General features: G+C 40.3%; 1 protein-coding gene and 1 long non-coding RNA gene across 2 annotated transcripts; one reads left to right on the top strand and one right to left on the bottom strand.

The window, feature by feature from the left end:
- The first annotated feature begins 21,698 nt into the window (after positions 1–21,698).
- Positions 21,699–35,895, top strand: LOC149458691 (uncharacterized). Its single transcript, XR_016313401.1, has 2 exons — positions 21,699–21,892; positions 35,556–35,895. It is a non-coding gene; the product is annotated as an uncharacterized LOC149458691 (long non-coding RNA).
- Positions 24,661–64,270, bottom strand: JOSD1 (Josephin domain containing 1). The gene is made up of 5 exons (XM_089681982.1): positions 64,165–64,270; positions 53,493–54,040; positions 49,655–49,783; positions 44,629–44,823; positions 24,661–29,205 (listed from the first exon to the last, which is right to left on the bottom strand). Exons 2-5 carry the CDS (start codon positions 53,672–53,674, stop codon positions 29,106–29,108), a joined length of 606 nt encoding a protein of 201 aa, XP_089538108.1. The 5' UTR covers positions 53,675–54,040; positions 64,165–64,270; the 3' UTR covers positions 24,661–29,105.
- Positions 64,271–72,089: the final 7,819 nt, after the last annotated feature.

The raw sequence follows: 72,089 nt of genomic DNA, 5'->3' as shown, positions 1-72,089 counted from the left end.
CATTCATTATACTTTGCTGGATAAGATGCACTTATTTGATAAAAAATGGGAGTCATGGAGGGATTATAGACATTTATTGCATGATTGATAACGTTTTCAGTGAACAATGACTGACAGATGCTGTTGACAGACGTATTATTCAATTTCTCTTATCATTAACGTATTTCATGTACTTGCAATCTACTTTTCTTCTGTTTCTTCTCTTCATTATTATGATATCTTTTTCTGAATTGTACTTTTCCAAAGTGCCTTGTTTTTGCTGTTAATATTTGAAAATGTGCTGTTATTTTATTGTCTACTTATACTCAATAAAATCGTTTGTAAACAAAAAAAAACAAGGTCTATTAAAAACAGGGAGGGGGAAAGGTGAAAGTTAATACTTAATTTTTTCCCAAAGGTTGGTTTTAAATATATCAAAAGAAGAATGATATATCCTAGAAATTGATGATATCATCATAAATAAAGCTAGCAGTATTGCTATATATAAATAGGTGGCAACCAAAATAAACAATATGTACAATAATATAAATACAAATTAAAAATGTTTATAAAAAAATGTATATCAATACCAAAAAACTGTATTATATATAAACCAGATATAAAACGAGACGAATGTATAAGACACTACAATTTTAAATGAAGATAAAACTTAATGGAGGCCACATGATTAAAATAATGGTAATTAAGAAAATCATATAAAAATTATTAAGACCAAATGAGCCACATTCGTGTATACATGGGCTCAAGAGGAGAGGACAAAGAAGGGCCTAAATAACTGATAATATAGAACATATCCAATCTTAAATGAAATTGTGGACCTCTAAATCTTCATTGAGGCCATTGGGTATCATAGAACTGAATTTGAATATCCAAGAAGTTCCCCTCCTACATAGGAGAGCTAACCTCTCAATGTCAGTGAGAGAGCCCTTAGGAATATGTTCTATGGCCATCACTTCTAGAACGCTGAAATTCTTGTTATGGTGATGTAGGAAGTGCCTGGGGACACTATATTTATCGCAGCTCTCTTTTATAAGTCTTCTGTGTTCACCAATTTGTTTTCATAGAGAACGTATTGTACGGCCCACATATAACAATTTGCACGGACAGGTTAGCACATAGACCACATGGTCTGTGGCGCAAGTAATAAATTGACGGATATCATAGGTGGTACCTTTAGAATCTGAGACATGTGACCTACCGTGAGTGATAAACTGGCATGTAAGACATCCCTTCTTTTTACATTGGTAAATACCAATTCTGTTGTCGAAATAAGAGCAAATGTCATTTTTATTGTGAGACACGGAGAGTTTGCTGGGGGCTAGAATGTTCTTGAGGGTACGTGCCTTTCTGAAGGTCACTTGGAAAGCATGTGGAAGACTAGGTGCCAAACGAGGATCTAGCTGTAATACAGTCAGGTCCATAAATATTGGGACATCGACACAATTCTAACATTTTTGGCTCTATACACCACAATGGATTTGAAATGAAACGAACAAGATGTGCTTTAACTGCAGACTGTCAGCTTTAATTTTAGAGTATTTACATCCAAATCAGGTGAACGGTGTAGGAATTACAACAGTTTGCATATGTGCCTCCCACTTGTTAAGGGACCAAAAGTAATGAGACAGAATAATAATCATAAATCAAACTTTCACTTTTTAATACTTGGTTGCAAATCCTTTGCAGTCAATTACAGCCTGAAGTCTGGAATGCATAGACATCACCAGACGCTGGGTTTCATCCCTGGTGATGCTCTCCCAGGCCTCTACTGCAACCGTCTTCAGTTCCTGCTTGTTCTTGGGGCATTTTCCCTTCAGTTTTGTCTTCAGCAAGTGAAATGCATACTCAATCAGATTCAGGTCTGGTGATTGACTTGGCCATTGCATAACATTCCACTTCTTTCCCTTAAAAAACTCTTTGGTTGCTTTTGCAGTATGCTTTGGGTCATTGTCCATCTGCACTGTGAAGCGGCGTCCAATGAGTTGTAAAGCATTTGACTGAATATGAGCAGATAATATTGCCCGAAACACTTCAGAATTCATCCTGCTGCTTTTGTCAGCAGTCACATCATCAATAAATACAAGAGAACCAGTTCCATTGCCAGCCATACATGCCCCCTCCATGACACTACCACCACCATGCTTCACCTTGGAGGTGGTATGCTTAAGATCATGAGCAGTTTCTTTCCTTCTCCATACTCTTCTCTTCCCACCACTCTGGTACAAGTTGATCTTGGTCTCATCTGTCCATAGGATGTTGTTCCAGAACTGTGAAGGCTTTTTTAGATGTCATTTGGCAAACTCTAATCTGGCCTTCCTGTTTTTGAGGCTCACCAATGGTTTACATCTTGTTGTGAACCCTCTGTATTCACTCTGGTGAAGTCTTCTCTTGATTGTTGACTTTGACACACATACACCTACCTCATGGAGAGTGTTCTTGATCTGGCTAACTGTTGTGAAGGGTGTTTTCTTCACCAGGGAAAGAATTCTTCAGTCATCCACCACAGTTGTTTTCCGTGGTCTTCCGGGTCTTTTGGTGTTGCTGAGCTCACCGGTGCGTTCCTTCTTTTTAAGAATGTTCCAAACAGTTGTTTTGGCCATGCCTAAGGTTTTTGCTATCTCTCTGATGGGTTTGTTTTGTTTTTTCAGCCTAATGATGGCTTGCTTCACTGATAGTGACAGCTCTTTGGATCTCTTCTTGAGAGTTGACAGCAACAGATTCCAAATGCAAATCGCACACTTGAAATGAACTCTGGACCTTTTATCTGCTCATTGTAATTGGGATAATGAGGGAATAACACACGCCTGGCCATGGAACAGCTGAGAAGCCAATTGTCCCATTACTTTTGGTCCCTTAACAAGTGGGAGGCACATATGCAAACTGTTGTAATTCCTACACCATTCACCTGATTTGGATGTAAATACCCTAAAATTAAAGCTGACAGTCTGCAGTTAAAGCACATCTTGTTTGTTTAATTTCAAATCTATTGTGGTGGTGTATAAAGCCAAAAATGTTAGAATTGTGTTGATGTCCCAACATTTATGGACCTGACTGTATATGCCAATGTTTGCGTATGACCTTTGTGATATTACAGTGTGCCATATTGAAACCTGTGACAAACCTGATGGAATTTGACTGGTCATGGGCTCGTGTTTTGGTGGTATCTATGCTTTTACTATGTCTAGTAAAAGCATCATTAATAAGGGTAGGGGGTAACCTTTTTCAAGGAACTTGGTAGACAGATGGATACCCAGTTCTTTATAATCACAGGGTTTGGAGCATATCCTGCTTAATCTGTGAAACAGGCCACTGGGGATGTTGTTTTTCCATGCCGGGTGGTGACATAGTTACATAGTTAATCTGAACTGGATGGACTTTTGTCTTTTTTCAGCCAACCATAGAGAAAAAAAAAAAGTAATAATCCTATACCCACAGTTGATTCAGAGGAAGGCAAAAAAACCCCCAGCAAAGCATGATCCAATTTGCACCTGCTGGGAAAAAAATTCCTTCCTGATCCCCCGAGAGGCAATCGGATATTCCCTGGATCAACTTTACCTATGTTAGTATCCAGATATATTCTGTGTCTCTAAGAAATAATCCAGGCCTTTTTTGAAGCAATCCACTGAGCTGGCCAGAACCAACTCTTGAGGGAGTCTATTCCACATTTTCACAGTTCTCACTGTGAAGAAACCTTTCTGTGTTTGGAGATTAAATTTCTTTTCCTCCAGACGTAAAGAATGCCCCTTTGTCCTCTGTGTTGACCTCAGGGTGAATAGCTCTAAACCAAGTTAACTATATGATCCACTGATGTATTTATACATGTTGATCATATCCCCCTTAATCTCCTCTTCTCAAGAGAGAATAAATTTAGTTCCTCTAATCTTTCCTCATAGGTGATCTCCTCCATGCCTCTTATCAGTTTGGTTGCCCTTCACTGCACTCTCAAGTTCCCCAATATTCTTTTTGTGAATTGGTGCCCAAAACTGAACAGCATATTCCAGATGAGGTCTTACTAGTGACAACTTGAATAATGAAGGTATGAATTACCACTAGTGGGTTTGGTATAATTAGTAGTATGGATCAGATCCCCCTCAGCTGATAAAACTAGATCCAAAAAGATGATACTGTGTGAGTCAAAAACGTGGGTGAATGATAATCTGAACGTGTTGGAATTGCAGTGTGAAAGATAAAAAAAAAAAAAAAAAGGATCAAAACCACCATTCCAGAGCAATACAATATCGTCAATATATCTTCCAAAAAAGATGATATGTTCTGCAAAGGGATTATTGGACCATATATATTCTTTTTCCCAAAGGCCCATCGTTAAGTTGGCATAGCAGGGAGCAAAATTTGCACCCACCGCTGTGCCATTAATCTGCAAATAAAATTGGTCTAAAAACATAAAATAGTTGTGATGTAAACAAAAATCTGTGCAATCATTGATAAAACCAGCTTGAACAGAGTTCATATGGGCATCCGATAAAAAATGTTGGAGGGCAGACAGGCCCACTTTATGGGGGATAGAAGTGTAAAGTGAGGACACATCTAGATAAACACAATTATACCCCGACTGCCATCTGTATTGTTTTAAAACCTCTATAACATGACTAGAGTCCCTAATGAAAGATGGTAACTGCATGACCAATGGTTGAAGAAAATGGTCTATATATTTTGACAGGCCATTAGTAAAACTATTGGTACAGGCCATTATGGGACACCCAGGAGGATGAGTAAACGACTTATAGGGGTTGCTACACACTGCGGGGAGTAAAAATGATTTTTGTTTTTTTAATAACTCCGTTGTTGTAAGAAGTATCGACCAATGTTTTCAGTGCTTTTTGGAAGACAGGTAGAGGGTCCTCTTTCAATTTTTGGTAGGTGCTAACATTAGACAGGAGACGAATGGACTCTTTAATGTAGTCTGTTTTATGTTGGACCACTAGGCTACCACCCTTGTCTGCTTGCCTAATAATAATGTTTTTCAGGGCTTTTAGTTGCAAACTAGTCATGTTCCGGCTGACTGGTGGGACATCACATAGAGTAAGAAGATCCCTATAAACTACCTGGTAGAAGGTTTCGATATAGGGCCCCTTGGATTGTACTGAGTAGAATGAAGATTTAAGTTTGAAGCGGGTAAATGTAATATCAGGATTGAGGGAAATGGGAGGATCCTCCGTACCCTGGGAATGGCTCTCAGACCATAATTCCTCTAAAACCCAGGTGAGCTTTGTCCTCCTCCTGAAAAGAAGAATCTATAGATGGAGTCTGTAATTCAGTAGCTAACTGGGGATCATTGGAATAATGTCATTTTATCGTGAGGAATCGAATAAATCAATTTAAACCTTTAAATAGTCTAAATTTATTGGGGCCTATTGTAGGTGAAAAACTTATATCCTTGTGAAGTAAGGATAACTCAACATCCAAAAAAATATGAGGAGAGAGTAAAGATTTTTATTGTACTGGCAAGTTCAGTTCTCTCTTTCTTTCTTTGCCTGATGTTGTTTACCGCTACGTCTACCTCTATTTCTTCTTTTGAAGTCCCCATTGGGAAGGTCTCTAAAAAAAAAACAAACAAACAAAAAAAACAAAAACAAAAAAAAAACAAAAAAACAACAACACAGGGATGGGGGGGGGGGGGGTTATCATTTTCAATAGATATTGGGGTTGTGGTACCACCTGTCATGAAGGAATCCAAATCTTTAGAGAGTGGACCATAGCGATTATGAGTAGGTATGGCAAAGGAGTTCTTAGATGGATCTATGATATTCTGTGTGATGATAGATGTGGCATTTGACGGAGAGGTGGAGTTGCTAGGTTCTGTCTCCTTTATGGGAGGAAGGTTGGTGGACTCATGTGATTTACTATGGCAACAGTGACTTCTCATTACTGATGGCAGTTTTCATTATCTCCTTTGGGGCATGTCTGTGCGCTTATGACTGCAGTATTCATCCTAATTTGGAAAGACATGGTTGGTGGAGAGGTTATGCCTTTATGCTTTATACTAGAAACATGGGTAGGAGACTGCATCTAACAGTCGCTGTTTGTTCCTGAGGTTTCACTGGTACCTTGTCCATGACTTGCAGACACAAAAAAATATTTAGAATCCCAATAGAAAAACTAATAGGATTTTAAAAAGGTACCACACCAAAAAGTTCTAATAAACCTTTTACTTATACAAACATTAAAAAAAGAGATTACAATACAAAACCTAATACGTAGGTGCTATTTTTGCCAACTACAGTTACATATGTTTGCTAGTGGTTGATAACCTTACCCCCCAGATGGTCAAAAGGGGTATCACGTGTAGACACAGCTGACCCATTTCGCTGAACAAAGCCCGCTTCCTCAGGGACAGCTGCCATGTAATTCTAAGGTTACAGAACACATAAGCGATATGAGCATCATCCAAAACCATTTATAACAATAAGCAAAATCACATATTTGTAAACCGGAATATTACCTGTCATAGATGCTCATATTACATACAAATAAAAGAAGAGCTCCAGTCCCCCCCCCCCCCCCCAAAAAAAAAAAAAGTTTAATTCAGCAGCTATAGTATTTGTAGCTGCTGACTTTAAATATAAGGACGCTTACCTGTCCAGGGATCTAGTGATGTCCTCACCTGAGACAATTTTTCAATTGGCTTTGGATGCAGGCACTGGCATCTTAGGTAAAGGAAGCCAGCAGTGAAGCCTTCCAGCTTTCTGCTGTGCATGCACGAGTTGCACTGTGCTTTGTGAATGGTCCCGCAGGTTTCTTGGACCCCTGATATGTTCCAGAAGGCTGTGGGGGGGGGGGGACTGAATGATGCCACGGCATTCTGACTGAAAGTGGGAGAGATTACCTGTCAACCCCTCAACCTCCCCCCCCAAACGGAAAAGTAAAAAATGGGGCAGTGGGGGGTAGGATGCAAACAAGCAGAATTTCCCCTTTTGGGTGAAGTTCTGCTTTAATTCCAGTGTTGTGGAGTCTTGGTTATGGCAGATGTAGGGAACCACACTGTACTGATAGCTGAAGTCATATATATTACATTCAAAAAGGACATATATAACCCCTGAAAAAAGGAGGGAAAGATGAATGTACGGGAGGAAAAAAAAGTAATATATGTGGAATTACAAATAAAATCTCATGTTATCCCCTATATAGTCTCATACTCAAAATGACCCCAAATACTAAAATTATTAAGATGGGGAGCTACCTCATGGATTTAATCCAAAGTGCACAAACTAATGAGACATCCCATTAGTAAAAAGATATAATATCGATAAGTCTATATGTGTATTCGTTAACCACTCGCCCTCCAGAGGATTTACCCCTGGTCATTACCAGGCCTCTTTTTGCTACTCTGTGCTGCACTAATTCAACTAATTGAGCGGTCATGCAATGCTGTACACAAACAAAATTTATGTCCTTTTTTTCACACAAATATAGCTTTCTTTTGGTGGTATTTGATCACCTGAAAAAACACAAAACTACGGTATAATTTCTCATTTCTGTCATAAAAAAATATCCAAAAAAAACTAAAATTTCATCATAAATTTAGGCCAAAATATATTCTGCTACATGTTTTTGGTTAAAAAAAATCCCAATAAGTGTATATTGATTGCTTTGTGTGAATGTTATAGCATCTACAAACTATGGTATAGATAATGGAATTTACACAGCTTTTACTTTCGGACTGCCCATCACATTTCATGAGGTGGTAAAATACCAGGATAGTACAAACACCCCCAAATTACCCCTTTTCGGAAAGTAGACACCCTAAGCTAGCTGCTGAGAGGCATATTGAGTCCATGGAAGATTTATTTGTTTTCCACAAGTTTTTGGAAAATGACAACTTTTTTTTTTTTTTTTTTACATAAAGTTGTCACTTATATTTCAATATATTTATTAAGAATTTTTAGAAACATTATACAGAAAGACAGGAGATGCAACTCACCAACATGATGAGTTGCAAAACAAATAAAATAGTAAATTCAAGTACAATGTGTAGCAACAGAATCGACCAATAAAGCGTAATGAGGAATACACTGGTAGCACAAACAAAGTTTGATCAATTATGAGCAAATTGCTCCATAAACAAGGTGGTATGAATAATATTAAAATAATAAACAAAAATATAGAGAACAAAAAAACGATGAAAGAACTGAAGAAAATACAGAATAAAACCCATAAAAAAAATAAAAAAAAATAAGAGAGAGGTCCAGCCAAGAGTCCGTTAAATAGCAGGTATATACCGAATCCATGGATCCCAAGTGCTCTCAAATTTAGAAGTATTGTTGTTAAGTATACTAGTAAGTTTATCATTAATCATAATCCAATTAAGTTTCTGCTTAACTAATTCCAAAGAAATTGTCGACTGTTTCCAACGTTTGGCTACCGTAATTCTCGCCGTTAACAGGATATAAAGAATCAGTTTAACCGATTTCTTAGGAATATCAGTGGGCAATAAATGAAATAGAGGTATTTCAGGAGATCGACGAATATTAACCCCCGTTACCAAATAACGGAAATTAAATAAATGGATCCAAAACCTAGTCACCACAGGGCATTTCCACCATATATGGAGCAGAGTGCCCTCTTGTCCACAATGTCGAAAACAGCTAGGTGACACAGAAAGGTACATTTTAGCAAGACGTGTAGGAACCAGATACCACCGAAGAAGCATTTTTGTAGTTAGATTCAATGAGTAATAATACAAATCTAATTTTCTATAATAATGTTATTAAATGACTCCGTGTATCTTCAATATATCAGTAATTAAATATATTAATCCAACTAAAAATTATAATTGATAACACCATTAATTCATATATAAAAAGTGAAAAAAAGTGAAAAAAATGAAAAAATATATTGTGCATATAAACCAGAATAAATATATATGGAAATGACAATTCAGTTCATCAGAGATGCGATGGTATTTAAAGTTCAAACTAATCTGTATGATGGATCAGTGTTCACAGCCGTGAACCTCTCCCTCCTTTCTTCTCTCCTCTCTCCCCAACACAGCCTCCTCAATAGAACTTTTTCCACTGGCTGCTTATTCATCCATGCTCGATACATATAAAGAGAGAAACAGAGACATAGTGTCTTATCCGGGATAAAAGTTATTTATTTAAAGCTATTGGTTTCCCACTCACATGCTCCAAACAAAAGTAGCGCTTTGTGTGCAAATGTATCCAAAAAGTATCCAGATCCTACTATACAACCAGCCTTGCAGGTGTGTCTGCCTTCACTGAATGTGCTTGCCGTTCCTCCGTGGATGCGTGATGACGTCACCGCCCCTCCCCTGGGGAGGGGCGGTGACGTCATCACGCATCCACGGAGGAACGGCAAGCACATTCAGTGAAGGCAGACACACCTGCAAGGCTGGTTGTATAGTAGGATCTGGATACTTTTTGGATACATTTGCACACAAAGCGCTACTTTTGTTTGGAGCATGTGAGTGGGAAACCAATAGCTTTAAATAAATAACTTTTATCCCGGATAAGACACTATGTCTCTGTTTCTCTCTTTATATGTATCGAGCATGGATGAATAAGCAGCCAGTGGAAAAAGTTCTATTGAGGAGGCTGTGTTGGGGAGAGAGGAGAGAAGAAAGGAGGGAGAGGTTCACGGCTGTGAACACTGATCCATCATACAGATTAGTTTGAACTTTAAATACCATCGCATCTCTGATGAACTGAATTGTCATTTCCATATATATTTATTCTGGTTTATATGCACAATATATTTTTTCATTTTTTTCACTTTTTTTCACTTTTTATATATGAATTAATGGTGTTATCAATTATAATTTTTAGTTGGATTAATATATTTAATTACTGATATATTGAAGATACACGGAGTCATTTAATAACATTATTATAGAAAATTAGATTTGTATTATTATTGAGAGTTGTATATATTGGAGCGCGGTACAGTACTGACATTTAATATATACATCCATACACCTGGAGAGGGTGTAATAAGTACCTAGCGATCTAATATATTTTAATTTTATAAAGGAATTATTTAAACACTTGATTAATTAATTAGAAAGTATCCCAGTTACTCACAATAATCACATGATTATCATATAAGCACATAAATAATTTAAGTGTAAGAATACTTCCAGTGGCTCACAAGTATTTATTTTAATTTTAGATTCAATGAGTGTAGTGTTAATCGAGATTTTAGATAGAGCATCAGCCGTATTCCGCCAAGTGTCCAGCTCTAGAGAAATATTTAAATCCCTTTCCCAATGTATCATATAAGAGAGCTTAATATTTGGATCAAGGGAAGCATAAAGCTCCAGAGAGGAGGGAGGAGCCTGACCATGACTTGGAGTGGGAGCTCGATGTGAGGGCTCCCGGCTTCCAAACACCAGTGTCCTGCCAGGAAAGACTTACTGGAAAGAGAGGAGGTTTGCCTGGTGGGGTGTGGGTCCCGCAGGCTTGGTGGAGTACCGGTGAGCGGAGCCGCGTGGACCGTGGACCCCTGAAGGTGGCAGTCATCACGGCGGGACTGCCTGCTCTCTCGGTCTGGTGCTGTGTGTTCCCCAAAGCTCAGTGGAAGCTGGGCAATCAGGTGATCCACCGCAAGGGAGCCCTGGGAGGTAGAGGAGCCGGCGTTTCTTGGAGTGAGGGAGACGCCGGCTCTCTCCTCTCGCACATGGGACTGCGGTGGCCAGGGACCCATGGAAACGGGCTGAGAGAGTCCCCCTTGCAGTGTGTCTACTGTGTGGTGGGAATATCGAGGACAACATTCCCCAGAGGAGAGTAACTGAAGCTGCCTCACTCAGAGGGAAGGAAAAGTGGATCTCAGTGCGGGAAATGTTTCTCAGATAAGTCCAGTCCTTGCAAACATCAGAGATCTCACCCAGGGGAGAAGTAATCCTGTTCTGAGTGCTGGGAAAGATTTTTCATGTAAGTTCTATCTATACACACATCAGAGATGTCACATGGGGAAGCAGCCATATCCCTGTTCGGAGTGCGGGTAATGTTTTTCACAGAAGTCCAGCTTGCATATACATCAGAGATCTCACATGTGGCAGAAGCCATATTCCTGTCCTGAGTGCGGGAAATGTTTTTCAGCCCAGTCTTTACACACACTAGAGATTTTACATAGGGGAAAAGCCATATGCCTGTCCTGAGTGCGGAAAATACCTCTCAGTGAAGTACAATCTTTACATACATCAAAGATCTCACACGGGGGGAGAAGCTGCACTCATGTCTTGAGTGCGGGAAATGTCTTTCAGAGAAGTCCCGTCTTCATACACATCAGAGATCTCATACGGAGGAAAAGCTGGATTGGGGACAAGAGGGTGAGTGAGAGTGGAAAGAGTACTGTGATTAATATACTGCATGGGAATTGAAGTGTATGAACTGAACTGTGTGTTTAAACTGAGGAGGGGTTCACCCAGGGGGCCTTAGAGAAAAAAGTGGAAAGAGGACAATTTAAAACAGATAAAGACCAAGAAGAAGTGGACCCTGGCAGATGAGTTCGGGAGCGGGGGGGGGGGGGGGGAGAAAAAGGAAGAGAAGAACCGAGAGGGTGATATCTCTGAAAGACAATAATTTTGATATTAAATAAATAACAGACCCCCCCCCCCATAACCAGAACTGCGGAAAATTTAAACAGTCCCTGAAAGTATGAAAAATAAAGTATTAAAGGGAGGAGGGCCTAAGGCTTCCTAAACATGGTCAATTAAAAAATATATACCCTCACAGGAGAAACAGACTCCAGAGAGACAACAGGGAATAAGTGTAAGAGGTGAGAGGGAAAACAACGGAGAATGTCTGGACTATCCCTGGGAATAGCCAACAGTAGTCAACATATAGAAGAAGTGGATGTGGATGTGGATAATGTAGAACAAGAGGAGAGGTCACAAATGCCTACTAAAACAGAAATGTTTAAAGGGCTTGAAAGATCCTTAAAACAAGAAATAGCAAAATTACATAAAGATCTGGGGCAAATATTATCAAGGATGGAGGAGACGGAAGAAAAACTGGATAAACATGCCCAAATTATACAGAAATTCGAAAAACAGATGATGGAAATGAGAAAAGAACAAAAATCTGCTATATAAAATGGAAGACCAGGAGAATAGGGATAGGAGATGTAACCTAAGTATAAGCGGTCTTCCAGAGATCTCCCAAGGAGAGGATTTGATGGGAATCATAACGAAGATGCTGAATACTGTAATAGATAGAACTATACCCGTCTCTCAAAATGGATAGAGTCTATAGAATAGGAAAACATCAACAAGAAGGTAGAAAGGAATATACAAGAGATGTAATAGTGCAATTCCATAATTATCAGGATAAAGAAGAGCTTTGGAAGAAGATAAAAGAGCAATAATAAAATATGGGGAAATATACATATCTTTGCTGATATAGCAGCGGAAAGATTAATAAGGAGAACCTTGAAACCATTATTAGAACAGATGAGAAAGCAGAATGTTCGATATAGCTGGGGGTTTCCAGCGTGTTTAATCGAATGGGAAAATGGTCGTTCAGCAAGACTGAGATTCCCCGAAGATCTGAGAGACTTTTGTGAGAGACTTGATATACAGAGAATAAATATCCCTGGTTGAGAGGATGAAGAAGGAGAAATGTGGGCTATGGAAAAAGAAGGGTGGCAGGCAGCTATAAGCAGGAATAGAGTAGGAATAGTGTGGGGGGGGGGGGGGGATAGGATGGGAGGGAGGGGTTTTTTTTCCTCTCCCTCCTTTTCTGCTTCTCTCTTATGATCCTTGAGTTTCCTAGAGCATGGCAGGACACTGAGGATGAGACACTCTCATTGGTGGAAAGTTCGTGGTCAGAGCTTCACCTTAAAAGCTGAATCAAAGGTGGGGTTAGGACCACAAATGATTCATAGGCAAAAAGTAAGCCTAAAGGAGGTTGGGGAGGAAGGGGGGTGGGGGGAAGGGAGGGAGGGGGGAGGAGTGGAGGGATGCACGGGGGGGAGGGTATGGGGAGGGGTAGGTATTGCAAGACTCTGTGATATAGTAGGAGATATATTAATTTGGAGAAGTCCTAGAGAACGAAGGGAAAGATATTGGACAGGAGAGGAGGAGAGGATAGGAGAATAAGGGAAAAATGGAAGAGATACACTTCGTAACTAATAATGTTAATGGATTAAATAGCCCCGGGAAGAGATTTAGGATATTTAAAGAGATTCAGCATAGATTGTCTTCAGTGGTTTTCTTACAGGAGACACATTTGGGGCGAGAAACAAATGTGAAATTAAATTCTAGATATTATCCATTGTGGTTCTATGCAGATTCCCCAATTAGAAGAGCTAAGGGAGTGGCAATAGGTTTTGCAAAAAATATAAGGTTTAAGTTAGAAGACAGACTGGTACATCCCGAAGGGAGATTTCTGTTTCTTAAAGGAAAACTACAAGAAATAGAATGTACATTAGCAAATATGTATTGCCCGAACAAGAAACTGGAGATATTCCTAAAAAATACTCTGAAAAAATTAATGGATTTCAAAAACGGGAGGCTAATCATGGCAGGAGATTTCAATCTCTGTATGGACCCTCAGATAGACATGACGTCTCCTGTGCAGAGAAAGGAAAGTAGATCTCTGAGATCCTTGAAAAAAATGATATTCCGATGCCAACTTGTGGATATATGGAGAATTAAGAACGTGAAGGACAGAGATTATACGTTTTAGTCCCATGCACATGAGATGTATTCAAGATTGGACTATATATTGCTGGAACATCGACTTGAGTCATTGGTCAAAGTAAAAATAGAAGTGATGTCAATATCAGACCATGCTCTGGTCACAAAGCAATTATGAGGAAAGGAGCCGAAAGGGGGAAAAGTATGGAAGTTGAATGAGACACTCCTCCAGGATCAAGAGACGGATCAAAAAATGTAAAAAGAAATAGAGCAATTTTTTGAGGAAAATGATTCTGGGGAAGTGACTGTAGCAACGGTGTGGAAGGCTCATAAGGCCTATATTAGAGGAATCCTGATAGCAATTGGAGCAAAGAAGAAGAGGGAAAGAAGAGAAAAATGAATGCGCTTCTTGGGAAACTCTGATCTTGAGCAGACACATAAATATAGAGTAACAAAAGAGATTATGCAGAGGGTAATAAAAGAGAAGAATTAAATAATTTGCTGGAAGAAAATAAAAGAAGAGTATTTAATAAAATAAGTGAGAGATATAGATGGGGAGATAGACCAGGAAAGTATTTAATGAGGGCTCAGAGAAAAAAAAAATCCAGGAACTATATAGAGAAAATAAGAGATCCCAAAGGAGAATTAGTGTATTCAACTAAAGATATAGCTAAAGTGTTTAAAGAATACTATAATAATCTATATTATACCCCAAAGTTCTATAAAGATGGAATAGGAAAAATAGAAAAAAGACAGTCATACTTAAAAAATGCGGGAGTACCAAAAATAAGTGAGGAACAATTAAAAACCCTTGAATTAGCAATAACCCAGGAAGAAATACAACTAGCACTAAAAAGTACTGCAGCTGGGAAAAAAACCAGGTCTAGATGGATATACTGTGAGGTATTATAAAAAATATAAAGAATTATTAGTACCCAAATTGAGGATATATATGAATGCATTGGGGGGAAAGATGGAAATGAGGAGGGAATCCCTACAAGCACATGTAGTTCTCATACATAAGGAAGGTAAAGATGCTACTCACTGTTCAAGTTATAGACCGATTTCCTTATTGAACACAGATACTAAATTATATGCAAAAGTTCTGGCAAACAGGTTGAAAGATCTAATGCTGGAATGCCAGGTAGAGAGGGTAGAGACAATGGACTGAGATCTTTGTTCCTCATACAAAAAAGTAGGAAATAGAAAACCCCTGCGGTGGTACTCTCGATTGCTGCTGAAAAGGCATTCGATAGAGTAGATTGGGGATATATGATGGATAAATAAGAAGAAACAGCAGTGAGCGCTAATCCTGAAAGCGGCTAGGCACTCTAAGCAACCAATAAAACTTAAAAGCAATAACATAAAAATAGTGCAGCGCTGAAAATAATGACAAAATGACAAAAAAGTAGTCCAATAAAAGTCTATGACATATAAACGTATCCAGTGTCAGATGTGGATTCAGAATAGGTGATCCGTGTGGAAATGGCTGGAAAACGCACTCACCAGAAGTAAGACACATAAACGCAGTGTGTATATAAAACTCAAGGATCTTCAATCCAGAGGGAAGGAAAGCTGATCCGGTTACAGGAATGGTGAATCCCTCCTCCGCAGATGCAGCAACCGATCTTCCTTAACACGATTAGATGTAGAATTCCAAGACCAAGGTTCTGCAAGCAAAAGCTCCTCAAGGGAGTTTTAGGGAAGGACACCCATAGTGAAGTAGGTAATAAAAGGCAGCTTTATTCACAATAATGATATCCAATTCAAAGCAGGCAGGTATCATACAGATGTGTCAGCAAGACAACTAACCCTGATACTTTGAATAGTGGCCGCCGGGCCTCCACGTGCACCGGCGGCGTAGCGTCTCGACGTCCAGGCTCCTCCTAAAGGAGGAGCCTGGACGTCGAGACGCTACGCCGCCGGTGCCACGTGGAGGCCCGGCGGCCACTATTCAAAGTATCAGGGTTAGTTGTCTTGCTGACACATCTGTATGATACCTGCCTGCTTTGAATTGGATATCATTATTGTGAATAAAGCTGCCTTTTATTACCTACTTCACTATGGGTGTCCTTCCCTAAAACTCCCTTGAGGAGCTTTTGCTTGCAGAACCTTGGTCTTGGAATTCTACATCTAATCGTGTTAAGGAAGATCGGTTGCTGCATCTGCGGAGGAGGGATTCACCATTCCTGTAACCGGATCAGCTTTACTTCCCTCTGGATTGAAGATCCTTGAGTTTTATATACACACTGCGTTTATGTGTCTTACTTCTGGTGAGTGCGTTTTCCAGCCATTTCCACACGGATCACCTATTCTGAATCCACATCTGACACTGGATACGTTTATATGTCATAGACTTTTATTGGACTACTTTTTTGTCATTTTGTCATTATTTTCAGCGCTGCACTATTTTTATGATATATGATGGATAGATTGGAAGTATTGGGGATAGGACATAGAATGAGAGAATGGATAAGGAAACTATATAGTCATCCCTCTGCAGCAATCATAGTTAACGGGGAATTATCAGAGTATTTTGGGATGCAAAATGGAACAAGACAAGGATGCCCCGTCTCCACTTCTATATGTTTTGCCATTGGAGTCTCTATTGACTACAATAAGGAATAATATAGATATAAAGAGAATATGGATAGGAGACACAGAGCATAAGGTGGCAGCTTATGCAGATGATATGCTGTTTTATGTGGGAAACCCAAGGATAACATTGCCAAATTTAATGAGATCATTGAAAGAGTATGGGGAGAAATTTAAAAATTAATCCAACACAAACAGAGATTTTAAATATAAACCTTCCAAATGGAGAGAAAAATAGGATACAGGAGGAATTTCCCTTTGTTTGGAGAGAAAAAGAATTAAAATATTTAGGAATAAAATTAACTGTATCCTCCAAGAACCTATATAAATTGAATTATATCCCATTGTTAAATGAGATCAAGGATGAACTAAGGAAATTAGGAGGGGGAACCCTGTCATGGATAGGTCGAATAAATCTGATAAAAATAGTGATTGGACCCAAAAAGGAGCCTGACCATGGCTTGGAGCGGGAGCTCGATGTAAGGGCTCCTGGCTCCCAAGCACCTCCAGTGTCCTGTCGAGAAGGGGAGAGATGTGCGGGAAGCCCTGGAGAGACTAGCCGGGGAGAGGAGGGGCCTGCCTGGCATGGACCGAGGACCTCCAGGAGTGGTGGCCATCGCGGGGGTCCTCCTGTGCTCTCGGCCCGACGCTGTGTGTTCACCGGAGCTCAGTGGACGCGGGCGGTCAGGTGATCTGCCGCAAGGGAGCTCTGGGAGGCAGAGGAGCTGGCCGGTGTTTCTTGGAGCAAGGGAGACGCTGGCTCTCTTCCTCCTGCACACAGGACCGTGGTAGCTGGAGACATGCGGAAAGGGGCTGGGTGAACACCCCCTGCAATCCACTCATTGTGTGAGAGGAATGTCGAGTGTAATGTTCCCCAGAAGAGAGTACCTGGAGCCGCCTCACCCCTCACTTGGAGTAAAGGAAGAGATGTCCTACAGTGCGGGAAAGTCTCTCAGAGAAGTTCAATCTCTATAGAAACCAGAGATCTCATATGGGGGAGAAGTATTCCTGTTTCGAGTACGGGAAATGTTTTTTATGTAAGTCCTATTTTTATATATATCAGTGATAATTTATCATGTACAGCGCTGAGCAAACCGTTGGCGCTATATAAATACTGTATAATAATAATAATAATACAAGAGGGAGCAGCCATACCCTTGTTCAGAGTGCAGGAAATGTTTTTCATAGAAGTCCAGCCTGCATATATATCAGAGACCTCACATGAGGAAGATGCTATATCCCTGTTCTAAGTGCAGGAAATGTTTTCTCAGACAAAACTAGACTTTACATATATCAGAGATCTAACACAGGTGAAAAGCCATATGTCTGTCCTGAGTACGGGAAATACTTTTCAGTGAAGCCTAGTCTTCACACACACATCAGAGCTATTACACGGAGGAGAAGTTTTATACCTGTTTGGAGTGCGGGAAATGTTTTTGAGAAAAGCCCTTTTCTTCATATATGACAGAGATCTCATATGGGGGAAAAGCCGTATTGGGGATAAGAGGGTGAGTGAGAGTGGCAAAAGTACTGAGATTAATATATTGCATGGGAACTGAACTGTATGTATTGAACTATATGTTTAAACTGAGGAGGGGTTCACCCAGGGGGTCTTAGAGTAAAATCAGAAGGAGGACAATGTAAAACAGATAAAGACCTAGAAGAAGAGGACCCGGGTAGATCAGTTCAGGAGTGGGGGGAGAGGAAAAAAGGAAGAAAAGAACTGAGAGAGGGATACCCATGGAAGACAACAAATTTTGATATCAAATAAAACATAGACCTCCCCCCCAAAACCAGAACTGTGGAAAATTGAAATAGTTCCTGACAGCATGAAAAACAAAGTATCAAAGGGAGGAGGGCCTAAGGCTTCCTAAACAGGGTCAATTAAAAAATACATACCCTCACAGGAGAAACAGACTCCAGAGAGACAACAGGGAATAAGTGTAAGAGGTGAGAGGGAAAACAGCGGGGAATGTTCCAGACTATCCCTGGGAATAGCTAACAGTAGTCAACATATGGAAGAAGTGGATATGGATAAAGTAGAAGAACAAGAGGAGAGCTCACAGATGCCTACTAAAGCAGAAATAGCAGAAATGTTTAAAGGACTTGAAAGATCCCTAAAACAGGAACTGGCGAAATTACACAAAGATTTGGGGCAAATATTATCAAGGGTGGAGGATACGGAATAAAAACTAGATAAACATGCCCAAATTATACAGAAATTAGAAAAACGGGTGATGGAAATGAGAAAAGAACAAAGCAATCTGTTATATAAATTGGAAGACCAGGAGAATAGGGATAGGAGATGCAATCTAAGGATACAAGGCTTTCCAGAGATCTCCCAAGGAGAAGATTTGATGGGAATAATAATGAGAATGCTGAATACTATAATGGATAGAACTATAACAGAGCCTCTCAAAATGGAGGGAGTATATAGAATAGGAAAATACATCCAAGAAGATAGAAAGGAAAAACCAAGAGATGTAATAGTGCAATTCCATAATTTTTCGGATAAAGAAGAGCTTTGGAAGAAGATAAAAAGGAAGAGCAATAATAAAATAAGGAGAAATAAATATACAGATCTTTGCTGATTTAGCAGTGGAAACATTAATAAGGAGAACTTTGAAACCGTTACTGGAACAGATGAGAAAACAGAATGTTCGATATAGCTGGGGGTTTCCAGCGTGTTTGATCGGATGGAGAAATGGACATTCAGCAAGACTGAGATTCCCCGAAGATCTGAGGGACTCTTGTGAGAGACTTGATATACAGAAAATAAATATCTCTGGTTGGTAGGAAGAAGTAGGAGAAATGTGGGCTACGGAAAATGAGGGGAGGCAAGTAGCTCTAAGGAGAAATAGAGAGTAGGAATAGTAAAGAGGAATAAGATGGGAGGGGGGGGGGTTCTCTCCCTTTTTTCTGTCTCTCCCTCCATTCTCTCTCTTATGATCTTTGAAATTTACTAGAGTATGGCAGGACACGGAGGATGAGACACGCTTATTGAGGAAAAGTTCATGGTCAGAGCTTTACCTTAAAAGCTGAATCAAAGGTGGGGTTAGGACCACAAATGATTCAGAGGCAAAATCTAAGCCTAAAGGGAGATGGGGGGGGGGAGGGGAGGGAGAGGAGTGGGAGGGAGGAGGGGTGGAGGAGGGATGGGAGGGTGGGTATGGGGAGGGGATAGGTAGTTTAAGACTCTGCAAAATGGTGGGAGACACATCAGTCTGGAGAAATCCTAGAGATCAAAAGGGGAAGATGTGAAGGAAAGAGGAAGAGAAGAGATGGGGAAGATAGAGGTGTGGAGAGAAGAATGGAAGAGATTCACTTTGTGACTTATAATGTTAAAGGGTTAAATAGCCCTGGGAAGAGATTTGGGATTTTTAAAGAAATTCAACATAGATTTTCTTCAGTGGTTTTTTTTTTTTTTTTTTTTACAGGAGACATATTTGGTGCAAGAATGAAATGTGAAATTAAATTCCAGATATTATCCAATGTGGTTTTATGCAGATTTCCCAATTAAATGTGTCAAGGGAGTGGCAATAGGTTTTGTGAAAAATATAAGGTTTAAGCTGGAAGACAGATTGGTAGATCCGGAAGGGAGATTTCTGTTTCTGAAGGGAAAATTACAGGAAATAGACTTCACTAGCAAATATTTATTGCCCGAATAAGAAACCGGAGGTATTCCTAAAAAATACTCTGAGGAAGTTAATGAATTTAAAAAAAAGGCAATTTAATTGTGGCAGGTGATTTCAATCTCTGCATGGATCCCCAGATGGATATGACATCCCCTGTGCAGAGAGATGGTAGTAGGTCTCTGAAATCCTTGAAAAAAAATGATATACCAATGTCAACTTGTAGACATATGGAGAATTAGGCACATGAAGGACAGAGACTATACATTTTATTCTTATGCACAAGAGATGTATTCAAGACTGGATTATATATTGCTGGACCATCGACTTATCGAGTAAAAATAGACGTGATGTCAATATCGGACCATGCCCCTGTCACAATGCAATTATTATGGAGAAATGAGCAGATCGGGGGGAAATTATAGAGGTTAAATGAGACACTTCTCCTGGATTCAGAGGTGGATCAAAGAATAAAAAAAGAAATAGAGCAATTTTTTTAGGAAAATGATTCTGGGGAAGTGTCCATAGCAACAGTGTGGGAGGCTCATAAGGCCTATAGTAGAGGAATCCTGATAGCAATTGGAGCAAAAAAGAGGAAAAAAAGAGAAAAAATAAACATGCTTCTTAGTGAACTCTATGAGTTAGAGCAGATACATGAACATAAAGTAACAAAAGAGATGCAGAGGGTAATAAATAAAAGAGAAGAATTAAATAAATTTCTGGGAGAAGATAAGAGTGTTCAATAAAATGATAAGTGAGAGATGCAGATGGGGAGATAGACCAGGAAAGTATTTAATGAGGGCTCAGAGAAAAAAAAAAAAAAACTAGGAACTATATAGAGAAAATAAGAGACCACAAAGGAGAATTAATGTATTCAACTAAAGATATAGCTAAAGTGTTTAAAGAATATTATAATAAGCTATATAATATTATCCCCCACAGCTCCACAAGTAAAGATGAAGTAGGAAAAATAGAAAAAAGACAGACATACTTAAAAAAGGCAGGATTACCAAAATTAAGTGAGGAGCAATTAAAATCCCTAGAATCAGCAATAAAGCAGGAGGAAATACACTTAGCATTAAAGAGCACTATAGCTGGGAAAAGTCCAGGACCTGATGGATATACCGTGAGATATTATAAAAAATATGAAGAATTATTAGTACCTAAACTGATATATATGAATGCATTGGGAGGAGAGATGGAAATGAGAAGGGGAATCCCTACAAGCCCATGTAGTTCTCATACATAAGGAAGGTAAAGATGATACTCACTGTTCAAGTTACAGACTGATTTCCTTATTAAACACAGATACCAAACTATCATAGATGGAAATGAATCCACAATATAAAGTGATTCTAAAAGGTGAGAGAAGTATAAAACAATTTAGAGAATCTATTACAGTGGTACATAAGTATCATACACAAATGAGTAATGTGAATTACCATAAACAGAACCAGAAAAAATTCCCATTGTAGAAGTGAAAAACAAGGATATATTGGTAATGGAGTTGTAGTCCAGAGTAGTTAGTGTAAAAGTCTTAATAGATTGCGTTCAAGCATAAATAATTCCTTTAAATGGGCCCCTTTAGATTCTTTACATTTTTTATACTCCATTTTGTATACTTATCTCACCTTTAGAATCAGTTTATATTGTGGATTCATTTCCGTCTATGATGGTCACTCAGGAAGATATTTACCCACCATTTATGTATCATGGCACACTCACTAAGAAGGTAATGAGTTGAATATCTACAATTTAACCAGTCTGATAATGTGCATCCTACAAGGTTGACATAAAGATGATAAGCCTTTGATTCCTCTGAATTCATCATTATTCATTATCTATTTCCTAGGATTCCATCCATACATATTGTGATGTTCATGAAGGAACAGCAAAAGAAAAACGAATTCACTATGTTATACAGTATGGAATTTTTCATTTGATGACTACAGAATGGAAACTCTACTGCCTCACATCGATCATTTTTGCCCACACAACCATTTTGAAGATGCCGAACGGTTCACCATTTATGTGCCATGATACATAAATGGTGGGTAAATATCTCCCTGGACCCCACTGACCTTAACAACCTTAGTCTACAATCGCCTAAGCTCCCACCTCACTGACAACAACCTCCTCAATCCACTACAGTCTGGCTTCCGTCCCCTACACTCCACCGAAACCGCCCTACTCAAAATCACTAATTACCTGCTAACCGCCAAAGCTAATGGCCATTACTAAATCCTCCTACTCCTCGACCTTCGACACAGTTGACCACCCCCTCCTCCTTAATAAACTACACTCCCTTGGCATCAGAGACTCCGCTCTCTCCTGGCTCTCCTCCTATCTATCCCAACGCTCCTTCAGGGTTACCTATAATGCTACCACCTCCCCCTCTCTCCCCCTTGGCTCTGTCCTCAGGCCCCTTCTCTTCTCCATCTACACCTCCTCCCTCGGCAAACTGATACACTCCCACGGCTTCAACTATCACCTCTATGCCGATGACACGCAAATTTACCTCTCCACCCCTCACCACACCCCTTCAGTCTCCGCCCGTATCGCCCACCTACTGAACGACAGACTGGATGTCGCTCCATTTCCTCAAATTGAACCTTTCCAAAACTGAGCTCCTAATTTTCCCCCCAGCCCGCGTCCCCCCCATCCTCTCCATCACGACCAACAGCGCCACCATCAGTCCCACCCCGCAAGCCAAAGTCCTAGGTGTCACTCTAGACTCAAACCTGTCCTTCCAACCCCATGTCCAATCGTTGGCAAACTCATGCAGGCTCCACCTTCGCAACATCTCCAAAATACGTACGTTCCTAACCCCAGACACTACTAAACAACTCGTTCACTCCCTTATTATCTCACGCCTGGACTACTGCAACTCCCTTCTCACCGGCCTACCCCAACACAGGCTATCCCCACTTCAGTCTATCCTGAACTCTGCAGCCAAACTCATCCACCTTACCAACCGCTCCGCTTCTTCCAACCCCCTCTGTCATTCCCTCCACTGGCTTCCGATTGCCCAACGCATTAAATTCAAACTACTAATGCTGACATACAAAGCCATTTATAACGCTGCCCCAAACTACCTCACCGACCGGATACCCAAATACTGCCCAACCGGTACTTTTCGCTCCTCACAAGACCTTCTACTTTCTAGCTCCCTGGTCTCCTCCTCCCATGCCCGACTGCAGGACTTCTCCAGGACCTCCCCCATCCTCTGGAACTCACTACCCCAATCCATCAGACTGTCACCTACCCTCCTCACCTTTACGCGCACTCTGAAAACCCATCTCTTCAGGGAAGCCTACCCCACCCTCACTTAACAGCTGATCTCCACTCCTCCTACCACTCCATCCCCCACAGCCACTTCCTCCTGTACCACTAGCCCCTCCCTCCTAGATTGTAAGCTCGAAAGAGCAGGGCCCTCGAACCCCTCGTGTACTGTTTTGTTACTGTATTGTCTCATGTTCTGTCCCCCACTAAAATGTACAGCGCTGAGCAAACCTTTTGGCGCTATATAAATACTGTATAATAATAATAATTCTTTGATTTTAATATGATTGCAACATGTTCACCATGTCAATGTCTACCTTTTTCACGACCCAGGTGATCTAATAAAAACACTATTGCATTCACTCCTGTAGTGATATATTACTCCGCTTAGGATTTAATTAACCACTTAATTGACTAGTGCAGAGCAGGCGGCTCTGCACTAGTCAATTGCCATTTTTAGCTTCCAATATTATTAGGTTTACAATCCACACTTTTATATAAGTGAGTCAGAGATATTATAAGGATACAGCTTTGTATCAATTAGTATGGCAATTTTTTCTTATTTTCATATTTCCATTAGACTCCCACTTCCCTGTCCAAACGCAGATTGATGGACACCACCGCTGGCCATACGAGACCAGTCTTGAAATAAACCAGGAAATAGACTGCTTTATTTTAACACAGACACAAGATATAAACATTCAAGGGAACAACCCACCTCCCTGCATAAGGACACAGGGTGGGGCAAACCAAATCTAGCAACAAGAAACACATCAGCAGACAGTCCCATCACGGAGAAGGGTTGCCGGAAACACCCCCACCAAGCCAATACACAAATACATACATCCCATAATAGTTTGCTCCCAAGCAATACACACAATAGAATGGGACACAACCACATGGCATTAAACAATGACCAACCCCCCACCTATAGATGTCTACACAATATCAGGACATCTCACCCTGCACCCCTAACAGGCACAGGGTGACTTACACATAAGAGGGATATGGGGGAGCTGACACAGGGGTTTCCCCACCTCTCCAAAGTGAGCTGTGTTCCATGGGCCCCCCACCCAAAGTCACTCCCGTCACATTCCTCCCCCCCACACCTCCCCTCTTCCCCACCTTCCCTCCTCCTGCCCCCCACACCTCCCCTCCTCCTCTTACTCCCTCCCACCTTCTGTCCTTCTCCCCCCACACCTCTCCCACTCTCCCCCCCAACACACCTCCCCACCTTCCCTCCTCCTCCCTCCATGGACAAAGACAGCATGGCTCGGAAGTGAGTCCGCAGGTGAGCCCCCATAAGAAGTGGCTTCCCATGGGGGCAGACAGAAAAGAGGAGTGGAGAACTACAAAGTGGGACCCGAGAATAGGGGGTGCGGGGCCACTGTGTGCAAAACCACTGCACAAAACATGAAAGTATTACATATTTGGTAAAGAAAAAAACAAAAAATAAAAACAAACTTTACAATGACAAAGTAATTACACTGTACAATAATAAAAATGTTTCTGTAGTGGAAATAATGTAACCAAAAGGCCTTTGTAATTTTGCTTTATTTTATATTTGGATAACAAAATACATTTTCTCTGTAAACAAATAGCACAGAAAATAGCATAAAAAAGATTCACTTGTATTTTTGCCACCTTTGCTTTCTATTGCCAGCCTTTGTAGCAAATTAATTTTTTTTTGGAAAAAATAGTTGTACTGTCTGCTCCTCACATGCAATAAATCACTCACATTTTAGGCCAATTTGTTGTGCCAGGCAGGTGTTTAGGTGAATCAGAGAAGATGATTACAAAGGATTGATACTCAAAAGAGACAATTCAACAAGCAAAACCTGCTTGCGGCTCTGAGGCTAGTAATATGAAACTTTGCAAACTGTGACCATTGAGCTTTCATCATCATATTGTAGTAGAATGGCTGTCAGATTCTTTATGCAGTAACAGCTGTAATTAAACAGGTTCCAAGTCTATTTGCTGATTAAAAATTATATAACTTATTCTTAAGCACATACTGTAAATGCTAATAACCAAATCTACAAAACAATCTAGACAATGTGGGGGAGTAACAAGGAGTGGCTCAGGCACTCTTCTAAACTGAGAAAACAGAGCAGATCCTGCCCCAAAACAAAAAAAGGGGGGGGTAAGCCCCATTGTTAAAAGTGTTACTAAACCCGGGACCCTGCATTCACTATATCTTGTCTCCCACAGTACAGTAAACGGCTAAATACCTTTTCCCATCAGCAATTAGAACAGTCTTGTGACTTCTATCAGTGTCCAGCAGAGAACTGGTTAAAGCTTATAGGATGTGTTTTCATTCTCCCCTATGAGGCTGCAGGACCCCTGACCCTCGGTCTGGACAGTGCTGATTGGTCCTGTGCTGATCATGTGCACTCTCTCCAAGCCTCTGTTCTATCAGGAGATATATTGGGGGAGAGTAGAAGGATCAGCGAAGAGAGGATCAAACATCCTTTTTACACAATGCGGATGACTAATCCCTTAGGTTCCACAGCAAGTATAACAAGCATGCTTTACTGCATATACAGACTTATTTTACTATTGTGGGTTTAGTAACAGTTTAAACAGGAGTGATCTGCTCAAATTTTCTATGCAGTGTCTGCGCTAGAAACCGCATAGAGAGCAGAAACTGCTTGTACAGGTTGCTGGCAGACAGATCACATCCTATACAGCAGGTCCAGTCTGGCAGGGACCTGTGGCAGTTTTCTATATTGAAAACTGCTGCAGTTCATTTGTTAAAATAGGTGCAGAACCCCAACCAGTTTCTGTTTAACTCTGACATAGAAAGAAACTTGGGTGGTGGGTGCATGGGTAGTGCGGGTAGACTCACAACAAGTCTATTTGATGTGGTGCACACCAGTCACACTAATTTTCTGCACCATTACAATTCCGTCCCCCCCCCCCACCAGTTATTTCTGTTAGGTCAACCTTAATAAAAAAAAAAAGTATTGAGGACAAAGGCAACACAGCCCACAGCTGCTTGGTAAACATGGCCTTCAGGTAATTATAAAAAAAAAAATATTAGTTCAAAACAAAATTCTTCTCAACATATTTACCGCCAGACCAGTACAATTTCAGTTAACATAGCACATAGTACTGAAACCATTGTCGAGAGACTATAATTTTTTTAGACTGGATAGCTTAATGACTGACAAATGTAAGTAGGTGCTGTAACTGTACTGAAACCAGTCATGCACACAATATCTTAATTACTGAACACTGTAAGAGCTCATGTCATAGGGCTTTGTTTTCCTGCGTATGATGTACGTTTAGAATACATGTTAAATGTACGTCAGCAAAATCCCATTGACTTTAATTGAGCAGTACAAATGGCAGGTCAAAGGCTCATTTGACCAGCTTTGTCCCTCTGAGGATACAGCATGTCCTACCTGGGTACATTTGAACTGCAGGTAAAGCAGGTTGAACCCGGCCTATTCTTGTCAAATTCTGCAGTTTCCTTTCAAACACTGTGCAAGTGTTTGAATGGAAAACACAATGTTTGACTAGAGCGTCTGTGACATGAACCCTAAAGGATGTGTGCTCACAGCAACAGATTACAGGCACCAATCAAATTCTGAAGCAACACCTTTTCTTTTTATTCACAACTGCTGAATTCAAATGCCTTACATGTTCACACCATGTGCAGAGACAGGAGTTTTTCTGCACCTGTCTCTGTAAGGGCACAAAAAATGCCATTGTATGCTATGTGCCTTGTTCACACCACAACACTAGTATCATGTGCACATTTTTTCTATGCATCATGTATGCAGTTTTCTTTGCAAAAAACCTGATACCAACATTGTGGTGTGAACAGGGCACATAGAAAACAATAGTTTTCTTTGTGTCCTTTCAGAGACCTATGTAATAAATAAGCACATCTCTGCACATGGTGTGAAAAAGACCAAAATATTCCATTCCAATTGAATCTGCACAGTGATTCCATTGGGTTTTCTGCATGTATGCTGTGAACAAGGCCTTTTACGTTCAAAGGGGATCAGGGTCCACAAATCAAAGTAAAAGTATAGTACTGTTTATTATCATCCTTTTATCAGTTCCTTGGTTGAATATATGCATGTCTCCTCCCATTTACTTTACTGTTTAAATGTTACCCACCTGAAATATAAATGTTACCCACTTGAAATATAACACATTAATATATACATGAATACTGGTGCAAAATAAAATAGCCGCATTGCCTTAAGTGGCCATTCAATAGTCTCATATTGTCCTGCTTTTTGTATTGCAATAAAAAATAAAAAGTACCAGTTTGGTTGGGCATGTCACTTCTTGCATGCATTTTAATCCCCTTTAAACATAACAGTTTCCTTCTATTTCCACAAAACACCATTTTTAAAGCTGCACTCCAGATAGGCAGCTTAATACACCTATTAGAACCATTTAACCTGCCAAAGAATTTGGAATTCTGGGCAGCCTTTGATACATAACTCAGTAATCCTGCACTGCTCTATCACCATTTGAAAACTCAATAACGAGATTGAAACAGAAATTCTGTGCAGCCAGTCTTATGACCTAGTCACAAAGTACAGCTACGTTCTTACAGCAGCAGAGCTTGGTGAAGGACACATTCTCAGCCTACTGGCTGCACAATGAAGGAAAAGCAGCTGAATATTAAGTCATTAACCCTGCTGTTTACTTCTGCCAGTATGGTCAATGGTAAATTAAAAGGTGCAGAAGCGTAACTGTCTCTAGTGCTGGCCTTTGCCTTCCCTTTCCCAATTTGAGTGCTGACTGCATAACTGTATTAACTGTTGTCATTGTATGATGTAGAGTTCAGCTTAAGTAAATGATTACTTACCCAGTAATTACCCAGGGTTTCTATGAAATTAAACAGTTTGCCCTTGCCATAATTTTCTACATATAATATTATGTAAAATCATTGGATATGTGCATGTTACACAAGTGATGGAGTTTGGAAGTCAGGATGTTAAATAAAAGGTGCAAGCAAAGGCCAGAAATTAAATCATAGTGCTACAATATTACAAAACTGAGACAGAATAGTGGACACAAGCATACATTACCGTTGGACCTCTGGTTGTACAACAGAGCCAATAAACATTAGTGTGGTAAAGTTTTAAACAAAAAACAGTATCTAGACTGCATTTAGGCACCAGGAAAGGGACCACCTTTACTCTTTCGCACTACTTGAATATAGTGTTTAGAAATTGCTTTCAAGTAAGATCATATTTGGGCAGAACATGTAAACTAATCAGATTGCACCAGTATAACTGCACAGACATAGATATAAAAACAGGCAATGTCTGCATGTAGAGGGAGCATTATAAAGATAAAACAAAATAATGCATACAGTTTATGTCCACATATACAATTAGATCTTAGGTTATAAAGAGCACTTTTTAGGTTTTTTTGTTTTGTTTTTTTAGAACTGAAGCTTTTAGATATTGTGCATATACAAGGATGGCTCAGTTTGTTTATAATTATTCAAGGTGTTCCTTATGAATATATAATGGGTTTTATCTGGATCAATGGCTTATACCACAGGTACACTGTAAAAAGGTACAGCGTTAACCTGAAACATTAAAAAAAAAAAAAAAAAAAGTCCTGTAGAGATTCCATCATAACCAACAACATGCATAAACTTGTTCCTTTTCAATTATAATCATTTCGGCGCTATGCTCATTTGGTAACCCACAGAACACTGTTCATTACTTCTTTGTTAATTTAGACTTTACTGAGATGAATCAGCCTCCTCTTGTTTTTAGACGCACAAACAAAAAGAACCTGTGGATTACTCCTCCATATTGCACTGTCAGATGTGAAAGAGCCAAAGCCTCTATTTCACTTGACTTTTTTTCTTCTGGAGGACAAATACAGGGCTGCATCCAATACAGAGATTGTCAACAATACGTAATAAACTGTAGTGAATGAAAACAAAAAATAGTAAAAAAAAAACCAACAAAAAAAAAAAAAACTTCCAACGTTCATTACAGGTCAGTCCGCCAGCGCTGATGAACTTCAACTTCTTCCGGTACTACTAAGAGTAGCTCACAGTTTTTGCCCCTTAGCTGATGTTGTAAAAATTTCCTGCAAGGAGAAAAAAAAAAATTAGTATAAGAAAAAAATTTTAAAATATCTGCGGGCAATGAGAAAATTAGCTCTGTATTGGTTTGTTATATAATTAAAGTGGTATAAAAGGTAGGATAAGCATAATTAACAAACATAAAAAAAAAAAAAGCAGCTCCAATGTTCTGCCACCAATTGCCATATCAAAATACATAAATGGTAGAAAAGCTGCTTCAAACACCAAAATGTGTTCCCACACAACATAAAAATACAATAAAAACAGTGCAGTGCTGCCAACACCTTCTAAACAAGATTAAACACATGATACCTCAATGTGTGCAAATATCAAACATTAGTACATACATCAGAACATATGTGAATAGACGGTTACCTTGTTATTACAATAAAATAATAAAAACTATCCTGCTAACACCACTAACATCAAATTAATATAAATGCATACAAAAAGGTGCAGAAATAATAAAAATGTGCCAATACTAAAGCATGTGCAAAGTCCTAATAGATCTAGTTCTAAAGGGCTGTCCACAGGCACAAACGTAACACATTTCACTAAATTTCCACCAAAGAAATGTGTATTGGCATCCATGAATCACACACAAGCCACACCACTGTGCGCCTTCATCACCGGGACAGGAAGCTAAGCATGTTAACACTAGGCACAATTTGCACTTCAGCGTTAATTTCAATTTCTAAGTGCACTTCTGCGTTTACAAGCGTCATGAGGCTTAAGAAAAATCTTTTCAGTTTCTTCTTAACTCACAAAATCCTTGTCTGATGTGCAGCCCCTTCTTAAGAATGGCACCCCACAAAGTCTTGCATTGAAGGTCAAGTTTCCTGGCCATGTTTTAAGTGAAAGAGTTCACTTTGCAGAATTAGCTAAAGCTGATGGTCTCTCAGATATTCTGACTGACTCCGCTGAAGTGCCTGCAATATAACCAACAGCCTTAAAAAGAACATTAAAGGATACGTTCACCTTTTTCGGCAGAATTTCACTTTTCATAATAAATAGAAGCATTTTCTACGAATGCACCGAAATTTCGGTGGCCTAACTTTTCAGCTGAAAACACCACTATCGAACGTCAGACGATATGAAAATAAGCACCGATACAGGTGCCGAAAGTAACCCTGGCCCCTCGCCACCACCCCTCGGTGGTTACCAGCCACACCTGAGAAACCAAACGATCCCGACGCTGGGCATAGAGATAAGTGAAGGAAAACAAACACTCCATAGTGGAAAAAAATCCAAAACAAAAGTCCCAAAAGTATATAAGAATGTGCTCCAATCCCAAAAATAGTGCTCAACAAAATCTTCAAAGTGTGCTCAAACCATCCGTGATTAATGATCCAATCCCCGCTCACCAGATGGAGTGGACTCTTTGCTGGTATGGCTAAAGAGTCAAACAAGCTTTACAGACTGGGTATATCCTCCCCAGATACATCTGCACATGATATCCTCCAAAAACGATTTCCACGATTAGATGGCGACCACTCCATCTGGTGAGTGGGGATTAGATCATTAATTACAGATGGTGTAAGCACACTTAGAAGATTTTGTTAAGCACTATTTTTGGGATTGGAGCACATTCTTATATACTTTTGTTTTGGACTTTTTACACATTTATATATTTTTTTGCACTGTGGAGTGTTTATATTTATATATGATTGTTTTTTTCCTTTCATGAGCAGCAGCATTTAGAGTTTGATTATATTATGTATATATTTTTTTTTTTTGGCGCAGGTGTTATTTTATTTATTGTTTAATTTATTGCACTTAGCAGCCATGGAATTGTTTGATTTTGTTCAACAAAAAAGGATTAATGTTGATGAAATTTTCACAAACAATTGAGTACACAGATCTTAAAGATTTTAGACATTTGAGGAATAATTTAGATAAACAGATTAGAGCTTGATGGGATATTGTAACACTTGAGAAATACATGAAGGAAGGAATTACACCTAGGAGATTAAGATCGGAGGTGGCCCCCAATGATAGTTTAATGAGTAAGCAATTAGATGAGGAATGGTTTTCTTTTTTTTAATCATGTGGAGAAAAAAGAAAAAAGAAAAAAAAAACTTTTGGAGCTTATCATCCAAAGGAGAAAAAAGAAATTAAGATCTATAGAAGAAAAAAATCCATATACTGAAAGAGAAAATAAGATTTGAGGATACCACGGATTATAAAGAAATAATGAAACAGCTACAGGAATATATTAAAGTGGACGAGGATACACAAAAAAAGAAAATTAAAAAATACTGTAGAGACACACAGGACTATAAACAAAATTTGGTCTATAAATAGCAAGAGGATAATTTAAAAGGTAATATGGAATCTAGAGCTTCAACAGAGGAAAGGGATGTTCCAGCTATGAATGTCCCTTCTCTTTCCAAAAATAAGGAACCCCAAAGTCAAGCTAAAATAAAAAAAAAAAACACCATTTAAGGCTAAAATTTAAAGACCCCATTTTAGAGTACCAGTCCATAATAGATTTGAACCTTTGAATGGATTGGAATCAAACATCATCACAACCCTATCCTTATTCCCATGGAAGGGATTTTCAGAGGAGGGATTATGGGGTTCCCCCGTGGAGGGGAGGGGGGGGGGTGTTTCAATTCAGGGGGAGGGGTGATCCCTACTTTTCTCCAATGAGGGAACAAGGGGGGATGGAGACCAGGTCCCCCGATGTCAAATATGGGCACAAAATATGGAGAAAGAGAAGGAGGGGCTGTAGAGGGGGGAAGAGAAAAAAGAAAGAGGTTTAAATCAGGGGATCTTCAATGTGAGTGATAAGCAATTCACTGAGGAAGAATTGAGGGTACTTGATTTGGGACTTAAATTTGCACCGGACAAACAACTGGATAAGATAGATACTTATTAAGCTTTATAACAAATTTCTGTACATCCACATGTTAAGAGAATTTGGGAAAAAAGAGGATCTAGTGATAAACAGGAGGCAGGTATGTGTGTACATATAAATTTGAGAAATCAATTCGTATTTAATCCCAAAAATAATAATATTTTTTGTGTGGACACTTAAAAAAATGGTGGAAAGTGATTTGGAGGCTCTCACCATCCCTCATATTAGGAGTAAGAAAGACATTTTGCAAGGTTTGGATTTATTGGAAAAGAATAAGGAAATTGTAATTAGGCCAGTGGATGGGGGGGGTTATTTTGAATAAAAAGGATTATAATGAGGAGTTAGAAAGATTGGTAAGTGATCAAGATACTTATGAGGTTCTGGAGGGAAAACCCACTAATAAATATAAGGCTAAATTGAGAAAACTTATAACTATGGGAGAAAGGGAAGGAATTCTGAACAAAAAAGAGACTAGATATCTTGTTCCTGATGCTCCCATTACTCCAGTGATATATCAGTTGCCTGAGATACACAAGAGTCTCGAAAAGCCACCAGGGAGATCTATAGTAAGCAGTGTAGATTCCCTGTTCACAAGAATAGGAGAATATCTGGATACAATTTGCAACCACTTGTTCAGAGGTCACCAGCTTATTTAAAAGATACTGGAATTTTGATTAATATTCTGAAGGAGGTGTGTGTAGGGGAACATGTGTTATGGCAAGTATAGATGTCAACTCTCTATACACAAACATCAAACACAAGGATGTGTTAGAAGCCATAAGATGGTCCTTACAGATTACTACAGAGATGAATACGAAGCAGAAGGAATTTTTATTGGAAAGTTTAGACTTAGCAATGAGTCCTAACTTTTTTTGGCATAATGGGCATTCTTATAGGCAGAGGACAGAAGTAGCCATGGGGGCCAAGTATGTACCCACAGTAGCTAATCTCTTTATGAGTAAATGGGAGCACGAATCAATTTATAGGAATAGAAAGTCGGAATTAAAATTGTATAAAAGATTCATTGACAATATTTGTATTGTATGGGAGGGGACAAAGGAATCTCTGGCCAGTTTCTTTTACTATATGGGAATGAATAAGTACAATATAACTTTCACAGAAAATGTGAGTACAGTCTCAATTTTCTTGACCTCACTATTTTTTAGGAAAGAGTATAGGCTATACACGCGTACATACTTCAAGGAAGTGGATGGGAATGGATACATTCCAACGCATAGCTGTCACTATTATGGTTGGCTCAAAGCGATACCGAAGAGCCAGTTTGTGCGTATTAAACGTAATTGTGATCTAGATAAGGGTTTTAGGGAACAAAAGGATATCCTAATAAAAAAAGATTTGAAGAGAAGGGGTATAAAAGTAATGAATTGAAGAATACAAGGTATAAGGTGAAGGATATGGATAGAAATGATCTTCTAAAGAAAAGGGTCAGAGATGGAGGGAACTTTGATTTAGCATTTATTACAGGTTTTTCCAAACAGCATAAATTAGTAGGGAACATATTTAAGGACCGCTGGCCAATATTATTACATGATGAGGTATTGGGGAAGCTTTTACCGAAGCTTCCCAAATTCATTTATAGGAGACCTCCGACTAACAGAAACAAACCTGTAAGAAATGTTCCAGACCCACATTCAAAGAAAACCACTTTTTTGGATCAGGTGGGGTTTTTCAAATTTTGAAGATGTATGGCTTGTAAAGTGATGAAGGGTGACAGGGATAGGAAAATTGTGCAATTTCAATCACAGGCAAGAGGGGATATATATAACAAAGAAATTAATTTCATGTGGTAGTCATCATGTAACTTGTCTCCTAGAATAGAATGTCCTTGTCATCTTCAATACGTAGGGAGAACAATGAGAAAATTATCTGTAAGACTTGGTGAGCACATTCTAAAATGGTAGGACAAATTATGATGCCTAAAACCTTTTCATTATTTTGAAGGTGCCACAACAGGGATCCGTCTTTGCTCAGGTTCTGTGGGATCGACAAAGTTGAGCCCCATTGGCGTAGTGGCAATATGACTAGGTCGATTTCACAGAATGAAACAAGGTGGATCCTGAAATTGAATACTTTGTCCCCTAAGGGTTGAATATAGACATAGATCTTAATTGTTTCTTATCCAATTGGTAGTGTCCAAAAACAATAATAAACAAAGAATAGATTATTTTTTATTTTTATAATTTTTTTTTATTTTACTTATTTTTTATTTTTATTTTTTTATATTTTTATTTTTGATTTCTATATGTATTTATTTTTTTTATTTTTCGTTTTTATTTCTATTTTTAATTTTTGTTGTTTTAAATTTTGGGGTTTTTTTTTATTGTTTTTCTATTTTTTTATTTATTTTATTAATATTTTTGATTAAAACTTTTTTTTTTTTTTAGAGGTTTTTAAATAATGAATGCTGATTTTATTGAAAATTGTATACTTACATTATGATGAAGAAAGTTTTGAGTGTTAGATAATGTTTATGTAATTAAACACTCGATACTGTATTATGAATGATGGCCTTTAGATTGTGACTGGGAAGCGGTTTGGAGGGATGAGGATGGAGGGATCTAGGGTTAATATAAAGCAAATTTGGCTTAATGGAGAAATGGGAGGAGTACAGGGGAGGTATAAATGATGAGAGGACCCGGAAAATAGTGTCTTGGATAACGCCCTGGAGGAGGGGCGAAACACATCGACGTATTTACAGTACCAGTGGATGCGTAGTGAGGTCACGTCCGGTGAGCGGAGCGCACTTTGGTTTGCGGCGCTCCGGAGTTACTTCCTGCCTTCATTAAGGGGAGATTGTATACTTGTATTACCTACTGCTAGTCCACTTCTTCAAAGCAGGATTTCATATGGATTTGAGCCTTATTATGAGCCTTTAAGCATGAACAAATGTTTATCATGTGAGTGCATCAAGGGCAGCATTTTTTAGAATAAAGAGTTTTATACAGTATTGCACTATTTGTGTTTTATATTTGTTAAAAAAATATATAAATGTGTAAAAAGTCCAAAACAAAAGTATATAAGAATGTGCTCCAATCCCAAAAATAGTGCTTAACAAAATCTTCTAAGTGTGCTTACACCATCTGTAATTATTCATCTAATCCCCACTCACCAGATGGAGTGGTCGCCATCTAATCGTGGAAATCGTTTTTGGAGGATATCAAGTGCAGATGTATCTGGGGAGGATATACCCAGTCTTTAAAGCTTGTTTGACTCTTTAGCCATACCAGTAAAGAGTCCACTCCATCTGGTGAGTGAGGATTGGATCATTAATCACGGATGGTTTGATCACACTTAGAAGATTTTGTTGAGCACTATTTTTGGGATTCGAGCACATTCTTATATACTTTTGTTTTGGACTTTTTACACATTTATATTTTTTTTTGCGCTGTGAAGTGTTTATATTTATATTTGATTGTTTTTTTCCTTTCATGAGCAGCAGCATTTAATTATATATTTTGTTTTTCTTTGGCGCAGGTTTTATTTTATTTTATAAGTGAAGAGAAGATTGCCTCCACTCATCTCGACGCCCTTGGAGGACCGGAGCGATGTCACTTCTACTTCCGACACTTTGTAAACAAGGCCATTTTCTTTTTTAAAGCATTAGATCAATGCCTTTTTTGATCTAATGCTTTACATTGTAGAGGAGAGATGTGGGGTCTTATTGACCCCATATCTCTCCATAAAGAGGACCTGTCACTAATTATTTCTATCACAAGGGATGCATGCATTCCTTGTGATAGGAATAAAACTGATTAAATTTTTTTTTTAAAAAAAGGAACAGTGTAAAATAAATAAAGTTTAAAGTGCCCCTGTCCCCCTGTGCTCGTACATATTGGTGAACACACACGTAGGCCACGCCCACATATGCCGCAAACATCAGAGTGAAAGCAATAATTCTAGAAATAGACCTCCTCTGTAACTTTACACTGGTAACCTGTAGAAATGTTTAAAGCGTCACCCATGGAGATTTTTAAGTACCATTCCACGAGCGTGCGCAATTTTAATGCATGACATGTTGGGTATCTATTTACTCGGCATAATATCTTTCATATTTTTTTGTTAATCATTAAGATGTATTTTTTTCCAAAAAACTGTGTTTGAAATATATATTAATTTTTAAAAACTGTCCATTTTGGCTTTTGGCCAAATGCAGCCTGAATTTTTGGTTTGTGTTTGGGAAACAGAATTTTCATTTCGGTGCACCACTAGCGTTTTCCAATGCCATTTCTGGCCCAGCCATCCCAATGTGCTTTTCTCTCACTTACCTCATCCACAGGACATTTAAATTTTTTGGTCAGTTTGTCAGTTTATGTGAGATTTTGAACTGAATTTCAGATCACATCATTCCCTGTAGATGATATCTCAGCATTACACTTCCTGAAGGCCACCTCCCAGAAGCCTTCATTTCCTTGTTGCATCACAGAAGCAGGTGTAATGGGGTGTGTTCACCACTCTGGACCACACCTCCCTCATTACAATACCACCTTCCACCCACTTTTTATACAATCCAATTGTATAATCTCCTTTAGATCTCCAATCAGCTATGTAGTGCAAGGGCCTGTCTGATTTGATACAAATTGAATAGATTTGTTCAGGTGTGTCCTCCTATTCCATTGTTCTGGTACATCTAAAAGAAAAATTGTAAATGCAAGTATATAGAAGGGAGTGGATGGAGACACTCAGTTGTCCCCGTTCACATCTCCATATAGTGAAGACTCACATTCCTATATGCATTTGTTTTGTAGTGGTTTCACTCGTCACGCACAGGGCAGCCCATTCATTTGAACGAGCTGCCATAGATGCAACAATCACCCCTTGGAAAGCTCCAGAACATTTTTGGAGTGGAGCACGGTGCATTACCCCAGTTTGCCGCAATTGGGGTGCCTTTACCATGTAATGACAACAAACACGATGCACATTTGCAGTATGTTTCTGAAACACAAGACAAAGCATGCATTTTCTGTGCAGTTTACCATGCGTTCGGAAACACACATATGTGAATGGAGCCTCATTATTCTTGTGTATACAAACCAATTTCACTTTCAGTGGGAGTGCATGTTTTTGACTAGTTTTTCCAGTGACTCACATAGGGCAGCCTGTTGATTTCAATGGGCTGCACTACATGTGGCAAAGTAGCTCATGGGACATTTTGGCATGGTGCATGTTGCATGTTTTTGCTGCTTTTGTCACACATTTTTTTCATTTGGCAAAATGTGTGCTTGTTTGTGTTTGGTGTGTCATTAACAATTAATGACACTGAAAGCACACCTAGTTAATTTTAGGTGTATAAAGGTGGCCACACACTATACAATCTGATTTTACAATCTCTGTACAATCTCCTTTAGATTTATCAAAACTATATAATAGGTGGACACATCATCTATCCAATCACTCTATATCCAATCAAGCAGACCCTTGCACTCTATCAGGGGTGTCCCGTCCGATGCATGAGGCCCCAGGGAGTTTACCATGCGGCCTGAGCCCATCTGTAGAGACGCTGGGGTGGCCAGGCAAATGAAGATGGGGAATAATCCCGGGGATGCTGTTAAAAAAAGTTGATGGGTGATGGGTGTGTGTTTAATGAGGTCAATGCAGGATTTGTGTGCCAATGAGATCAGCTGGTAATCTGCATCTTTGTCATACTGGCTTCTCTGTCCTGTCTACATCCCAGGAAGTGAAAAAGCGGTTAAGGTAAGCCCTTGTTCTCAAAATCAATGAGAGCTTGTATATTGTTGCAACTGGTGGTGCATTAATGATATATTGGTGAGCTGGATTTTAGAAGAAAAAAAAAAAAACACCACATACAGTGAACTTAGCCTTTAAAGATGTCAAGAATCAGTATCTGGGTATGCTATGTGCTAGAGAAGATTTAAGATGCGCAAGCCAGAATTCCAAATATCAAAGCTACAAATGGGATTTAAGTTTTGAAACTTTAGAAACCCATGCCCTTTTGAAAGAGTATGTATTTTGTGATCCATCAGATGCTTAAAGACCCCATATACTCAAAAAAGGGCTGCAATTTCAGACAGTTTTGTAAGGGTGGGCGTTTGTTCCATAGTAAGGCATTATGCTCATTAAGTGGGAAATCTGTGTTTCATGTTTTTGGAAAAGAATAGCTCTTTCCAGATCTTTACATTCTTTTAGAATTGAATCAGAAAGAATTTTATAAAACAGAAAAACCTACATTTCTCTTTTTATGGTCAGTTCCATATACATTTGACCACACTCAGCTGTTTTTCTTCTGGATACTCAAAGTAGTATCAATGTTTAAAAAGGTCATGCACTTCATCCAAAGACAATTTAAAACTCTAGACACCTGTTATCCTAACGTTTATTCTCATCTGACGAAAAAGAGAATCTTCTGCTAAGAAACTGCATCAGAAACCTCTGTATCCTTGTTCACATCAACTACACTGATAGAGGGAGTAATGGACAAGAAAAAGCAAATCACAAACCCATCTAGCGCACTACAAGTCCCAGCCTTCAAATTCCAATGTCCAATAGCCTGTGGAGATGGGGGGAGCGGATGGAAAGAAAATTACCAAAAGGATCCTGCAGCTACCATTAGATACAGGAATATCCAAAAACAGCTTAACCTCCTCCCGCCCGCCACATAAGGCAATGACGGGCACAAGGCGGTTCTCTCGTTCTGGGAGGACGTCATATGATGTCCTCACACTCTAACCGCGCGTGCGCGGCTCCGGGAGCGCGGCGATCAGTGGTGCGCTGTGTCCCTCGGACATAGCGGATCACCGATCATTGGAAAGAGCTGAAGATGCCGACTCGGTCATGTGATCAGCTGTGTCCAATCACAGGTGATCACATGAAAATAGAGATATGCCGGTTATCGGCATTTCTCTCCACTCGAGCTGTCACGCTGACAGCTCGAGAGGAGCGGAGAGCCGGTTATCGGCAGTCCTCAGAGGGGACATCTACACTGATCATCAGGGCACTGATGATCAGTGTGCCCTGATGATCAGTGTAGCTCCAGCAGTGCCCATCAGTGCAACATCAATGCCAAATATCAGTGCCTACGAGTGCACACCAATGCCACATATCAGTGCCCATCTGAGCTGCCTTTCAGTGTCACCTATCAGTGCTGCCAATCAGTGCCAGTCAGTGCAGCCTATCAGTGCCATATATGAGTGCTGCCTTTCAGTGCCCATCAGTGATGCCTGTTCAAAGGACACACCTTCTTTGTGAAAACATTTGTCAAAGACAGCTGTCAAACTCACTCATTTGTTATGCTGGCTGAGGGATTCTAAATGTCATCTAGTTCACACACTTGGAATTGCTTCTATGTTGCGATCTGCACCAGAGCTGTTTGTTAAGAGTTTTACACGTGAGTGTACTATTTTTTAATTGTTCAAGAAAACTACATGTATTGCTGACGGAGATCCCGCGCTGCTGTTCTTTTGTTTTTTTAGAAAAGAAAAAGCAGGTGTAGATGCACTGGTTTTACAAAATCGGTCAAAGAGAGATCAAAGGTATTAAAAAGGTGGAGCATATTTCCTCTTTAAAGCTGGAAAGAAACACTTGCAGATTCTTAGACAAGTTTAGACATAATCATGGGCCTTCACCTTAAGGCCTCATGCGCACTGCAGCTCAAAGAAGCTGCTTCTACAGCTGTTTGAGCTTTTATTATTCTTTGCCTGTTAACTCCCCTCCCATGGTAGTCTATGTTTCCATGCACACTATAGGCATTTTCAGGAGTTTAGTGGTAGGGGAGTTTACAGGCAGAAACAAAAACAACTTGTGCGGTCAGAAGAGCTTTTGAGCATAAAAAAAATGCTCAAATGTGGAAAAAACACGCATTAACGTGCGTTAACACACATGCAAAAACACGTCTTTTTACTACATTTTTGATTCTGAAAACTCCTGTAGCTCAATAAACATTTTGAGCTTTTCAGTGTGCATGAGGCATAAGGCCTCTTGCACACTGCAGCTTGAAAAAGCTCAATGCAGCATTTTTTTTTACTCATCTAAAATGCAGCCCATTATTTACAACACTTTTGAATGGCCTTTTCCTGACAATCCTCTCCAGGCTGCGGTCATCCCTGCTGCTTGTGCACCTTTTTCTTCCACACTTTTCCCTTCCACATAACTTTCTATTAATGTGCTTTGATACAGCACTTTGGGAACATCCAACTTCTTTTGCAATTACCTTTTGAGGCTTTCCCTCCTTATGGAGGGTGTCAATGATGGTTTTCTGCACAACTGTCAGGTCAGCAGTCTTTCCCATGATTGTGATTCCTACTGAACCAGACTGAGAGACCATTTAAAGGCTCAAGAACCCTTTGTAGGTGTTATGGCTTAATTAGCTGATTAGAGTGGGACACTTTGAGCCTAGAATATTGCACCTTTTCACAATATTCTAATTTTCTGAGATTGTGGATTTGGGGTTTTCATGAGCTGTAAGCCATAATCATCACAATTCTGACAAATCACGGCTTGAACTATCTTGCTTTGCATGTAATGAGTCTCATATATTAGTTTCACCTTTTAAGTTGCATTACTGAAATAAATGAACTTTTGCATGATATTCTTATATTTCGAGTTTCACCTATATTTTGAATATTCAATAGATTTTGCTTGAGGAATGTATTGTACGCACATGCGCAAATATGTGTAACACAAATGCCTGAAATTACATCCAGAAATGCTGATGCTCAAACACCAGTAATGTGTAAAAGGCCTTAAAGACACTATGGGGAAACTCTATTAACCCCTTCCTGTTCATAGGACATACCCAAATGTTCTTGGATGGGGTGAACAGCCACTGGATTACTTTTACAGGCGGAAGGGGCCCTTCCCCCCTCCTTTACTGGACTCTACCGTGCAATTGGGGAGCCCGATAAGAATGAGACCGGCAGCATCCCAACTCTGGGCACACAGTGAAGAACGGATGTTGTTTCTCCCAATGTGTGATTACAGAAACCGGAAATGACAAAGATTTCGCCACTTCCATTTTCGGTCTTCTGTTTACCGCTCATCACCGGTTCGAAACGCTTCAGATCGAAACATTTTCAGGCTTGATCCAAAGCTTTCAAGGGCAGAGGAAACATCTGAGCTCTAATAGGCAGTGTAAAAATAAAATAAAAAATGTTTAAAGCGCCCCGTCCCACCGTGCTCACGCACAATGGTGAATGGTCCAGCATACATATGTAAATTGCGATCACACCTGTGAGGTATCGCCAAGAACATTAGATCAAGAGCAATAATTATTGCACCAGACCTTCTGTGTAACTATAAATTAGTAACCTGTAAAGACTTTTAAAGCATTGTTTATAGGCGAATTGGGTATTATATTGTGTTTTTGTGCACTAAAATTCATGAAAGTATATTTTTGGCAAAAAAAATGGTTTGAAAAACCGCTGCAAATACTGTGTGATATAAAAAAATAGCAAAACCAACAGTTTTATTCTCTAGGGCCTCTGCTTACACACACACACACACACACACACACACACACACACACACACACACACACACAATATATGACTGGAAATGGGTAGAAACAACAAACATGGTAGACTGGTCAAACCCGTCTTTAAAAGATTATCACCGCCATCAGAGGCATTGGGAATCAAAATCAGGCCTCAGAAGAAAGAAGAGCATGCTTTGAGAAAAAGGCTGCCACCCCAGTATGATGTTGGGAAGTAGGCATCAAACATACCTGAGAAGTGCTGGAGACGGGCACAGAATGAATAAGGCCCAGGACAGATATACCCATCTGATGGTGTCCCTGGGAGGTCAGTAATCACATGAAAAAAAAAAGGAGGCAGGATAGCAAGGTCCCACCACCTAGGTAAAGTTCTGAAAATGAACCTGTCTGACTAAAAAAAAACAGCATAATCAAGGTGCAGTACTGTAGGACACTGTGTAAACACTTTCATTTGAAGTGTTTCCTGTTTTGGTGGGAAAAGCCTTGCTTCTGCTGTCCTGGACGAATGGTGAAATTATGGTTTTAGAACTATAAGTTTCTGGGCATGGACCAAACAGGTAAGGAGAGCAACATAATAGTTCATTGTTCGTTTTATTATGAAAGCTTGTTCATTTAAAAAAAAGGGTATTAGAGTGAACCATTAACAATAGACATATTGTCCTGGTTACCATTGTCACTAGGGAAGAAAGTGATGGGAAATCCAAAATTTTACAGTAATTACCAATATAGAGGGTGAAAGGAAATCTTTTAAAAAAGACACCTGTTTTGATGACATCTGTTAAAACTGTAAATTTCCTCTGCCTTTGGAAGATTTTCTAACACGTTCTGATGTGTCTCCAAGACAGAAAATAAAAGGAAATACATTAAACGGAGTACATTAATACATTACAAGGATAAGATTGTAAGCTCGTAAGAGTAGGGCCCTCTTACCCCTCGTACGCTGTCTGTCTTTGTTGTACTGTGCCATGTATTGTCCTCCCCTATTGTACAGCGCTGAGCAAACCCTTTGGCGCTATATAAACTCGTAGTAATAATAATAATAATAATAAGATCATCTTTTGACAAAAAAAAAAATAAATGCACATTTTTTTTACCAGGTAAAAAAATGTGCATTTATTTTTTGTTGCAGGAGCCTGTAAAGCATTGTACCAGCGACCAGCAGATCGCTGATGCCATGCAGGTCTCCTGCAGACCTGTCTGTGTACCTGTGTGCCCGTACATCTTGTGCAGGCAAGCAAATACGCTGACAGTAAGAATCAATTAACTACAACGGCACTCCACAGCACCGTGGTAGTTCATTGAGAACTACAAGCCAACAGCCACTAAAACTGTAGGGACTTGTAGTTTATTCATTCACAGAACTCTGAATGAATGACGTGGCCATGTGCAACAACTGCTTTTGTTTGTGGTGCCCTTGCAGAACGAGTGCAGAAAAACTAAAGACTCTGCTCCACGGGGTGAACGAGGACTGAAAGTATCAAAAACACACACATAGGTGAACAATGTCATCGAGAAATACTGTATTCACAAATCTGTACACTTTTAGTTTAACGTTACTCCAACAACATACAGGAAACTATATTTGTATGTAACACACTAATACAGCAGGCAGAAAAAGCTCACCTGGTAATCAGATACCTTTAAATGTGTCTTTTTAGTCAGAAGACTGTTGATTACAATCAGAGGCAAATATCTGGAGCTGTGCAAACTGCTTAAAAGTCATATAGGGAAAAGTGATAGGAAATTTCATTTTTTCCTAATTTTCCCTTTTCCTCCCTGATAAAAACCTAGGGTAAAAAATATGCACCCAAATGTACTAATAAACATAACTTGTTTAGAAAAGTAATGTATAGTACCTATGGGTACACAATAAAAGCTAAATCTTATAAAAAAAAAAAAAAAAAATGCAACTGGCATATCTAAACAATAGAGAAACTCTAGGATATAAAGTTGCCCCGCATTACATACAGTATGTGTGAATGATAAAACAATAAATGCATACACATACTTTCCCATTTTCATTCTTTAATTAGGACATGTGGCAATCAGGTTTTAAAACAGTGTGTATATCTCTATTCCACAACAGAAAGAGACAATAAGTTGTATTGTAGTTGCAGTTGTGAACCAATGGCGAACCTGAGACATGGCCAGTATATTCTATTTACAAACTCTTAACATAACAGGGTGTGGGGGACGCAAAAAGCAGTTTGGAGTACGGAGTCCCAGAATGTAAAGTGGCATTGTGGGGGTAGTCAAACCATCAGCCGTATGGGATTGGGGAGCACTTAAGTCCTGTATTTTACAGAATTTGAGTTGGAGGGGGGCAGTATACTCTTGTAGGTAGGCAAATAGACTAAGTTAATCCATGGGAATAAGCAGAGTCTGAATTTCTCCTCTCTGTTATTAAGAGAGGCAATAAGATCTTTCATATTCATGGTTTCATTAACTTTAGCAAATCAGAGAAAAAAGGTTGGAGTCGGAGGGATGCATGCTTTTACTGCATTTAACATGTAAATTGTTAAAACTGAACTCCAGATCTAGCTAACTTTGCATATGCAGATCCCTCTCCCTAAGCCATGTTAAACTGCTGATACAGCTTAAATCGTGTTGCCTTACTTTTCTTGTAATCCAACATTGTCAGTCCCAGTGATGTCTTCAGATCCATGAAAAAATATGGTGCCAGGAAGAAAATTCTCTCTTTCTGCAGTCATAAGAGTGCGGGGAAAAAAGGACTACATTACCCATGATGCAAAGGTAAATGCAGGATATGACAGGTAGCATATGCAGCAAACCTGAGGAGGTGAGGGAAGCAGAGTGTGGCATTGGCATACAGGGCTGTGTCTGCATATTGCAGTCACAGTCCTGACACCCACAGTGGGCGGCTCAGAGTCTCAGACTCCCAAGTTCTCCCTTCTGCTTGTTCATGATAAAAAAGTACAGCTTTCCTAAAATATTGAAACAAGTTAGGAATTCATTCAGGCACATTTGTGATGTTACTGAAAGGTCTGCTTTAAGGGAAATTAAACTGAGGTGTTACTTGAATAATTGGAAGGGAAATGGTTAAAACAGTCCCAGATTGCTTGTATAAAACAAACAGTTTACCTTAAGTCATCATCGCTTCCAATCCGCTCGGGCCTCTTAAGCTTGGAATCCAGGTTGAAGTAAGTGCCACTGATCTCGCGCACACATATCCAGTGCTGCCTCTTAAGTGGGAGCTTTAAGGGTCCCCAGGACAGACTTGATGGGAGGTTCATAATGAACCCAGTGACATTAGAAAGAGAGATCAAGCAGACATCCCTGTTAAAAGAATACATTGATTATGACACCAATAGAAAAATAGTTTAAAGTAGAAACAGAAATTGCAGGACCCCAAAGATAAGTGTGATGAGCATCTCAATAGCTTTCATTAAACAAACAATGCTTTGGGGCATAACCAGCTGCATTCCCTATGGGACGCAACCCCTTGGATGCCAAGGACATAAAAGCTTTCATCAGAACAGAACTACTTCTAGTGGGCCAGTTCAGTAAATCTTATAGTATAACTAAATGCAAAACTTTAATTTTTTCTTTTGTTTTTGATAGAGTGGAGAAGGATGTAAACCAGTCAGGTTTTTTTTTATTACTGTCTTTGCCCGTTAGGGAAATTAACCTTTTCTATTTGTTCTGTTTACCATGAACGCCGAAAGTGAAAGTAAAAGAAAATCCCAAATTTTGAGTTGTCCCCAGAACAGGAATAATGGGAATTTCTTCCAAAGGGGATATCAATTCTAGTGACCTTAGTGACAACCACCAGGCACTCCCTCAATTTGGAACGATTTTCTCTCACTTTCAGTTTTAGCTATGGGACAGGAAGCAAAGGGAAATCTCCCCCATGGAACATAGATGACAAAAAACCCTTACAGGAGTTATAACCCTCCCTTACTCTATAAAAAACAAAACAAAAAAACACAAACCATACATTTTGCCTTTAATTCTACTATGTCATCTGCATTTCTTCTGCTATAAGCTCATGGTCTCTTCTGCAACCATAAATGTATAACAGAGGAGTCCCCAGACACATGATAAACTGATCCTCTCCTGTGTACCCTCCCTTCCCTGCGGCTCTTTCCCCTATCTCTATGTACCCTCCAATTCCCTCCTGGGCTATCCCTTGTGCTCTCCGTGCCCTTAAATCCAAGAGACTCTCCCTGTTACAGCACATTGCAGGGACTGTTTTTTTTTTGTAAGATTGCACGTATAAAACTCTATGAAACACGTGTGGCAGTATGTTGCAACATGTTGTGGGTTGTAACGAGCTGCGTTACAATAAAAATGTATGCCTGCATTATTTTATATCAATATATAACAACACAGTGTACACATGGATTTGGATTCAGCATTACCACAAAGCACGTGTTAAGCCAACTTCCAGTCTTATAGCACAAAATACTTATTTGTAAAAAAAAAAAATAAACCAGCAACAAATGGTGTAATCATTGTCTTATGTCTAGGTACACGAGATGAGAAAATCAGACAATTAAAAAAAAAAAAAAGTTTTTGGAGCGATCATTCAATAATCAGATTGTTAATACAAAGCTTTCGAGAGCCGATCCTGACAGTTCACGTGAAATTATCTAAAGGGAAAAGCATGAAAATTTTTCTCGTAAGATAACAAAAAAAGTGATTTTCATTTAATCAGTACAGTATTCGTCCAGAAAAAAAAAAGAAAAAAACACATCAAATGATTGAGACTGAGCACGCTCAGAAACGAAAGAATACATTACAATACATCATCACGGCAAGGTGTATTCTGTCTTATAAGAATTTCTGTAACTCTAGCAGCTTTGTTTTCGACATGAGATTAGCATGCAGAAAAAAAAAAAAAAGGGACCATCATTTGTCTGATATTCTCATTGTGTGAACTAGGCTTTATTGTAGCCTGCTCTTCATAAATGGCAGCTGCACTTTGGCATGCTGAAGACTCATTTCTAAGGGCAAGCCTATTACTTTTTCTTACTCCAGCTTGTATCTGTACTGCTCTACGTCCATAAACAAAGAAATCTAATAGTTAATGTTTAATATAAACTTTTTTTTCTTCCAGACAAAACAAAATCCTGCAACCTTCTAGCTGGGCTGGACATGTCATACGTGGATGGAGGAGCAGGTATTCTTCTGGGACTGAGCAGCACTCATGTATTTAATGCAAGCACTACTTCGGCCTGGAATACTGTGAGACCAGCCTGCATGATGCCTTGCTCTTTGGGGGGTGTATAAATGACAGGCTGGACTCACAGGAAATGGGCAAAACATTGTGAGTATTGTTCTGCCAAAAGAGCACTGCTGGCACTGAACCAAGGAGGAAATCAGGGACAGCGCTGGAGTGAGGAGACAGCGAGTGGCGTTTTTTTTCTTTTTTAGAGTAAGTGGAATATAATAATTAAAAAAATATTGGAGCCCTGCTTTTCCACCTGTCAGGTTTTACTGCTATCCAGGACTCTGTTACAGAGATATACCCCCTTGTCTGGTCTTGCTGACATCAGAAGAACCGAACAGGGATTCTAGCTTAGAAAAGCATTTATATTTCTGTCTCTCTTTTCGTGCCCGGTAAAACTTTATCTGGAAGAAAGGAAGTGGGGGTAAACGTCTCAGTGCCCTGGATAGCAATAAAAACCTGAAATAATTGGGCTTGACATACAAATTAATGTAATGTTACACTTACTTTAAAGTGAACCTGTTCTATTTACATCTCTTAGGGTTGGGTTCACACTACCTGTGCAGACAGTGTTGATTGTGGCCAGTGGTGCTTCGTACTTTTAGGGCTCGTTCACACCAAGGTGCAGAAATATCAGTTTTTCTGCATGCGTTCTGCAAGGGCACAACTAAATCAATTGTTCTCTATGTGCCCTGTTCACACCACAATACTAGTATCATGAGCATATGTTTTCTACTCAGGAATTCACTCATTGAAGCATGCATGAAACTGATGTAAACTGATGTCTCTGCAAGTGAAATCTGCACATCAGTTTCCATCAGTTTTTCTATACGTATGGTGTGAATGAGCCCTTAAAAGTGCAGGGCACGGTTTATTTTTATTTTTTTTACAAAAAAACGTCACAGTGTGACATTTCATTAGTTTTTATGCACCGCAGACAGAAACACAGCTACAGGTGAGCTGTGGTGCAAGATGGAAAAACGCTGGCATGTTGCAGATTTCCATATCGCCACTCACTCGAAGGCTACATTCTACTGTGTGAACAAGGCACATAGGAAACAATTGTTTCTGTGTGCCGTGGCAGAGATAATTTTTTTTTAGTTCAGTGCGAATGAACCCTTAAAGTGGTTGTAAAGGCTTGAGGTTTTTTTACCTTCATGCATTGTATGCATGAAGGTAAAAAAACTGCTGTGTGCAGCAGTGCCCCCAGCATCCTTAATACTTACCTGAGCCTCATCACTGATCCAGCGATGTGTATGACAGCCTCGGCTGTTCTGGGTCTCTGCCTCTTCATTGGCTGAGACAGCAAGCGGGAGCCATAACCGTTTAGTATTGCTTTAATCTACTGTACATCTCACTCATTTAGTTTCACTTTGTTACTGTGGTCTAACATTCCTTAAAGAGGAACTTCACTCCCTCAATCAATATGGACCATTTTTAATCCTTATGCTGCTACCATTAGTAAATATATAGGTAAATTATGTCATACATCCAAGGAGTCTTGAGGAGGGGAGGGAGGGTTCTCAGCTTAGCCAATGCCTGAGCCAAAGACAGATAGATGCCAGGAAGTAACTGTTACATGAATCATCTGCCCTTACTCAAGATGGCCACTGCCAGAAAAGCCAGGTGTTTTTCAAAATGATTTCTCAGCAATATAAAAGCATGGAGACATGGATGGATTGGAGTTTGTTTTTTGAATATTAAAAATGAATTATATAGCATTTTTGGTTTGTGGTACTCAAAATGCAGTGCAGTTCCACTTTAACCAAATGTTATGTTTTTTGACGGTCTCTGAAGACAGCATCACCTACATTATTAGATAGAATAGACACGCAGACACACATGCACACACTTCAAAATCTACCTCCTGGCTCAGCCATAACATCATTGAACAGATTGAGGCAGAGTAGTGGTGTCACTGTAATCTATGTTATTCGTTCATTGCAATGAAGAACGCAGCCAGGGGAGAGAGACACTGCTGCTCTGTCTAAATGATCTAAAGACTTGGGTACATTTGCACCTCAGAACTGCTCTTCCCCCCAATGGCAAAGTAAAAGCAGTTTAAATGGTCCGTCAACACAATTACCTCGATCAAAATAGTTCTCTTAACCTTTAGGTTCAGTATACATCATGGAGAGGTGACTGGGTACGTGCACTGTTCTGCAAGTTGCGTTTCGGGCAGCCTATTCATTTCACCAAGCTGTCCTATGTGCAAGAAGAACACTAAAAAGGTGCCTGCACTGTACTATGTTCCCATGCAGTTTTTGCATGCATGTTCACAACATGCATGGCAGTGTAATTATAAATTAATGGCCCTGCCGCATTTGCAAAGGGACAGCCTGCTTTTGTGCGTTGCAGGAAAGCATGCAGTTTTGCATGTATTCACACCAAAGACCTGTGTGAATGCAGCCTTAGTAATTAGAACTTGGATTACTAAGGGTTCCCGCCAGCACTCCTGCCTCCTCTCCTATGGTGAGTGCCCCCCATGAATGGGGGCACTCATGCGGGCTTGCTCCTGAGCCCCGTTGCCTAAGTCTATAGACAGACAGCGAGAGTCAGCCCCTCCCACCCCGTTCATTGGTTTTTACTGACAGCAGTAGGAGCTATTGGCTACCTCAGCAAAGAGTGTGAGACCAGAAAGTGAGGGGAGAAAAGAGCTACAGACTGGCACAGTGATGGATCAAATGAGGGCTCAGGTAAGTAAAAGGGGGGGAGCGGGGATACTGATGTCTAAACGTTTTATACTTTAAAGGCAAGGAACCACATTTACAATTAACAATAATACCTCATGTACCTCACGAACTACATAGCATAGACACTCTTACTTAAAAAAAAAAAAAAAAGAAATCTTTCTTCCATGCACAAATACTGTTGTGACATTTACAAATGTAATGACAATAAAGCAATAGTGGGATCATGGCACTCTGAGACCTTTACCTTCTCTTATCCCACCAGACAGCTTCATATCCCTTGGTCTGAAGTGCTGCCATAATTACGTTGACGTCATAGTTTCCATTGCCCAACATGTTTTTCTTGTGTGGGGTCACCAGCGTATTGGGGGACAATCTAAATTGGGTGATGAAAATGGTTATGGTTTATTTTACTAAAACATATGTAGAACCCACAGACAATGAAAAGCAAATTCTAAACTATTACATCGCACCAAACGTGGTTGGTTTCCTAATGTTTACATAATTCTCTATTGCAAATGGTAGCCATGATACACAAATAGCAATTAAAAGCAACCCTGTTACCAATGTAAATATTAAAAAAAAAAAACACGTTAGCTGGAGTAGACCACTGTATGTATAAACCTCTCCTGGTGCTGCTGAGTGCTGCTCAAGTACTAAGAAAATATCTTCCAAAGTTGCTAAGAACCTCACACTTCAAAGAAAGTCGATCTTGTGTCCAATGAAGCACTTTCTGGTTCTTTCTTCTAACCTCTACATCACTATAGGACACAGTAGTAAGGTAGAGGATGGTGGGAAGATAGTGCTGCACAGAACACAGGACATGGACACTTGTATCTCATTTTCCCAGCAAACTTCTGGGGATTATACTAAAGCAGGAGAGGGTTTGGTAGAGTGGGCAGAAGAGGTAAGCATTTACAGCCTTCTTTTCAGGCAACACATTCATTTTAAAAGGGGTCACGTTAATCCTTATATTCTATAAATACTTCCCAAAAAAACAACAAGCTTGTTCAATAAAGCAAAGAGCAATGAGCAAAGTACAAGTAACCAGGGCAACTAATAGGAAAAGATCCAAAATGGTATTTACCATAGCAATGCTTAGCTTGATTAACCCATGTCTCACCTCACAAATGTATAATTTTCAAAAATAATCAAAAACGCTTCTTTGTGACTCTTTTAAAATGAGCAACTCGAGAATCTGACTAGACAACTAGACAAGATCTAAGCTCTTTATCTGGCTATAAAGCCCTTTTAGGGCTAGGTCCCATGGGTGTCTGGAGTCAGAACTTACTAAATGCCACGTGCATTTATAAACTGTCGACAGTTACTTGTGATGGGTTCAGCAAGCACTTCACAGTCTTCTTTGGCGCATATCAGCAGCTTGCCTCCAAATTCACAGAAAAAGCAACATTAGAACCTTCTCATATACTTCTGAATGGTTTGAGAAGCATTCGCACTGACATCTATTATGGGTATCAGAACACATCAGGTAAGTCTACCCACTGACTCCTATTATGGATGTCAGAACACATCAGATAAGCATACCCATATAAAATTGGGTGCAGCGCTAAAATAAATATAACCCCATATGTAGATAAATATAAATAAATATAAATGACAATGAGAAGATCTGTTAAAGTGACAAGGTGCTGGCAAAACATAAAGTGACTGAGTGGTAACATGAAACTTAGTCACTCTAACCATATATGTAACTATGCATATATAAGTAATTAGGTATTGGTAAGAAGATCTATAAAAGTGACCAGCGATAAGGTGCTAACAAACCTAATGGATAAGGTGACTCAGTGGTAACATAAAACTTTGTCACTATATAGTGACCAGTAGTGCAAACAATAATCAACAAATAGTCCAAATAAGTGCATGGAAGATCATGGAGATTTCTGATATCTGGTGGTCTATCCGGTAAGGTGGTGGTGATGTGGCCAAAAAGTATAAAGACTGCGCAATCACCAGATGCGCAATCAATGTGCGCATTTAGAGATAACACCCTCAGTGGTAAACTGGAGGCCCCTTTAAGGTAAGTAAGGTATGGTCTGATGTCCCTCACTGCTCAACTCCGCTGTCAGCAATGGCTCTGCCCCTCTTTTCATGCAGCTCTGTGGGTGGTTAGAAGCTCACAGCTCAATATAGGAGACCTGTTATGAGGGCAGCCAAGAGGGTGAGCGCTGGACCAAGCATGGCTAGTAATGATCGTACAGTGCCACCGATTACAGGAAGGTAACACCACAGATCTTCATCCCCAGGAGCTGTTGGGCAAACCCCCAACTGAAGACCTACACGAAACACGTCTTGGAGGAGCCTGCGAGCCTTGACGTCACGCCGCCGGATCACAGAGGTCCGGCGGCCCCCATTATTAACCAGCTGAGCTGCCCCTGGTGACCACCTAACCATATTGAAGAGGCTGCACCCATGTCCTTAAAGGGGACCTCCGGTTGAATATTCCTAATGACATCCATCTATCCCGGGTCGATTCCATTCCTATCCTGAGAGGGACCCATTTGGCACACCTCCATTTTACTATACATTGCGCAAAACAATTGCACGTCCGGTGTGTGCCCATTTTATCCATACCTTGCCTCTCACCTATTTCCTTGAGGGAGTGATGAACTGAGATATTTGAAGTCACACAGAGCTCTTTATACTCATTATGAACGCTTATCACATGCATGTGTTTCATATTATATATTAAGGACTATTCATATGTTTAGCGCTGCACTTATTTTACTTTTATATGTCATTTGGAAGGTTTATGGTACCTTTTACTGTGCATAGCCGCTTAGTTATATCGAGCGCTCGCTGAGTTGTCTTTCCTTCTTTTTTGACATTTGCAAAAAACATAGCTATGCATTACAGACTACTCAGTAGATTAATATGCAATCCTCAGTTACTTACTTACTTTTCAAGATTCTTATTCCATCACCCTCCACTCTATTTTGAAAATGGCAAGCCATACAAAGTGCTGGATGCATGGCCCGAGCAAGTCAAAAACCAGCATTCGGCTTTATTTTCTACTCATGTATGCACGATCCACTCTCTCACTCTCTCAGAGCTCGGAGTTGTGAGAGCCAACTTCACATGCATGGTTAGTGTCGGGTTGGCTTTGTTCCCCACCTACGCTTGCAGTCTGCTCTTTCACTCTTGCGGGATGCTGAGCTGCAAGAGAGGGGACTGCACATGCATGAGTAGGGAATAAAGCTGCGTGCCCATTCATGAGTTGCTGGGTCCATGCATCCAATGTTCGGTACATCCTACAATCTGCAGGGCAATGGAAAAGGCATCTTGAAAAGTAAGCATTCATTTTACAAAATGGAAGACTGAATATTGTAGTACTGAGGATGCTGTAATGCATGGGTGCTCAACTTGTGACTCTCCAGCTGTTGCGGAACTACAAGTCCATACCATGCTGTTTTGGCAAAGACCATTAAAAAGTGAGCTAACCCCTAATTCTTCAGTGTTTTCAGAATATGCACACACAAAAATATAAAAGCTGGAAGCTGGATTGAAAACAACAAACAAAACACAAGTAAGGAACTATCAAAATATAAATGTTTGCAGGTACAATTATACAATTGTGAATAAAAAAAAAGCAAAATATAACAAAGGCAAAATATTTTGCTTATTAAGATTAAAAGGATGACGTTAAGTTCATTCAATGTTATTTACCCGAGAGGAAAGCACATCGTTAGACAGAAATGGATTGTGATCGGACAAGAAGATCCACATTTTAAGATATATATCTCCACCAGATCCTTAAAAAAGAAAACCAAAGATGCCCAAAGATGATTATGAGCTTTGAATGGACACAGAAGGCTGGTTTGCACAACTAAAATAAAAGAAATCGCATGGTTTTTTTTTTAAAGTTCAGGTTATAAAATTAAAACGTGTTCAACTAAAATGAGCAACATCTCCACCTCTCCTTTTATGAACTCATTCTGTATGTAGATTAACAGCAATATTTAATCAGCTATAGATAATTTAAAACTACAGGCAATCCAGGTTCTGCAAACAGACCACAGTGAAAATTCCAAATTCTAGGCTGATTATTAGACTAGACCTCTTCTCACCTCTGGAATATCTCCTGAAGAGCTTCGCGAGTGAACGCTCCAGCATCCTGGAAGACATTATTCAAGGCATGGAGAGCACACAGTTCCCGTCGCTGTTTCTCGTGGTAAATTTGCGTTGGAAGAGGTTCTTGAAACTCACCACTGTGTTTTGCCTTATCTCCTTTCCACGGTACACAACTCATGGCTGAGAACCAAGGGTAGGATAGAACCGCAGTGATGCTATTAGTCTTTGAAATGTCCTCTAAAGTGGCTGCACACTGGCGGTCCTAGTAATCATGTACATTTATGTGACATGCCATGCTTCCTTGTAGTAACAACAGGAGTGTGTGTGCACGCTCTATCACAGTGACTAATAACCTGAGCCTTTCTTAGTGGTCCAGAATAAGGAGAGGGATGTTGATGTTTTATTCTTTTTTAATTAGATGATGGAAAGCTCTCCACATCTCTCTTTTTCCTCCATACCACCACAGTCTTGGAGCCAAAGAAATCACCGGAAATCTTATCAGTTACTTCTATTAGTATCATAAAGCAAGAAGGATTCCTCTATCCTGCAATAAACAAAAAATGAGAGATTAAACACAATGTCACCCACAGGGCTAGAAATGTAACAGTCTAAGTTTTTGGGCTTGTTCACACTGCCTACACACTAAATGGTCCATTCTAGCGCATGGGCATTTGTTAATTAATGGACGCAGGGACGTTTTTCAACTTTATTTTCAGTGCACAAAGTGATGCTTTATTACGGTCTTAAAGCGATACTAAAGCCTTTTTTTTTTTTAATAAACAAACTTATCTGCTCTGTGCAGTCGTTTTGCACACAGCAGTCCCAATCCTCCTTTTCTCAGGTCCCCCTGACAGCAATTCTGGCTCCTCTCCCCTGAGAAATGCCCCCATAACAAGCCACTTGCTATGGGGGCACTGGTATGTAGTCATCCCCAAGCGCTGCTCTCTGCGTCCATAAGACACAGCAGAGCGGGACACGGCCCCGCCCCCGCCCCACACTCCGTCCTCACAGGCTGTGACTGAAAATAGCAGGAGCCAATGGCAAGGAGAGACACAGGAAAGCAGAGTCTCCTGTGCACATCACTGGACAGAGATCGAGCTCAGGTGAGTATTGGGGGGGGGGGCTGGGGGGCGCTGCACACTGAAGGATTTTTAACAAAAACCTTAAGCATTTAGAAGCACTTTAACTCAGCAGCATGGTGCATTGCACTGCTGTGCAGTGACATGCAGTGCCGTCCTGTGTAATGCATTAAATGATACATGGCTACATTTTACTACAGCTCCCAACATTGCACCTGCAATGCAATGTGAGCAGGGTACATAGAAAACAACTGTTTTCTATGTAACTGGATCCTATCCAGTGCAGAAAAATGCGTCAGCACAATGTCTGTGAATGAACCCCTAAAGTAAGGGTGTCCAACCTGCGGTCCAAGATGGCTACGAATGCATCACAATACAAAATTGTAAACACTTAGAAATTTAGATTTTTTTTTTTTTTTTGGAAGTCTTTGTAAAAATACGTTTACACTTAGCGAACACATGCGGTTGAAAGAAAAGTTTGACAGTGTCCCATATTCATATCATCAGTTTCCAGCAGCACCTATATTTAAGAGAAATATTTTTCAAATATGAAATACATGAAGGACAAAATTAGAACCAAAATATCTGAGAAGCATCTTGAGAATTTGTTGAGAAGTGCTACTACATCCATTAAACCAGATATTGATGTGTTAGTTTATCAAAAACAGTGTCAAATATTTCACTAGTTTTCGGTTTCCCTCTTCAGTGATGTGCGATTCCTATCGCCTGACGCTTGGGACATGCAGTTTTCTTTCTACACTTAGCCCTGCTGTGGGCATGCAGCAGGGTTTGGAGCCAACTATCGGCTCTCTTGAAAAAGCAATCTAAGTGGCTAACTAGCAGTTGACTCGCTTTTACAAGCAGAGGGAGGGGATGTTCCCCCATCGCCTTCCGCGGGCTGTCCTGTCCCACCAGGACACCTGATCGACCTGACCGAAAGCACCGGCTGATCATAGAGGCGGACAAAGACCAGAACCACTCTGTCCGCCTTGTAAACAGCACCATATTTAAAGATGAAAAACATTTGATTACGCTGATCTTGGTCTTATTGACCCTATATCTCTCTATAAAGAGTACCTGTCACTGTCTATTGCTGTCATAAGGAATGTTTACATTGCTTGTGACAGCAATAAGGCCTCATGCACACAGGACATTTTTTTTTTTTTTTTTTTTTTTTTTTTTTTTTACTGCTGACAAACAGCCCTCCATGTTATTCTATGTGTCCATGCACACAGACTTTTAGATGCTTTTAGTAGCAGTAGCTTTTACCAGCAGGAAAAAAAACAAAAACCCAGGGCTAGTGCGTCCAGGAGCAGCAGCGCTCTGGCAGAAAAACCGCTTGATACCTAAACGCATGTTAACGCTGGGCGCATTTAGCTTGAGTGTTAATTCATTTCAATGGCCAGCATAAATTATTATTCTGGCCAATGAAATTAATTAACGCCCAAGCACCTGTCGCTTGTAAAAGCACTTAAACGCTTGTAAAAGTGTTAGACACTTTGACAAGCATCAGGCGTTTTTTCTGCCAAAATGCTGCTGCCAAGAGGAGGAGCATTTTTAAAACGTCCTGTGTGCATGAGGCCTAAAAGTGATTACAAAGAAAAAAAAATTAAAGTGACAGTGTAAAAATTAAACAATTGAAAAAAAAAAAAAAACAAGTAAATTTAAAACACCCGTCTCCCCGTGCAAACGGCGATCATCCCACACATGTGAGGTATCACCACAAACGTCAGATGATGGGCAGTAATTCTAGCATGAGATCTCCTGTGTAACCCCAAAAAGGTAACCTATAAAAGATTTTAAAGCATTGCCTATGGATAGTAAAATTTACCGTTAGGTCCATATATATTTGGACACAGGCACAATTTTAGTTTTTTTTAGGTATTTACTAAAACCTATTCAAGCTATAGTTATATAATGGATATGGATGGAAAGTGCACACTCTCAGGTTTAATTTTAGGGTAGGTACATCCAAATTGGAGGAAGGGTTTAGAAATTACAGCTCTTAAGAGTAGCCGTCCCCCCTTTTTCAAGGGACCAAAAGTAATTGGAAAATTGAATCAAAAGCTGTTTCATGGCCAGGTGGGGGCTACTCCTTCGTTATTTCTTCATCAGTTAAGCAGGTAAAAGGTCTGGAGTTGATGCTAAGTGTGGTATTTGCATTTGGAATCTATTGCTATGAACCTACATCATGCATTCAAAGGAGCTGTCCATGCAAGTGAAAAAGACCATTGTAAGGCTTTAAAAATGAAACAAATTCATCACAGAGATAGCGGCAACATTAGGAATGGCCAAATCAACAGTCTGGTACGTTATCAGGAAAGAAGTACGCACTGGTGACATAAAAAGGCATAGACATCCAAGGAAGACATCAGTGGTGGATGATCACAGGATCCTCTCTATGGGAAAGAAAAACCCATTCACAACATCCAGACAAGTGAAGGACATTCTCCAGGAGGTGGGCATATCATTGTCAAAGTCTACAATCAAAAGAAAACTTCACAAGAGCAAATACAGAGGGTTCACCACAAGGTGCAAACCATTCAAAAGCCTGAAGAATACAAAAGCCAGATTAGACATTGCCAAAAAACATCTAAAAAAGGCAGACCAGTTCTGGAAAAGCACTCTTTGGATGGATGAAACTAAGATTAATCTGTACCAGAATGACGGGAAGAAAAAAAGTGCACAGAAGGCTTGGAACATCTCATCATCCAAAGCACACAGCATCATCTGTAAAACATGGTGGAGGCAGTGTGATGGCATGGGCATGAATGGCTTCCAGTGGCACTGGGTCATTGGTGTTTATTGATGATGTGACAGAAGACAGAAGCAGCCGGTTGAATTCTACAGTGTTTAGAGATATATTGTCAGCCCAGACTCAGACAAATGCAGCAAAGTTGATTGGACGGCGCTTCACAGTACAGATGGACAATGATCCAAAACACACTGCAAAAGCAACCCAGGAGCTTTTGAAGGAAAATAAGTGGAATATTCTGCAATGGATGAGTCAATCACCTGATCTCAACCCAATTGAGCATGCATTTCACTTGCTGAAGGCAAAACTAAAGGCAGAAAGACCCACAAACAAAGAACAATTGAATACAGCTGCAGTTAGAGCCTGGCAAAACATCAGAAAAGAGGAAACTCAGTCTTTGGGTTCCAGACTCCAGGCAGTCATTGCCACTAAAGGAGTCTCAACAAAATATTAAAAATGAACATTTTATTATATTAATTTGTCCAATTACATTTGAGCCCCTGAAAATAGAGGGTCTGTGTATAAAAATGATTGCAGTTCCTAAAATTTGTACTTGATATTTATGTTCAACCCCTTGAATTAAAGCTGAGTGTCTGCACTTCAAATTAATTTGGATTGTTTCATTTTAATTTACTCTGGTGGCATACAGAGCCAAAAGTATGAAAATTGTGCCTGTGTCCAAATATATATGGACCTAACTGGACACGGGCATGCGCAATTTTAAAGTGTGACATGTTCGGTATCTATTTACTGGGCATAGCAACATCTTTTAACATTACCAAAAATCGGGTTATATACTGTTTTTTTGCTTTAAAATTCAAAAAATTGCAACACTCACCAACTTATTCTATAGGGCCTCTGTTTTACAAAATATATAGTGTTTGGAGGTTCTAAGAAATTGTTTAGCAAAAAAAAAAAAAAAACATTAAGGACTCATTCACAACATATATGCAAAAAACTGATGGAAACTGACATTCAGATTTAACTTGCAGAGACATCAGTTTACATCAGTTTCATGCATGCTACAATGAGAAGTATACACGTTGTAAGTTACTGGGCAGAAAAATATTTGCACATGATACTAGTGTTGTGGTGTGAACAGGGCACATAGAGAACAATTGATTTTGTTGTGCCCTTGCAGAACGTGTGCAGAAAACTGACGTCTCTGCACATGCGGCGAGTTAAGTCGCCATAAAGCCCCTTTAGTTATTAAAAGCCCCAGACATTTCTAAAAGCACCTCTGCCTAATAAAAATCATCAATCCTTCATATTTTCCATACTTGAAAAAATTGTTTGTTTTTTTTAAATAAATCAGGACAAATAGATTGGAACCCCAATTTAGTCCACTGGACAAGTAGTTTTTTGTTTTTTAATTTCCGCACCCCCGACTTTCCTGCTCATCAGCTATCCTTATAGATAGTGTATTTTATGTGTGGCCCAAGACCATTCTTCTTCCATTGTGGCCCAGGAAAGTCAAAAGGTTGGACACCCCTGCCCATATATATACCACCAAAATTTTTTCTTAGTTTTGGATAGAGTGGGAGTAGTTAGAACCCCTCTCAGGTTTTTGTTGCAATATGTGTCCCTGCTAGAGAGATTCACCCTCTCTCTATTTGTCCCGAGACAGAAAGTAATGGGAAAACTAAAATTATACAGTCATCACCAGAACCAGAGGTAAGGGTAAATCGTCAGATGAAGTCACTTGTTTAGTGACCACTAATTCCCACGTTTTCATGTTGTGTCCTCCGCACAGGAAAATATCCTTAATAGGAAACGGACAGCAAAAATTAAACTGATGGGTCTTAAGCAAGGAGTTTAGGTTTTGACCAAACCCATAGGGAAGCTATTGCTCCTGCCCACCAAAATTCAATCAACTGTGGCCATATTAGGTCAGCGATGTTGCGAGCATCCCCATCACTTTGGGTACGTGCAGCTGTTGGGTGGGGACTTCTCTGGCCTCAGTTGACTGGTCAGCAGTGGCAGCTTCTTTCCAGGTTCGGTCCAATCAAAGTTCGGACCAAACTCAAGCTTATCCCTAGTCTTAAACCTTCCCTATGATATTCAAAACTAAAAATAAACGTTTTAGCGATACATACAGTCTAAAATGATAATTAGTTAGTGGACAGATCCCTCACCTTAGCAGTCTGCATCATAAAAACACAAAATGTAGGACATATGGCACTGTGGTATGTACTAAAAAAACTGACTCCACAGAGAAAACCTAACCAATTCTAATGAGAAAATTCCTGCTAAGGGTTGCCTGCTGTTACTGAAGGAGGTCCATGGGCAAATTAGACATGGCTATAACATGTAAAAACAGTGGACCTGGACTCCACCAGTCTATCTTTTTAAGGTATAACAACTAAAGGCCAGTTCACACCATGCCCACACATGAATCGCACTGCAATGCTCTGTGCGTTCCTGTGTTATTCACACTGCATGCAAAATGCACTCCATTTATGATTTGCAGAGAGTGTCAATAATAAGTAATGAAACTCCAAATGCAGGTTGCAATAGCAGTGCGTTTGTTCACAATGTGTTCGTTGCAGTGCGTTTCAAAAAGCAGTACCATGCAATTCAGTGCGGGCCAGTGCAACACACTGCGTTTGGGGTGTTGTTAATGTGTTATTGACTCCTGCTGCAGATAGCAAATTGAGTGTGTTTTGCATGTGGTGTGAATCACACAGGAATGCAGAGTGCCTTCCAGTGGTATTCATAAGTGGGCACAGTGTGAACCAGCCCTTAGTCTTGGTTCACACCTATGCAGTTTGCTTTTGATTCGTTTTATAATGCTTTTTGCATTGTTTTGCATTTTTGCACGCGTGTTTTATGCCACGTTTTTTGTTTTCTTTAGCTTTTTTTTGTTAAAGTGATAATTTTTTTTTCTGTGTAGAACCCCCCTGCAAAATGCGGTAAAAACGCACTCCATTTGTTTTAGTAGCTTCTCCCCTGAAGCAAAAACACAGCCTTTTGCATTTAAGAAAGTCCCAGACCCTTTCGAAAAATACAGCAACTCAAAAAAAGCATAGATGTGAACATGTCCCATAGGAAACCATGTTAAATGGACTCTAGTGAGTTTCTGCAAAAAGCACTAAAAAAACGCATTGGCGTGAACCAGGTCTAAGCCCATTCAAAATGAATGGGCTGAAAATCGCACTGCACAGAGCAGCATGTGAATTTCACAAAAACACAGCATGTTTCTGTGCAATTCATGTGCAAGCATAGTGTGGACCGGCCCTCAAGAAATATATCCATTACTTAACAGAATTCATTTGGAAGCAGCACCTGAATCAAAAGTAAAGAAGAGCTGGGTAAAGTCAAAGAAAACTGCTCATCAATGAGAAATTTAGCCTGTAATTAAAAAAAAATTACTGACAAAAGGATTACAGCTACAGGTGCTCAGATACCCATTTTTGAGCTGTCTAGCCTTTACTGTCATCCCTGCAAGGAGAGGAGAGAGGAGAGAAAGCCACTTCACAGGTCTGGGGATTTGAAATCCCCACAACTTTCTCTCCTCTCCTTGCAGGGAAGACAGCTTTTCCTTCTGCGATATCTCTTTTGCAATAAAATGCAGCCCCCTTTCCCCCATGTTTGTGCCCTGTTGGGAGAAGGCGACCCAGGCACCCCTCCTCCAGGCGGACAGAATGAACTCACTGGCATCATCCAAGAACTGGTTCAGCTCCAGACAGTCCTCCAGCTCCTCCCCTCGCCTGCAGCCCAAAAAAAAAATGCACACGGTGGTGATAAGGAAATGTGTCCCCAGGGCCAGCTGGCATGTTCCCCGCACTCCACAGACACCTCACTCCAGGGCAGCAGCTTGTAGAGGACCAGTCTAAGAGGAGGCTCAGGGACCGCCAATACTGCTGAGCTCTGGTGGAATTTGGGACCACCACTGCCACTTCACAGGTCTGGGGATTTGAATCCCTCCAATTTTCTCTTCTCTCAGTACAGGGATAACAGTACAGCTTTTGATTAGTCAGTACCGTCACGGTGCTGACCACTCAGCAGCTGTCTAGCCCGTACTGTCATCCCTGCAAGGAAAGGAGAAAAAGCCGCTGGGATTTCAAATCCCCAGACCTGTGAAGCAGCTTTCTCTCCTCCTTCTGAGACAGCATGGGTTTGGTGCAGGGTGGCTTCCCGCACCACTTCTGTGTGAACGCAGGCTATGACAAGCCTGGGTTCACACAGAAGCAATAGGGGAACCGCATGAGATTTAGACAGGATTTCACAGCATTCCTGTTTTAATTGCATGCTATTCTTTGGGGTGCAATCTGGGTCCAACAAATTCTGAAGATAAAGCTGTGCGCAATTTAAAAGATCTCAGAAAAAAATACTGTAGGGATCTCAAAAAACATGTCCGGTGCTTTGGCACCTGGAAGGTGCTGAAGACAGCTCACATCTGAGCGATTTGAAACACATTTCTAGAAGCTCTTCAACATTTAATGTGAAGATTTCTACTATGTCCATTTGTGCCTGTTCACACCTGAGCATGTCAATTGAAGCTCTTGGCTCGAAAAAGTACAGGAGGTCCTAGGGCAGTGTTCTTAAAGTATATGTAAACCCTCACCTTGTAAAACAACCCATTTAGTTTAAAATAGAAATGAAAGGCAAAACATTTGTGTACAGATACAGAAAAAAAACAACACACATTATTAACACTGCCCACGGCACACTGGCTGTGCTCCCATGCCCAAGAGAACAAGATACTTTTTCATACAAGTACCTGGTACAGCAGACACATATCAGGAATAGGACATGTTGGGTTTACATATTCTTTAACCACTTGCCCTCCAGAGGATTTACCCCCCTTCATGACCAGGCAATTTTTTGCGATAAGGCACTGTGTTACTTTAACTGACAATTGAGTGGTCGTGCAACGCTGCACCCAAATGAAATTTGTGTCCTTTTTTCCCACAAATAGAGCTTTCTCTCGGTGGTATTTGATCACCTGTGCGTTTTTTTTTCCTTGTGCTATAAAAACACACAAAAAAAAAAGACAATTTTGAAAAAAAAAACAATATTTTTTTTACTTCTTGCTATGAAACATCCAGTAAAAAAATTTGAAAAATCTAATTTCTTCAGAAATTTAGGCCAAAATCTATTCTGCTACATGTCTGTTAGAAAAAAAATCCCAATACGTGTAAATTAATTGGTTTACATGAAAGTTATAGCGTCTACAAATGGCGGTATATATATATATATATATATATATATATTCTGGAATTTTTATTTATTTAATTTTTTGCAAGTAATAGTGGCGATCAACGACTTATTTCAGGACTACAGCAGGCATTTCGACACTGGGGAGGGGGGGAACTGACTGTTACTAATATCCCCAGTGACACTAATACAGTGATCAGTGCTAATAGAAAGCACTGCCACTGTACTAATGACAATGGGCAGGAAGGGGTTAACATCTAGGACGATCAAAGGGTTAACAGTGTGCTGTGTTATGTTTTACATAGTGTGCTGTGTGTGTTTTACTATGTAGAAAAGCTGCTTTGTATTTCTCTGCTATGCAGAGCAATACAAAGCAGCCTGTTAGTGCTGACAGGAGAGAGATCTGTGTTGTTTACACGCAGACATTTCCCCTGTCAGCTCTGCCAACGAACACGGATTCTCGGCCGGGAACTAGTGATTGACATGCCGAGGAGCCAATAGCGGCACAGGTAGAGAGCACCCTACCTGGAGATGCAAAATCACACACACACATATATATATATATATATATATATATATATATATATATATGTGTGATTTTGTGCATCCCTGCCACCCTGTAGCAGTACCTCTGCTATAGGGCAGTTGGGATGTGGTTAACTCAAAAAAGGACCTTTAATGGCTCTTGGTCTCCTCCAAATTCATTTTTGTTTGTTACTGTGATGCTGTGATCTGACTTACTGTTAGAGGGTGGCCATGTTTGTGCTTCGTGGTCCCACTGTATAAAGAAATGTGGTCATCCTCTTGTTTACTCCCAAGATGGACCATGCAGTGGTCTCCAAACTGCTTGCCTTTACCCAACCCTTGGAGCACTAACTGAGGCACAATCCCTTCCACTGACACCAAAGACAGGACACTATGCCTCCCACTGACACCAATTATGTAATTTTTTTTTTACTCCCATTGAATAACACAGCCCATGGCATTTTCTACTCCCACTGGCCACACTCCGGCCCCCCTAAAGTTTGTAGAGCAGTAAACTGGCCCTTTGTTTCAAAGGTTTGGGAGACCCTTGGACGGCGCTTGCAGTGTGCACAGAGTGGTGCACGTGACTGCAACTAACCTGCACTGTTCCTTACAAATAGAACTGAGGGGGGAAAATGAGAGGTTCAGGAGCTTACGGAGCACTTTACAAGGAGGAAGAAAAACGCTGTTAGAAATGATTTAATGAAAATAGATTACAAAGCCATTAATGGATTGTTTTTGTGGAGTTGCAGGTTTAGTGTCACTTTAAAGTGAACTCTTTAGACTTATGGGTGCACATGCCTCAAACACAAATCACAATCAGCAAAACAAAACCCATCTCTAGAAAGTTCTCTGAGAGAGGACTCCTACCCAGAGCACCAAGGAGACCCCTTTCCAGGGGAAGAGGGACAGAAGCAGGGACAGCCTCTACAACTACTGGAAGAGGACACAAGCAGGCCCCATGGCTGACCGAACACTCACACCGGTATTTCCAGACCCCCCTGGCCCGTACTGTGCTTAGACCTGACTGCAAGTTAGGAGGAGTATATGGCCTGCTGGGAATATGCCACCCTCAGTCTGAGAGCACAGGTCTCCATTGACCATCAGGGAGGTGTGCGGACCTCCCCCTCCATCTACAGCACACATTACCTGATTCCACAGCTCCGAGGACAACGAACACTTCACATCCTTCCTCCTCTCCACAGACCACTTACACCCGCTCTCCCCCCCCCAACGTTTCGCCAGCTCCGTGACGTCACGGCTCCTAACACTTTACTAGCACCAACCCAATGTCTCCGATTCTTTTCGCTGATTGGAGAGCATGTAGCTTCCCGTGCATTCCAAACCTCGGCTGAGATTTGCTCTGTGATTGGTGGATTAGTTCCTGTATGGGTGGAGTTGAAGACTTGACTAAGATCTTGGAACGCAAAACTTCCGCATTCGTCAGACTTCTCCCTGTTCATTGAGAGTTTGGTTGTTCTGGTGATGCTTGGAAGAGTTTCTTCAGCTTCCTTTCTATTATACATTAAAATTAGAAATACATTTCCTAGAAAATCAATTACGATCCTAACAGAGTGTCTAGTACATGTACAGTGGATCTTACATCTAGAAGCGGGGTTTTCCTGTTTCTGAGCACTGGCTTGATTTTAGGACCCGTTGATGCTGCTGTGCACATGAACACACAGAAGGGGAAAAAAAATAAAAATAAAAAAAAATAAAATATATATATATATATATATATATATATAAATCTTCAATACCGGGCAATTTTACACCTTCCTGCTCAGGCCATTTTTCAGGTTTCAGCGCTCTCACACTTTGAATGACAATTGCGCGGTCATACAACATTGTACCCAAACAAAAATGTTATCATTTTCTTCACACAACCAGAGCTTTCTTTTGGTGGTATTTAATCACCACTGGGGTTTTTATTTTTTGTTAAATTAACGAAAAAAGACCGAAAATTTTGAAAAAAAACCCACGTTTTTCTTTGTTTTTGTTATAAAAGTTTGCAAATAAATAATTGTTCTTCATAAATTTAGGCCAAGATGTATTCTACTACATGTCTTTGGTGAAAATAACCCAAATTAGGATGTATTTTTTAGTTTGTAGGAAAATTATAAAGTTCACAAACTATGGGATATATCTGAATATTGATCAATCCTGATGTACTGACAGCTAATCTAATTTCTTGAGGTCCAAGAATGTCAGAACAGTATAGATATCCACCAAATGACCCCTTTTTGCAAAGTAGACAGTCCGACATATTTCATAAGAGGCATGGCGAGTTTTTTGAAGTTGTAATTTTTTTGTCATAATTTTTCGGAAAATTAAAAAATGAAAAAAATTATTTTCACTATTTTTTTTTACATACTGTTACCAGTGCAGTACAGCGTCATCATATAACTGGCATGGCGGTGATCAGGGACACTGACTGGTGACAGTATGAAAAAAAAAATATATAATTTTTTTTTATTATTTTTTTTTTTATTACATTTTTTTTCTTTTTTTTAAGATTTTTTTTCATATTTCACTATGACCAAAGTAGTACAATGTTACCATAGTAACATTGTACTACTTTGGGGAAGAATCCATGCCTTTTTTAACCGCTTCCCACCTGGCCACTGCACATAAACGGCCTGGTGGGAGCTTCGCCATTCTGAGTGGACGTTCATGAACGTCCTTCAGAATTTGCGCGCACACGCGTGCCCTCGTAGCCATGCAGCTGCGCTCTCTCGCTGTGCCTGTGTCCCTTGGACACAGTGCAACACCGCTCTGCAGAAGGGCCCTCTGATTGGCCCTTCTGATCACATGACGGCTGTGTCCAATCACAGCCATCATGTGATGTCAACAAAGCTGCCATTCAGTTGAACGGCTCTGCCTCTCCTTACACAGAGCCTGTAAGTGAGGAGAAGCAGAGCCAATCTGTGAGTAACACAAGCACATTGCCCACACATCACCCTGTCACAGTACCAGTGATCCACATCTGCCACAGTACCAGTGATCCACATCTGTCACAGTACCAGTGATCCACATCTGTCCCCGTGCCAGTGATCCACATCTGTCACAGTGCCAGTGATCCACATCTGTCACAGTGTCAGTGATCCCCATTTGTCACAGTACCAGTGATCCACATCTGTCACAGTACCAGTGATCCACTTCTGATTCACATTTGTCACAGTGCCAGTGATCCACATCTGTCACAGTGCCAGTGATCCACATCTGTGATTCACATCTGTCACAGTGCCAGTGATCCACATCTGTTACAGTACCCGTGATCCACATCTGTCACAGTACCAGTGATCTACATCTGTTATCCACGTATGTTACAGTGACAGTGATCCACATCTGTCACAGTACCCGTGAGCCACATCTGTCACAGTGCCAGTGATCTACATCTGTCACCATACCCATGATCCAAATCTGTCATCGTACCTGTGATCCACATCTGTCACCATACCCGTGATCCACATCTGTCACAGTACCCGTGATCCACATCTGTCACAGTACCCGTGATCCACATCGGATACAGTGCCAATGATCCACATCTGTCACAGTACCTGTAAGCCACATCTGTATCTGTCACAGTGCCAGTGATCTACATCTGTCACAGTACCCGTGATCCACATCTGTCCCAGTACCAGTGATCCACATCAGTGATTCACATCTGTTACAGTGCCAGTGATCCACATCTGTCACAGTACCCTTGATCCACATCTGTCACAGTACCCGTGATCCATATCTGTGATCCACATCTGTTACAGTGCCAGTGATCCACATCTGTCACCGTACCCGTGATCCACATTTGTCACAGTACCCGTTATTCACATCTGTCACAGTACCAGTGATCCACATTTGTCACAGTGCCAGTGATCCACATCTATCATTGTACCCGTGATCCACATCTGTGATCCACATCTGTCACAGTGCCAGTGATCCACATCTGTCACAGTACCCGTGATCCACATCTGTCACCGTACCCGTGATCCACATCTGTCACAGTACCCATGATCCACATCTGTGATCCACATCTGTCACAGTACCCGTGATCCACATCTGTCACAGTACCCGTGATCCACATCTGTCACAGTGCCAGTGATCCACATCTATCACAGTACCAGTGATCCACATCTGTCACAGTACCAGTGATCCACAACTGTCACACAGTATCAGTGATCCACATCCATCACGGTGTACCAGTGGTCATCCACATCTGTACCAGTGATCCACATCTGTCACAGTGTACTAGTGTAAAAGTCACATCTGCACCAGTGATCCACATCTGTCACAGTGTACCAGTGCTCATCCACGTCTGTATCAGTGATCAACATCTGTCACGGCCTACCAGGGTCAAATCCACATCTGTCACAGTTTACCAGTGCTCAATATCTGTCACAGTGTACCAGTGTCAAATCAACATCTGTATCAGTGATAAACATCTGTACCAGTGAACATCAAAATGTCTAAAAAATTATACACCAGCAAGGAGGCTTTCCAGATACTGAGAATGATGGACGAGAGTAGAGGGGAACTCTCTTTGTCAGACTCAGATTCTGATTATGAGCCAACTGAAAGCAGTGGGTCAGCAACGGATTCTGAGGAGGAGAGAGTCCAAACAAAGAGGTTCAGGATATCTGAGGAGGAGCAGGCATCCATCAGTAGCACAGTGGTGAATACAAGCAGCGCAGCACTACCAGAAGATAGGCAGGCATCCAAGGGTAATTCCATTGTTCTGGTGCTCCAGGGCCTTAAAAATTGTGATAGTCAGGAAATTAGATGTGTAATTTATGCCTCCAGAACGCCTGTATGTGGCAGGGCTGTAGAAAAGTCTTACACATGTGGTATCCCCATACTCAGGAGGAGGAGTAGAATGTGTTTTGGGGTGAAGCTGCAAGTATGCATATGCTGTGTGAGAGCAATAACTTGTTAATATAACAGTTGTGTGAAAAAAACACATTTTATTTACTTTCTTCATTTTCCAAAGAATTGTTGGAAAAAAATTACATGTTCAAAAAACTCAACATGCATCCTAATAAATACCTTGGAATGTCTACTTTCCAAAACAGGGTCATTTGGGGGGTATTTGTACCGTCCTTGCTTGTAAGTGTCTCAAGAAATGAGATAGGCCGTCAGTACATCAGGTTTGATCAGGTGTGTTCAATTTTCAATGATTGGTACCATAGCTTATAGACTCTATAACTTCCACACAGACCAACTAGTACACACCGATTGGGATTATTTTTACCAAAGCAATGTAGCAGTATACATTTTGGCCCAAATTTAAGAAGAAAAATTACTTATTTGAAAAATGTTATAATAGAAATGAAGAAAAATGTGGGTTTTTTTTTTTGGTCTTTTTTTATTTACAGCTAAAAAAATAAAAAACCCAGTGCTAATTAAATACCACGAAAAGAAAGCTCTATTTTTGTGAAAAAAAAGGACAAAATTCCATTTGGGTACAGTGTTGCATGCCTGAGTAATTATCATTCAAAGTGTGAAAGCGCTGAATGCTGAAAATTGGTCTGGGCAGGAAGACGGTAAAAGTGTTCAGTATTGAGGTGGTTAAAACAATTTACTGAGCTGGCCAAAACCAGCTCTTGAGGGAGTCCATTCCACATTTTCACAGCTTTTACTCTGAAGAAGCCTTTCCATATTTGGAGATTAAATCTCATTTCCTCCAGATATAAAGAGTGCCCCCTTGTCCTCTGTGATGACCTTAAGGTGAATAACTCTACACCGAGTTCACTATATGAAGCACTTATTTATTTATACATGTTGATCATATCCCCCCTTAATCTCCTCTTCCCAAGTAAGAAAAAATTCAGTCTGTCTAATCTTTCCTCATAGCTGAGCTTCTCTATGCCTCTTATCAGTTTGGTTGCCCTTCTCTGTACTTTCTCCAATCCCCCAATGTTTTTTTTGTGAATTGGTGCCCAGAAAAGATCTCTCTCTCTTTTTATTTTTTTCAAAATAACAAGCATGTCTTACTTATCTGTTCTGTGTAGTGGTTTTGCACAGAGCAGCCCCGATCCCCCTCTTCCCGGGTCCCCCGGCCGGCACTCCTGGACCCTCCTCCCTGCTGAGTGCCCTCATAGAAAGCGGCTTGCTATGAGGGCAATTGTGTGTGCTTGCTCCTGAGCCACTAACACACACAGCGCTTCCCTGACCCCCTCTCACTCCTCACTGACTGTGACTGACAGCAGCAGGAACCAATGGCTGGGACAATCGCTGCTCTCTTGAACATCAAGCTCTATCTGCTGATGATAAAAGGTATTTAGCAGTTTATATTTACTGAAATAGTTGCATTTCCATGTTGTGTGTACTGTGGAAGACAAGATATATTGAATGCAGGGTCCTGGGTTTAGTAACACTTTAACCTTTCAGTGGTCATAATGTTGTGGCTGATATATAATTGTTTTAGATATATTGTTTTAATGGTGCTTATGTTGATAGCTGGCCTGCACTGCAGTATGATTCAAAAAATGCTGACATTCTAATGGTCCTTCTGAAATGACTGGATGAGCTTAATGGGCTAAATTTACCTTTCCTTTTAGGCAAAGGCCTATGCAGACAAGAGTCCTCTGTAATTTAAAACACACTGGGGAGAATTTACTAAAACCAAATCTGCTGTGCATGGCGACCAATCAGCTTCAAGCATTCATTTTTAAAGCTTAAAGAAGATCTTTTATCCTTTTGTTTAATCTGGTGTTCCAGCCAGCGATTCTGATATTTTTCAATCTCCTTTAAAGTGGAAATTTATTAAAAAAAATTAAGTTCTGCTAGATCACTTCAGGTGGCCTCTTATGCAGGTATAGCTACGTAAAACATTACAAATCAGTTTCTATACTGTTTAAAATCTAGTAATACACTGTCTCAACCTGCTCTGCACATGTTCAGTTGCTCTACATTTTTAGGCACTGCTGAATCTGTAGAGGCCAATCTGCTGACAGCCTTGAATTTGAATTAAACCCTCCAATACTCTACAGCCAAGAAAGCTGCTTCTGTTTGATCTGCAACTACATATGTGATCAGTTATGACAGCTTTTCTCAACCGGGGTGCCACCAGAGGTCTTTAGGGGTGCCGTGGTGTCCTGGCAGATAAAGGCTGTCAGTTGAGCCCAAACTCCCGATCCCCAGCCGCACTGTACATGGGCACTAGGAGCCATCAGACTGCTAAGCAAAGTGAAAGCAAAGGGAAGGGGAGTGTTTCCTGTGCTCTCTGTCTCCCCCTAGAGTTCAGTACCCAGCTGTGTGAGCGAAGGTAATGTACTGTAACTTTTCATAGGGTTGTATACATGTGTTTGTGTGTGTCCGTGTGCACATGTGTCTGTGTTTGTACATGTGTCTGTATGTGTGTGTGTGTATATGTACATGTGTCTGTGTACATGTACATGTGTGTGTGTACATGTGTGTGTATGTGTACATGCATTTGTATGTGTGTGTTTTAATGTGTGTGTTTGTTTTTATGTGTGTGTATGTATGTTACTTAATCCTGACCCCCTATTCCTGTCCTTTCAGAACTGCTTTTTTAGGACTTGTTCATAATAGCAGCAAGGTCTGCTGCGCCTCTGAAAAGCAATCCATGCTCGGATCACTTTTCAGAGGCATTTGACAGGTGGTAAAGAGGAAATATGTTGCCTCCTCACCACCTGTTTTAACCCTGTACAAAGCAGCATCACCATACCACAACCCCATGCAATGCACACACAGTTGCGGGGTAGTTGTAGTTCAACCCCATTCACTTGGAGGTATACTTCCAGCTGCGGCCACAGCATGTGTATACCCCCAGCTGCTGCTTCTGCAGCTAAAGGGGGAGCAGTTAGGGGCCCCCCAACCTCACAGGTAAACAAGCCCTTGGTTTACATCTGTGTGACTGTGTGTAGGCCAGCCCATTCATTTCAATGGCTCTTTTTAAAACTGAACCACACCGAAAACACCCTGGGTACTTAGGTACCCCTAAAGAGCAGAGCATTTGTCTACGTGTAAGGAATGAGCATGATTTTACGTGCATTCTGCGACACTCAGTAATGTGAACCAAGCCTTGGACAGGGGTGCCTTGTGACTGAAAATACTTTTCAAGGGTGCCCTGACTGGAAAAATGTTGAGAAACACTGAGCTATGACACGAACCATTTCATGGTATGAGAGTTTGGCTGAGAGCACAAGTAAATGTGACAGCTAGCAAACCCAGCATTCCAGGAATGTTTTTGAAAGCATTAACTTGATAGGTTTAGTTCCGCTTTATGATTTACTTCTGTTCAGGGGCTTTGGGCTTCAGGAAAATGGCAGCCTCCAGCAAGAATAAAGAGGAACAATGCTGGAGGCAATTTACAGCACACACTATTTTTTTTAGCATAATTATTCATGTGCAATGTATGTTCTTTGCTAAAGGACATTTTTGTTGTTATGGGTAAAGTTCCACTTTAACAGAACAAGCTGTCTAGGAAAAGTGGCAGTTAGAAGGTAGATACAAACAATTTAAAGCAGAAATAAACCCATAAATTTAATGGTTTAAATCAGTGTTCTCCAAACTGCGGTCTGTGGGCCCAATGTGGCCCTTTGGGGTACTGTTCCTCCCACTGATATGAGGCAATATTCCTCTCACTGACACCAATAATGGGTTACCATTCCTCCCACAAAGACCAACAATGGGGCACTATTCCTCTCACTGATGCCAATGTTTGGGCACTATTCCTCCCACTGACACCAACAATGGGGCACTATTCCTCCCACTGACACGAACAATGGGGCACTATTCCTTCCACTGACACTAACAATGGGGTACTATTCCTCCCACTGAAATCAACATAGGGCACTACTCCTCCCACTGGAATCAACAATAATGCACTATTCTTCCCACTGACACCAATGTCGGGGCACTATCCCTCCCACTGATATCAATGATGGGGCACTATTCCTCCCACTGGCACCAACGATGGGGCACTATTCCTCCCACTGAAACCAACGATGGGGCACTACTTATCCCGTTGACACCAACAATGGGGCACTATTCCTCCCACTGAAAACAACGATGGGGCACTACTCATCCTGTTGACACCAACAATGGGGCACTAT

Source organism: Staurois parvus, unplaced genomic scaffold, assembly GCF_062004578.1.
Source record: "Staurois parvus isolate SC_StPar_1 unplaced genomic scaffold, SC_StPar_1.0 ptg000282l, whole genome shotgun sequence".
NCBI classification, from domain to species: domain Eukaryota; kingdom Metazoa; phylum Chordata; class Amphibia; order Anura; family Ranidae; genus Staurois; species Staurois parvus.
Note: the sequence above shows the minus strand (reverse complement) of the source record. Positions and strands in the feature narration are given on the sequence as shown.

What these genes read in the sequence shown, in the direction of transcription:
- JOSD1 (XM_089681982.1), bottom strand. Translation starts at nt 53,674, where the DNA reads ATGAGTTGTGTACCGTGGAAAGGAGATAAGGCAAAACACAGTGGTGAG. An exon ending in CTTCAGGAGATATTCCAGAG is followed by an intron (nt 49,784 to 53,492) that starts GTGAGAAGAGGT and finishes CACCCAATTTAG; the next exon opens with ATTGTCCCCCAATACGCTGG. An exon ending in GGAAGCGATGATGACTTAAG is followed by an intron (nt 29,206 to 44,628) that starts GTAAACTGTTTG and finishes TTCTCCTTGCAG; the next exon opens with GAAATTTTTACAACATCAGC.